At 39.7% G+C, this 60,948-nt stretch overlaps 1 protein-coding gene and 1 pseudogene across 2 annotated transcripts; one reads left to right on the forward strand and one right to left on the reverse strand.

Annotated features, from left to right (window-relative positions):
- The first annotated feature begins 1,010 nt into the window (after positions 1-1,010).
- Positions 1,011-1,687, forward strand: LOC100395486 (eukaryotic translation initiation factor 1 pseudogene; annotated as a pseudogene).
- A 14,059-nt stretch (positions 1,688-15,746) lies between these two features.
- On the reverse strand, positions 15,747-49,444 carry GBP5 (guanylate binding protein 5). Of its 2 annotated transcripts, XM_017974906.4 has the most exons (12): positions 49,239-49,444; positions 28,007-28,144; positions 26,786-26,994; positions 26,174-26,301; positions 24,864-24,973; positions 24,405-24,601; positions 23,794-24,036; positions 22,424-22,704; positions 21,270-21,482; positions 20,000-20,102; positions 19,533-19,714; positions 15,747-18,138 (listed from the first exon to the last, which is right to left on the reverse strand). In XM_017974906.4, exons 2-12 carry the CDS (start codon positions 28,027-28,029, stop codon positions 18,025-18,027), a joined length of 1,803 nt encoding a protein of 600 aa, XP_017830395.1. In that variant the 5' UTR covers positions 28,030-28,144; positions 49,239-49,444; the 3' UTR covers positions 15,747-18,024. The 2 variants fall into 2 exon arrangements, with proteins under 2 accessions (XP_017830395.1, XP_008999894.1); XM_009001646.5 differs by lacking the exon at positions 28,007-28,144.
- Between the last annotated feature and the right edge of the window lie 11,504 nt (positions 49,445-60,948).

Consider the following 60,948-nt stretch of genomic DNA (forward strand, 5'->3'; position numbering starts at 1 on the left):
GTCAAGAGATTAACTCACATAATTACAACTAGTTCATCTTAGCCCAGCAGAGACTTAAACAAAAGACATCAGGAACGGATTCAACAAATGTTGAATTGGCCCTGAAAAGTCTGTTCCTTCTAATTCACCAACTTTATAAATGTGAGATTAAACTTTAGAAACCATTCTAGGCACTATTCCAGGACTTGTCGAGAAGCCATAATGAAAATAAGGTTAAAAGGCATGTCTTGTGCTTTCCAGTTGGTTATTGTGATAATCATACCCTTCTTGGTGAGCAGCTTTATGCTGTTTCTAATAGTATTACATGCTAATGCTAATTCTAATAACATCTATCTGACTGTCTTGTTGATGTACAACCACATACTTCCCCTTGCTATTTTCAGATTTAGCAGATTATGTGAACCACAGAAGGAGATGAAGCTCTCCATTTTAGAAAGGTTTTCCTGCCAGATCTCTCAGAGGGCATTTCCGGAACCTACCTGCTTTGCATTGACCTGAGCTTTGTTTGCCCCTATACCTGCAATGGCTTTCCCTCCAGTGGTGAGGGCTTCCTCTGACTGCAGGATGGGCTCTTCTATTGCTACCTGTGACTGCAGGAAGTGATAGAGTGCCTCATTTGCCTGTGGTGAGGCAGAAATTAAAGAAAAGAAAAAGAATAAAATCATACAAAGAAGAAAAACAAGCTCTCTGTGTTAGTCTAAAGACAGTCAACAGGCTCAGGCTTGGCAAGAAACCTTGATAACGTTATCTCAGAAGCCAGAGATCAAGGGAATGCGCTCTGAAGATTTTCCCAATATTCCCTCACCCTCTGGAGGAAAACATACATTTTCTTCCACATCCCTACCCTCCTGATGTTGAGGGAATGCATTCTCTTCCTGGGTCCCCAAGAGGGCATAGTTTCAAAGGCAAGAACTTCCCAGTGCCATACGTCCACCCACATCTCCATCCAAGAACTTACAGGTCTTTGGTTAACTTTCACACGCATGGGAAAATAATCAAAGATCAATCACGCCCCAGTTACTGAGCCGCCGCCGAGGACTCAGCAGCCTCCCCCTCGAACCCCCCCGCTTCCCGACGTTCCGTCCCCACTGCCCGCCTTCTCCCGCCGCCGCCGCCTTCCGCAGGCCGTTTCCACCGAGGAAAAAAAATAGTATCATATGTCCGCTATCCAGAACCTCCACTCTTTCGACCCCTTTGCTGATGCAAGTAAGGGTGATGACCTGCTTCCTGCTGGCACTGAGGATTATATCCATATAAGAATTCAACAGAGAAAAGGCAGGAAGGGTCTTACTACTGTCCAAGGGATCGCTGATGATTACGATAAAAAGAAACTAGTGAAGGCGTTTAAGAAGAAGTTTGCCTGCAATTGTACTGTAATTGAACATCCAGAATATGCAGAAGTAATTCAGCTTCAGGGTGACCAGCGCAAGAACATATGCCAGTTCCTAGTAGAGATTGGACTGGCTAAGGATGATCAGCTGAAGGTTCATGGGTTTTAAGTGCTTGTGGCTCATTGAAGCTTGTGAGGATTTCCTTGCAATGAGTAGAATTTCCCTTCTGTCCCTTGTCACAAGTTTAAAAACCTCACAGCTTGTATAATGTAACCATTGGGGGTCCGGTTTTAACTTGGACTAGTGTAACTCCTTCATGCAATAAACTGAAAAGAGCAAAAAAAAAAAAAAAAAAAGATCAATCACTTCAGTGGAAGTTTAAAGGAACTCCATTCATAGGACAGAAAATTTGAATGAGGGGGGAATTACTCCCAGGTTAAAAGTTCCCTTCTCGCTCATCCAGGCAGACTCCATATCTGGATCCCCTCTCACAACACGAGAGCTGCTCTTTCTCTATTTTCTGTTTCCCTTTCTCTCTCTCTCTCTCTCTGCCTAAATAAACCACTTTCTGCAAAACTCTTTGGGGTCCAATATTTACTTACGAGTGCACCGCAGCTGGCAGGGTTCTCCCTCCCATTCTTGGGTGAGTGAGGGACCAAGAGCCTGGAAGAGCACATCCCAGTGGGGCAGCTGAGCCTCCCCCATGCCCCAGAACCTGGTCTCAATATGAGTAAGCCTAAGAATTTACCATGTATTGCTTGCCTGTTTTCTATCTAAATGACGCAGTGAAGGCCATGAGAAATGTCCAAACAGGATGGAGCTGCAAACATCAAAGAAGAGGTCAGTACAGAGCCTGCAGGATCAGTCTGGACTAGCCTGGGCTCAAGATAAGGTCACCTGGCCTGCATACCAAGAGTCATGTGTAAGTTTGCCACTGTATTGATTAACTGCTTTTGTTATTGCTTCTGTAAACTGGCTACTTTTCGCACCTTAAGATACATAAAAGTCACTTGGTTTCTTTGTCCTGCACTCAGTCCTTTGGCTGCGAATCTACTGAGCCAGCATACAACTTAAATAAATCCTCTAGTAACCTCATTGGTCTCTGGTTCCCCGATTTTCTGCTACAGTGGAAATAAGAAGGAGCAGAAAAATGTCTTGCCCCAAAGATCTGGTCTCTTGCTGGGTAAATTATTTTTCTGTAAAACCACAAATCTGACCTTCTACATTTTGCATTCTCCTTAAGATCCTCCATGCTTCCTTTTCTTCCATGACTGTGATATCAATTACAAGTTCCACCCACCATAGGAGCGAACAAGGTTAATGTGTTTCTGCAAAACATTAATGTATTTGTATATTCTTTACTTCTGCCAGGATGCTTGGCTATACTTTTTGAGCCCAGATAACATCCACTGCTTTATCTTGACACTCTATTTCCTCTTATAGAAAGCTTTCCTGAGCTGCCTTCTGAGGGTTTTTTGTTTGTTTGTTTGTTTTCTGAGATTGAGTTTCGCTTTTGTTACCCAGGCTGGAGTACAATGGTGCGATCTCATCTAACCGCAACCTCTGCCTCCTGGGTTCAAGCAATTCTCCTGCCTCTGCCTCCCAAGTGGCTGGGACTACAGGCTGCAACACCATGCTCAGCTAATTTTTGTATCTTTAGTAGAGAAGGGGTTTCACCATGTTGACCAGGATGGTCTCGATCTATTGACCTCATGATCCACCTGCCCCGTCTGAGTTTTGAGTGGCTGTCAAGTACACTAAACTACTCAACCAGTCCTCTTAATTACAGCCTTTATGACTTTTGTGATTTACTAATTCCTCTGGGTGTCACATTTCTCAACTGTAAAATGTGGATAATAGTAACATGTAATTCCTAATACTCTGAGAGTTAATCTGTAACTTCATGTGAAGCACCTAACTTTGGGTTACTTACTGTATACGTGGTATAGAAAGAGAGTGCTAAATCTGTGGTTGCATTATTAGTCTTATTATTATCATCATTGTCATTATTTTTACTATATGCTTATGCCAGATAATCCTTATCACACTATAGTTAATTGGCTAATTATTTATCTGTATCTCAGGAAAGATCATTAGCATCTTAATAACAAAAGAATGACCTTAGTCTTTGAATCCCCTGTATTTAGCTCAAAAGCAATCACATTGTTTAATCAATGAACAAAAAGTCTGATGGCCTTAGAGTGGACAGGAACATGGAAAATACAGGAGGTGGGAAACTTGTTTTAGTCTCATTTATGACCAATTCTTTGTATAATCTTGTGAAGACTCTTAATTTCTTTGATGTCAGCCTCATTAACTGTAATATGATGGGAGGCTGAACCCTGTAAACTGCATGGTTCTTTCAGCTGTACTGTGATGAACAGTGATCTACCCATTAATAATGAGCAACAGAAAGTTCAATGTGGCTGAGAGTAGTTTCTTCGGTGGATTTCTATTGCTATAGATAAAAATGTAGACATGAGAAAGCAATCCACTCAGTAAGTTTTCTCTGTAAAGGGTTTGGAACCCTTCATTAATCCTTCCAATGGCTCATTCCGGGCTAGAGTCACTGGAGGTTTCCTACATGGATGCCATCAAAAGTGGAACAGTCCCTCGCTTAGAAGATACATAGCAAACAATTTTTTGCTTGCACTTGTAAATTATAATGCAAGGGATTAAATTCTGTCAACAAGCTGATTGGGATTTGAGGATTCCCCAGAGCCTGCAGATGGGGACTCAGTTTGACTAACATTTTGTTTTCAGCTTCAGGATGCCCTGAACAGACGCCTTGTGCTGGACTTCTGTCCTAAAGAGCTGTGAGCTGATACATATTTGCTGTTTTAAGCTGCTACATTTATAATAAATTGTTTTGTAACAATAGAAAAGAAATTAAATGGCTACTTTTTAGATAAAGGGTGATCTGTCACACTGTAGGACCTTGTCACTCACAAGAATCCAGGCACCTCCTACCACAAATAAGGAATGAACCATGGAATCAAAAAAGCAGACTTTAGGCATCATTTTAGAAATGGAGGAATAAAGAAGGAGAAATACTGAAATTACCGTGAGCTCTTTGTGGAATTCCAGCTTGTCATCCTTAAAGGAGAACTCTACGAAGACTCAAAGGCTACATGCACCTCCAGCAGCTCCTAGAGCGTGTCTGTGGGGAACCTCACTCACTGGGCCACATGCTGGCTGTAGTGGTTGGTAGCCTTCTGAGCAGCCACTGAGTTCTAATGCTGGGCCAGAGTTGTAACTGGGTTCTCCAAGGGAGGGACTGTTCCACTGTTGATGGCATCCATGTAGGAAATCACTAGTGACTCTAGGCCTGAATGAGCCAACTAATTTAAGGGTATATATCAAGTTACCACTCACTTTTAAGAATTTTTACTGGATTTTGTAATAAGCATTTTGAAAATCCCCAAAACTATGTAGCATACAATTTCCTTTTTTTAAAAATCCACCTCCTTCTAGTATCATTGTTTATTCTATTTTTTCTTTAATGTTTTTAATTCATACATGACAATTTAAATTATTGGTGGAGGGAGGACAAGATGGCTGACTATACACATTCAGGAAGAACTTCTCCCACTGAGAGAGACCACAGTATTGAGTAAACAGGCATACTCCAAACAGATTATATGAGAAAATGTACTGAGAGTGGATAGAGAGGTGATCTAGATGCCAGACTAAAGTGGGAGGAGGCTGGGGACCTTGCACAGTATTGCCAAGCATCAGGACACATTCCAAGCCCTGTATGGTTCCCAAGAAAAAGGTGAGTGAAATAAAACCAGAGCAACCCACTCCTGCCTTTGACATCTAAAATTGTAGCTGCATGAGACTCTATGACACTCATGTACATTTGAGTGGGCAGGGGGAACTGCTCTGAGAGTAGGCAAAGAAAGAACATAAATCTGTGCAGAACCCAGGTGGTCTGGCATGGGCATTGTTGTGAACATGCCCATAGGTGCCCATTCACCAAGGTTCTCTATACGTCTGTAAGTGGCACTGACCCATGTAATCTGCTGGACCTGGAGAGAGCAGGGATGTCTTTGCCATGGCACCAGAGTAAGTCTAATCTACGTGCCTCTCTGACTGCCAGTGCCTCTAATAGTCCCTGTCTGATCCTGCCAGCTCACAGAGTAGACTCCACCACCCCACCAGAATGCTTTTGCCAGTGGCCATCACAATAGTGCTTTCGCTGGATGCTCCCACTGCCCTACCAGAGTGATTCTGCTGACAGCTTTTTGTTCATCATCCCACTGTTGCTCCACAGGAGTGCTTCTGACCATGGCTTGCCTACCATCTTGATGGAAAGCTTATGCCTGCAGCTCCCTTGTCACCCCTACAGTGTGCTTTTGCCCATGCTCCCAGTGAAGTGCTGTTTCCAGAGGTCTGGGAGTATTTGGCCACGCCAGCCTAGTCAGTGCTCAAACTCAAGGATTGAGATGACAAAGTAAAAGTCCCAGTCCCAGACATACAGTGTTAGAACCCAGCTCAGGAATGTGTAGCTGAGCCATAGCCCACTGAAAGCATCCAGAAATGAAGCCATTGAACTATATCCAATTTGCACCACAATTAAAACCTTAAGGGCAGTAAAGAACATTAAAAAAAGCCCAGTCTGAAGGAGAGCAACGTTAAGCAATAAAGAAACACCAGCCTTCACAAATGTGAAAAAATTCAGAGCAAGAACTCCAGTAAACTAAAAAAGTCAGTGTCTTCTTAAGTCCAAATGATCACATTAACTCCCCAGCAATTTTTCTTAACTACATTGAAATGACTAAAATATCAGACATAGAAGACAGAATCCAGATGTCAAGGAGACTCATCAAGATACAAGAGAAAGTTAAAACTTAATCCAGGTTAAACAGTGAAACAATACAAGAGTTGAATGAAACCATAACTATTTTAATAAAGAACCAAACTGAACTTTTGGAAATAAAAAATTCACTACAGGAATTTCAAAATACAACTGGAAGCATTAAGAACAGAATAGACCAAACTGAGGAAGGAATCTGAGCTAGAAGGCTGCTCTTTTGAAGCAACACAGACAGACAAAAATAAGGAAAATATTTAAAAACATAACTTCTGAGAAATATAGGATTATGTAAAGAGACCAAACCTATGACTCATTGGCACTCCCCAAAAGAGAAAGAAAGAGAGCAAACAACTTGGAAAACATATTTGAGGATACAGTTCAAGAAAATACTCTGAATCTTAGTAGAGAGTTTGCCATACAAATTGCAAAAATTCAGAGAGCACCTATAAGATACTATACAAGATAAACATCCTCAAGACATAGAATCATAAGGTTGTCCAAGGTCAATGTAAAATAAAAAATCTTAAAGGCAGCTAGAGATAAAGACCAGGTCACTTACAAAGGAAACTGGGGCTAACAGTGGACCTTTCAGCCAAAACTTTACATGCCAGATGATATTAGGGGCCCATTATCAACATTCTTAAAGAAACAACATTCTAAACAAGAATGTCATATTTTACCAAAGTAAGTTTTATAAGCAAAGGAGAAATAAAATCCTTTTCAAACAAGCAAAGATTGTCTTATCTTACATTAAGATAACCAATTATCTTACATTAAGATAATTTGTTACAACCAGTCCTGCTTTACAAGAAGTCCTAAAGGGAGTGCTAACCATTGCACCTAAAAAAACACACTTATGTACATAGACCACTGATACTATAAAGCAACTATACAATCAAGTTTGCATAGCAACCAGCTCACAGCATGGTGACAGGATCAAATCTTTACATACAATAATGATCTTGACTGTAAATAGGCTGCCTCACTTAAAAGGCACAGAGTAAAATGTTGGATAAAGAAGCAAGACCCAACTGTATCCTGTATTTGAGGGACCCATCTCACAAGTAATGACATCCATAGGCTCAAAGTAAAGGGATGGAGAAAAATATATTAGGCAAACAGAAAACAAAAAGATCTAATGCACTCTTATATCAGACAAATAAGACTGTAAACCAACAATGAACAAAAAGGACAAAGAAGGATATTAAATAATTATAAAGACTTCAATCTAACAAGAAGATGTACATGTCTTAAATATAAATACATCCACCATTAGGGCACCCAGATTTATAAAACAAGTTTTTAGAGATCTATGAAGAGATGTAGACAAGCACACAATAATAGTGGGAAGCATCAACACTCCACTGACAGTGTTAGATAGATAGATCATCAAGGCAGAAAACTAACAAAGATATCATGTACCTAAATTCAACACTTGACCAATTGGACCTAATAGACATCTACAGAACACTTCACTCAACAACAGAAAACATATTTCTCTTATCTGCACACAGCACATACTCTAAGAATGACCACATGCTCAACCCCAAGGCATATTTCAACAAATTCAAGAAAATCAAAATCATACCAACTATATTATCAGACCACAGTGCAATAAAAATAGAAATCAATACAAATAAGATATACCAAAACAATACAAGTACATGTAAGTTAAACCACCTACTCCTGAATGAGTGAGAACATGCAGTGTTTGGTTTTCTATTCTGTGTTAGTTTGCTGAAGATAATGGCTTCCAGCTCGATCAATGTCCCTGCAAAGGACATGATCTCATTCCTTTTTATGGCTGTATAGTATTCCATTTCTTTATCCAGTCTATCATTGATTGGCATTTGGGTTGATTACATGCCTTTGCTATTGTGAATTGTGCTGCCATAAATATGTGTGCATGTATTTTTATAATAGAATAATTTATATTCCTTTGGGTATATATTAAGTTATGGGATTGCTGGGTCAGATGGTATTTCTGGTTCTCTATCCTTGAGGAATTGGCACATTGTCTTCCACAATGGTTGAACTAATTTACATTACTACCAGCAGTGTAAAAGCATTTCTATTTCTCCACAGCCTTGCCAGCATCTATTGTTTCTTGACTTTTTGATAATTGCCATTCTGACTATCCTGAGATGATACTACATTGTGGTTTTGATTTGCATTTATCTGATTTTCAGTGATATTGAGCTTTTTTATATACATTTGTTGGGCACATAAGAGTCTTCTTTTGAGAAGTCTCTGTTCATGTCCTTTGCCCACTTTTTGATGAAGTTGTTTCTTTCTTGTAATTTTTTTAAGTTCCTTGTAGATTCTGGATATTAAACCTTTGTAAGATGGGTAGATTGCAAAGATTTTCTCCCATTCTGTAGGTCTTCTATTCACTCTGATGATAGTTTTTGTTTTTTTTTTTTTTTTTGCTGCGCAGGAACTTTTTAGTTTAATTAGATCCCATTTGTCAATTTTGGCTTTTGTCACAATTGCTTTTGGTGATTTCATCATAAAATCTTTGCCCATGCCTATGTCCTGAATGGTATTGCCTAGATTTTCTGCTAGGGTTTTTATGGTTTTGGGTTTTACATTGAAGTCTTTAATCCATGTTGAGCTAATTTTTGTATAGAGTATAAAGAAGGGGTCCAGTTTCAGTTTTCTACATATGGTCAGTGAGTTTTCCTAGCACCATTAATTAAATAGGGATTCTTTTCTCCATTGCCTGTTTTTGTCAGGTTTGTTGAAGATCAGATGGTTGTTGATGTGTGATCTGATTTCTTAGGTCTCTAATCTATTCCACTGATCTATGTGTCTGTTTTGTTACCAGTACCATGCTGTTTTGGTTACTGTAGCCTTGTAGTATAGTTTGAAGTTGGCTAGTGTGATGTCTCTAGCTTTGTTCTTTTTGCTTAGGATTGTCTTGCCTAAATGGGCTATTTTTTAGTTCCCAATGAATTTTATAGCAGTTTTTTCGTATTTTTGTGAAGAATGTTAATGGTTCTTTAATGGGAACAACATTGAATCTATAAATTATTTTGGACAGTATGGCCATTTTCATGATATTGGTTCTTCCTATCCATGAGCACAGAATATTTTTCCATTTGTTTGTGTCCTTTCTGATTTTTTTGAGCAGTAATTTGTGAATGGGAGTTCATTCAATATTTGGTTCACTGCTTATCTATTGTTGGTGTATAGGAATGCTTGTGAATTCTGCACATTGATTTTGTATCTTGAGACTTTGCTGAAGTTGCTTATTAGCTTAAGAAACTTTTGGGCTGAGATGATAGGGTTTTCTAGATATAGGATCATGTTGTCTGCAAATTGAGACAATTTGACTTCCTTTCTTCCTATTCAAATATGCTTTCCTTCTTTCTTTTGCTTGATTTCCCTGGCTAGAACTTCCAATACTATGTTGAATAGGAGTGGTGAGAGAGGACACCTTTGTCTTGTGCTGGTTTGTAAAAAGAATGCCTCCAGCTTTTCCCATTCAGTATGATACTGGCTGTGGGTTTGCCATAAATGGCTTTTGTTATTTTGAGGTATGTTCCATCATGCCTAGTTTATTGAGAGCTTTTAACATAAAGGGATGTTGAATTTAATTGAAGGCCTTTTCTGTCTATTGAGATAATCAAGTGGGTTTTTTCATTAGTTCTTTTTATGTGATTAATTACATAATTAATTTTATTGATTTGCCTATGTTGAACCAGCTTTGTATCCCAGGGATGAAGCCAACTTCACCATAGTAGATAAGCTTTTTGAGTCATTGCTGGATTTGGTTTGCCTGTATTTTATTGAGAATTTTTGCATCAATGTTCATCAGGAATATTGGCCTACAGTTTTCTTATTTGTTGTTGGGACTCTGCTAGGTTTTGGTATCAAGATGATGCTGTTCTTGTAAAATGAGTTAGGGAGAAGTCCCTCTTTTTCAATTGTTTGAAATAGTTTCCTAATGAATGGTAGCATCTCCCCTTTGTGCGTTTGGTAGAGTTTTACAGTAAATTCATCTGGTCCTGGACATTTTTGGTTAGTAGGGTGTTAATTACTGTCTCAATTTCAGAACTTGTTATGATTTGACATCTTCCTGGTTTAGTCTTGGGAGTTTGTATGCATCCAGGAATGTTTCCATTTCTTCTAGATTTTCTAGTTGTTTTTTTGTGTGTAGAGATGTTTATATTATTCTTGGATGGTTGTTTACATTTCTATGGGGTCAGAAACTAATAAGCCAATTAAGTAAATTTGCAGGATATAAAATCAACATACAAATATCAGTAACATTTCTGTATGCCTACAGTGAATAATGTGAAAAATAAATAAAAGTAATCCCATTTAAAATAGCCACAAATAAAATGAACTATCTAAGAATTAACTTAAAAAGAGAAATATCTCTATAATGAAAATTGTAAGGCACTGATGAAGGAAATTGGACAGAAAAATATTGAAAGATATTCCATGTTCATGGATTGGAAGAATCAATGTTGTTAAAATGTCCATACTGCCCAAAGCAATCTACAGATTCAATGCTTTCTCTATCAAAATAATAATGACATTCTACACAGAAATAGAAAAATAGCTATCCTAAAATTTATATGAAACCATAAAACATCCAGAATAGCCAAAGCTAACCTGAGCAAAAAAACGAAACTGGAGGAATCACATTACCAACTTCAAATTACAGAACAATAGTAACCAAAGCAGCATGATAGTGGCATGAAAACAGACACATAGACCAATGGAACAGAATAGACAACCCAGAAAGAAATTCACACACCTACAGTAAAGTTATTCTCAACAAAGCTGTTAAGCACATACACTAAAGAAAAGATACCTTAAATAAATGATGTTGGGAAAACTGGATATTCACATGCAAAAGAAAAAAACTAGGCCCCTATCTCTTGACATATATAAAAATCAAATTGAAGTGGATTAAAGACTTACATCTAAGACCTCAAACCATAAAACTACTACAAGAAACACTGGTGAAACTTTCCAGGACACTGGTCTGGGCAAAAATTTTTGGGGTAATATCCCAATACCCCTCAAGCACAGGCAACTAAAGCAAAAATGGACAAATGGGATCATGTTAAGTTGAAAAGTTCTGCACAGCAAATGAATCCATCAACAAAGTGAAGGCACAGTACAGAGAATGCAAGACTACCCATCTGACAAAGGATTAATAACTAGAAAATATAAGGAGCTTAAACAACTCCATAGGGAAAAAATCAAAAAATGGGCAAAAGATTTGAATAGACATTTCCCAAAAGAAGACTTATAAATGGAAAACAGTCATGTGAAAAGGTGCTCAACATCATGAATAATCAGAGAAATGCAAATCAAAACTACAATGAGATATCATCTTACCCCAGTTAAAATGGCTTATGTCCAAAAAACAGTCAGTAACAAATGCTGGCAAGGTTGTAGAGGAAAGGAAGTCCTGGAACACTGTTGGTGGAAATGTAAATTAGTACAGTTTGGGGGTTCCTCAAAAAACTAAAAATTAAGCTACCATATCATCCAGCAATCCCACTGCTAGGTATACATTCAAAAGAAGGAACAACTATACACTGAAGAGATATCTGCACAGCCATGTTTGTTGCAGCATTGCTCGCAATAGCCAAGATTTGGAAGCAAGCTAAGTATCCATCAACAGACGAATGCATACAGAAAATGTGATACTTTCACACAATGGAGTGCTCTTCAGCCATAAAAATAATGAGATCCTGTAATTTTCAAGAACTTGGATGGAATTGGAGATCATTATGTTAAGTGAAATAAGCTTGGCTCATTAAAACAAACATCACATGTTCTCACTTATTTGCAGGATCTAAAAAAACAATTGAATTCATAACCACAGAGCGTAGAGGATGTTTACCAGAGCCTGAGAAGTGTAGTGGGGTAGGGGTGAGGTGAAGATGTTTAAAGAGTACAAAAAATATAGTTAGAAAGAATGAATGGAACCTAATATTTGATAGCACAAAGGGGTGAACATAGTCAATAATAATTTAATTGTACTACTTAAAATTATTAAAAGTGTACAACTGGATTGTTTGTAATACAAATGATAAATGCTTGAGTAGATACCCCACTCTCCATATGATTATTATACATAGCATGTCTGTATCAAGGCATCTCATGTACCCTGTAACATATACTCCTACTATGTATCCACAAAAATTAAAATTAATAAAATATTTAACAAATAAGAAAAGCTGGATATACATTTTCTATGACTTTAGTGTTACAGAGGGAATTTTATATATACATGTGCAAGTGTGTATGTTCAAGAATATTCCAGCTGGGCGCAGTGGCTCATACCTATAATCACAGCACTTTGGGGAGCCTAGGCAGGTGGATCACCTGAGGCCAGGAGCTCAAGACCAGCCTGGACAACACGATGAGAACCTGCTTCTACTAAAAATGCAAAAATTAGCCAGGCACGGTGGTGTGCACCTGTCGTCCCAGCTACTTGAGAGGATGAGGCACGAGAGTTGCTTGAACTCTGGAGGTGGAGGTTGCAGTGAGCTGAGATCATGCCACTTCACTCCAGCCTGGGCGACAGAGTGAGACTTCATCTCAAAAAATAAAAAAAGAAAGAAAGTCGTTAATAACATTTCATAGGGTAAACCTGAAAATCCGGATATGTATTAACAGTAGAATGAATTGTTATCTTTAAACAGTAGCCTATATATAGCTTACAACCACCTACAATGAACTAGATGAATCTTATAAAGATGTTATTAACAAATGAAGCAAGACATAAAAGAATACAATGTAATTCCATTTAAATAAAGTTTGAAAACTTTATTTAAAACAAAATTACCTTAGGAGCTAACACATTTATAATAAAACTAGAAAATAGTTGTATAAGTTGTGATATTAGTTGGCTCTAGCAGGGTTGTCAGAAGTTGTCATATACACCTTTAGGCTTTTAGTTATGCTGAATGTGTGTACCTGGGTTGTTGCTTGTGCATTCATTTTGTAATTTATTTATATTAAATATTGCACATTTTATGTTTTTTGTACTCTTCAGTATGTGTCACATTTAATACTTTTGAAAAACAGAGAGAATGGGATGTAACTTACTAAAATATTGCTTTGAAAGGGAACAAAAGATTGTGCTGAAACTGACTTGAGGGGGGTTCGGAGATAGTTCAAGGGAGTTTTGAGTCACATTTAGAAAGGCCCTCTCCTCTATAGGTTTACAAAGAACATGACCTCGATTTCTTCAAATGAGTTTTGATATTTTTACATTTTATCTTTCTTTAATTTGGGTGTGATTCTTTTTTCTTATCTTACTGTATTGTGTGTGAGGTCTGGTGACAACTTGATCTTTTCCTTAGTCCCAACCTACTAAGAAGTCTATCTTTACCCTGTTTTATTCCTATAAAGTCTATTTTTTGGACTTTCTATTCTGTTAGCAATTTTTTTTTTTGAGACAGAATTTTGCTCTTGTTGCCCAGGCTGCAGTGCAATGGTGCAATCTTGTCTCACCACAACCTCTGCCTCCCAGGTTCAAGCGATTCTCCTGTTCCAGCTTCCCAAGTAGCTGGGATTTACAGGAATGTGCTACCATGCCCAGCTACTTTTGTATTTTTAGTAGAGATGGGGTTTCTTCGTGTTGGTCAGGCTGATCTCGAACTCCCAATCTCAGGTGATCTGCCTGCCGTGGCCTCCCAATGTGTTGGTGATCTTTATACACTAGAGTCATTACCGCATTTTCTCTACTTCATTTTGGAAATTTCTTTACCTACTTATTTTGTGCTGAATTCTTATACATTGTTTTGAAGCTATGCTTTTGATTTTAATTCTTTTAAAATAATTAAAATTGATTGTGGAGAGGCCTCATAATCATGGCAGAGGTGAAGGAGGAAAAAAGGCACATCTTACATGGTGGCAGGCAAGAGAGCATGTGCTGGGGAATTGCCCTTTATAAAACCATTAGATCTCATAAGATTTATTCACTATCATGAAAACAACACAGGAAAACCCACCCCCTATGACTCAATTACCTCTCACCAGGTTCCTCCCACATGTGGGGATTATGGGAGCTACAACTCAAGATGAGATTTGTGTGGGGACACAGTCAAATCATATCATTAAACAAGATAAGAAAGTACCACAAGATGATTATTGATGTGGGGTCTAAATTCAAAACACCTTCTGTGGTATTGTCCTTAATGTTTTTCATTTCCATGCCTTAATGATAATAATTTTAATAATGATAACACTAACATACATTAATAATATTACTTAAAACAATAATTGTCATAAAACAATACTTTATGTTTAATGTTTGTAAGGTTTTTATGAGCAACAGATGAATCACTACAGTGACCATAATAAAGTGACACATAATAAATTCTAAGTATCTCTTAGCTGGTACAAATAACTATTCATAATGTTAATTAATAAAGACATTACCTTAGTTTCCTATTGGTGCTGTAACAAATTATTACTAATTTAGTGGCTTAAAATAACAGAAGCTTATTACCTTACAATTGTGGAATTCAGAAGTCTGTGAGGCTTAAATCAAGATGTTAACAATGTTGCATTCCATCTTGGTCTAGGGGAGAATCTATTGCCTTGTTTTTCATTGCATTTAAAACTAAATCAGTTGATTTCACAACAGTAAGACAGAAAAGAAAGTCAGAAAATATACACTGCTTATTGGTAGCTTCAAGAAACCATCAGTGTTTACCTTACAGTGTCTTTTCTTGTTCTTTTGTACCCAATGACATCTCTATCCTATCAGATGAAATATCTGAGGTTGAGTGGGAGCCAGGGAAGCTGGTGGGGAAGGAAATGGGGACCACAGGTGAAAGCAGCATGCCTCTCTGGTTTTCGGTGGGGGAGATATAATAGAGAGTATTAGACTAGAAATCAACCACTTTGTAACATGGCCTAGGTTAACAGTAACAAGGTGTGAAACCTTAGATAAATGACTTAATTTTGCTGAATCTCAGGTTTTTAAAAACTTGTTTAAGGTGTTTAATAAAGATACAAATATTTAATTTGGAGTTAGAGCTATTCTTTTTACCCATAATATTTCCTTGGATGATAAAATGCACTTTTTTTTATGAATTGCACAGCTTGAAAAGGTAATTATACGGTATTGCTAGGCAAACACTCAGTTGAATATGCTGGTACCTTCTGAACTTCAGTACAAATCTAAAAATACTGCTAAGTAATACCACATCCTATCTGGTATTAAAAATTTCTCACTTTAAAACTTTTCAAAGAACAGTAAAAGGAGCAGATACTAAAATTTTTCTGCTTTTTTCTGTGTATAAGTAAATCATATTTTGAGACTAAAAAAATTCAAGCTCCTATCATATCACCTACGTGGAAAATTCTTTAGTTAAGTAAGTACTTTTAAGGGAGAAAAACAGAGCTTTGTGTAATGTTTCATAATGTTTTTATAATGTCAACAAAAAACGTTTTACTGGAGTTATACAAAACAAAGTATTAAAAGTACATAAAAAGATGTAATATAATGTGTTTTAATTCTAGTCTTAAAGCAATTCCTAATCTCCTTAGGGAAATTTAGTCTTTCTCTATATACTTTTAACTATTGAGAAAAATAAAAACAAAGAAACTAATTTATGGTTTTCCCAAAATATTTTTATGGTTAAAATCTGTACAAATAGATATACTTATATAAGATATATACTTTAACAAAAATCAATCGTCTTTCATATATAATTGCAAAGAATTAAGATCATTTAACTTTAGGACTGTAAGTAAGCATTAAATTAAATGCACTCAGTCAGATTTTTGGCATATTATATAACATTCCTTATACCACATATTTATAAGATCTAAAGGATTATAAGCATATTATACATAATTAAGTCCAATATAAATTGTTTCAGGTTATAAAATGTCCTATTTATGTCCTTGGTGAGGGTGAACAAAAAAGAAAAGGCTTCTTCTTTAGCCCTTAAGCTTATGACACAATTTCCACGCTGGTAATTCCTTTCATCCTCTGAAGGAATCTCTATTTGATGATAACATTATTGGCTTTCAGCTTGGAATTTCTCTACAGAGATTGTCTATTGACAGTGCCAAAGAATTACCTCACTGTCCATAGAATAGCAGCCTCCACCCAGTTGAAAGCTGCACATTGTTTCCACTTTACCATTGATACTTCCCTCTGATGGCACCCAGCGCATGACCATTAGCAGGAGTGATGCCCCAGTTGTCCCCAGACTTTGGTCAAGTTAATAAGATTTCCACTCCTATGAGGATCTAATGCCACTGCTGATCTGACAGGAGGCAGAGCTCAGGTAGTATGTAGGGCTGTGGAGGCCCCACAGGGTCATGGAGTGTCCTTTATGCTGTGTTGAGGTGCAGGATCCGAGAGGTAAAGAGACAGGACACTGAAGAACAGGTGAAGAGCATTTGGACTCTGGGGCCACACCACCTGTGAGCAGAGATCAGCGGCGGCCCCCAAATGCCCCAGAGCATCTGTATTTATTAGGTACAAGCAGGGGGCAGGGTCATGAGTGAGGTCATCATCTACAGGCTTAATAATAGGGCATACATAATCACGTGAGTTACAAGCGAGGGGACCACTCCATTATGTCACCTGGGCAGAGAGGTGTGCCGTGTGCAGAAGTAGAGGGTCATGTACAGAAAAGGGGTCCACCCTCGTTAGGTCACCGAGGCAAGAACGGGGCTGTGTGCAACAGGTGTTGTGTGCAACACTTCTTATCTGGGTGCTGGAGAATTCAAAGGATTTCTAATGAGAGCTGACAGACTTGTGTTCTTAAGATATTTATGGGAGGATTCTTTGAGCTAGCAGAGAAGCGAGAAAATACTGACAGGATGTACAGCAGCTGTGAGTGGTCACACCAGAGGGGGTTCCTCTCCCTCGGTTACTTCCAGGATCTCAGGCCTGAGGCCCACTTTCCACAGGAACTGGATACAAGGTACTACAACTCCTTAATCAGGATGAGAAGCACTTGCTCCAAGCCTGCCATACAGCGTATGCCTTTTCAGGCAGGGATGCCACTGCCTGGATCTTTGGTTCTCGTCTTGGTCTGGCTGTTTTCCCATGTACTGCTTCTGTTCTGCGACTGCTCTAGGCATTACTCCTACTACAAACTACTTACTATATGGTTATATAGAAGGATTATATAAATCAGCACTAAATGTGTCAGTACAGTTCCAACTACAATACCTATATGATTATATAGAAAAATTACATAGGACTAAGTATGCTAGCTCTATGTAAGCAGTAAGTTACACTTCAAGCACTAATTCTATAAACTAATATATGATTATACATGAAGGATTATATAAAGGAAACAGCTGAGCAATAACACTATAAACTAAGATATTCTTCAGGGACTAGTTGCGCCTGGGGTCTGGACAGTTCTTCTTCGGTGCCCATGGGGGGTGTTACCCACAGTGGCAATGCTCTCTTACCTGCTGCTCACCTCCTGCTGTGCGGCAGGATTCCTAAAAGGCCACAGACCGGAACCAGTCTATGACCCGAGGGTTGGAAACTTCTGCTCTAGGTAACAAAATACCCTGAGACAAATATGAGAAATTAGACAGATGGCATTGAGATGCAAGAGAAAGCATCTCCTGATGAAACCATCCCAATATCAAGCATAAATGAAGGCAGTGATTCATTGCCTCTTATATAGCTTATTATCTCTTAAAGGAAGCAATAATCATTTAAACTACAGGATTATTGAGATGTACATTTTACCAGATACCAGCATCATAATCTTAAAGCTGTATATGAAAGTTTGAAAAAATAATTATAAAGTTTATTTAAATGTCGATTGTCCCAAGTTCTGTAGTTTCTTGTTCCGTTGTGTCATCATGGACAAAGAGTCAAAAAAGGAAGCTCCCACATTTAGCACTTTAGAGTAAGACACATGGATCGTCACAAATAACATTCCTCTGGACATACTGGAGCTCATGGTGAAGTCTTCTGTTTTCAGCTTCGAATGTTGCTCTGAGCCGTGCAGCTTGTTCCTAAAGTGTGATAAATAGAAAGTAAGATCAAACATCTTCTGATTGCCTAAATCACTCACTTGTCCTTACTTCTTTTCATCTACTGTAGCAATAAACAGTTCCTGAATATCTCTCTTCCGTCCAAGTTCATCTAACCTATTTCTGTAATTATTCACCCCCCTCATCTTTCTCTAGAAATTCCAAAACTGTCATTTCTTACCCCTGAAATATTGGTATCCCTAGGATTGCATACCAAAGCTTCTTCTCCCTTAAACCACACAATTTCCTTGGGCAATCTTAGTCATAACTTGACTTGAATTCTCATTCACACGTAGGAGAATGTTAGCTATATTTCTAAGAGAAGAGGTTGAAACAAAAATATTGTATCTAAATGACATGGAATCAGGTGGGCTTTCTAATTCTTAGATGAGACAGTTTGTTCAGATCACCACAGTTTTGGAAGCAGAAGTAGGAGAAAAGAGTGAAGACACAAATAACCACGTGTTGCTCATACTGCTCTTTCGGAAGGAGCTACAATCAGAAATATTTTAGAGTAACTTCTGAAGAACTAGTACCCACAGACTGGCAAGCCAAGAAGAAGTAGGATGTCATTTGTCTCATTGGGGTGCTGACACAGGAATTTCACAGTAGGTGTGCAGAAGTAAAAACATTGCAGATTCTACTCATATGGAAGGCAGTTTTGTTAATGTATGAGGCTTGTGTGATGTTGGCAGTTATTATCTCTTTAAAATACCATTTATCTTATCAGAAAATGAGGACGCAATAGTTCTGCTTTACAGTGAATGAATTAGATGACATCATACATGTAAAGTGCTATGACAACAACTGATAAATAAGAACTATTGGAGAATGTTTGGTAACTACTGACAGTGACTGGTAAATAAAACTAAAGAACTAGATGAAACAAACTGGCAGATTAAAGGCCTTCAGAAAGGAGATGATCCAGGCAAGAACAGGGTCATAGACACCATAACATGAAATCAAATTAAAAAAGTATGTATGACCAAAGCAAAAGATTGTTCAGGGCAATTAACACGTTAACGGGAGAGACCAATCACTGCAGCCTAGAAATGCCTTGGTTTTTATTGAACAACATACAGTGCTTACTCTGTACCAGGAACCATTTAAACACAAATATTAATTCATTTCATTATCAAAATGACCCTACATAGATATCATCACTGTCTCCATTTTACAGGGAAATGAGACACAGAGGGCATAGATAACTTTCCTAAACCATATAGTTGCTAAGAGGTGGAGCTTGGATTCATACACAGGCATTCTGGCTCCAGACTCCTTGCTGAGAGCCACAGTAGCATGCTGCCTCTCCCTTTCCCACTGCTTCATACTCTCATGATTACAGGGAGGGGAGAGATGAAACAATTGATGAATACCTGCATCCGTTGTTCCTCCCTCCTCTGTAGCTCTGCCAGCCAATTTTGTCTGTCTCTCTCCATTTGTCTCACTTGTTCCTGATGGACTCTAACCTGCTCCTGCATCATTTGCTGGATCCGTCTTTGAATCTCCTCCAACCTTCTTGCGTTAGCCTTTGCAGCCTCTGCTTTCACTTGTTCCTCTGAGGAGAAAAAGATAAACTTCTCTAGGATTAATGTGCCCCTTCCTTCTGCCTCCCACTTTTATTTGTGATTGTTCCAGCTTCCTGGAGAAAATTCCCAGTTGTTGTTTTTCCTTTCCAGGTAACCACAATGCAGGATCACACCACAGTCAGATATGGCCTGAGGAGCTAAGAAATATCTTTGCCATTCTTGTGCTAGTTTAAGATCCTATGAGGGACAGGCTAAATTAATTTCAAATTTATAGAGGTTTTTTTTATCTCGCATCATTTCCACTTTCTTCTCACCTTTCATCGTTTTTTCCTTCTCCGTGAGAGCCTGGTCGGCTTGTAATATTGCATCACTCACAGACTTCTTGGACTTTAAATATTTCTGTAGAATTTCTTCAGCCTAGCAACGCCAAACACATGCAGTTAGAAGCAGGAAATGGTGACTAGGAACGTCGTAAACATCTTTACGTCTTGTTCTTTCCAGGGGCTTGTGGAACACCCTCTCCTGTCACAAGTTTGGGCATGACCCCATGGTCAGTCAGAGCATGTAAGTGCACTAGACGCAAAGGACTTGTTCACAGGTAGAAAAACACCGCAAACAGTATGAAAATTGATGATGCTTGTGCTTGAAAGACTGATTTATGCTGGGAAAAAGACACTCTCTTTCCCCTGAGACTGAGGGCAGTAAGGACTAGTTAAGCTTGGACCTGTTGGTGTCATCTTTATTGTCATGTGGGGTGAGCCTGCCTGGAAATAAAGCCAATTAAGTCAGGAAAAGGAAACAAAAATGACAGAAAGAAGGAAGGAGGAAATGAATATTATTATTTAAACTCCTGAATGTATTTATACTTGAAACTAAACTAAAATATTTAAATATTTTGTTTTTAGTTTGTGTAAGCCAATGGTGTTTCTTTTTTTTTTTTTTTTTTTTTGAGACAAAGTTTCGCTCTTGTTACCCAGGCTGGAGTGCAATGGCGCGATCTCGGCTCACTGCAACCTCCGCCTCCTGGGTTCAGGCAATTCTCCTGCCTCAGCCTCCTGAGTAGCTGGGATTACAGGCACGCGCCACCATGCCCAGCTAATTTTTTGTATTTTTTAGTAGAGACGGGGTTTCACCATGTCTACCAGGATAGTCTCGATCTGTTGACCTCGTGATCCACCCGCCTCGGCCTCCCAAAGTGCTGGGATTACAGGCTTGAGCCACCGTGCCCAGCCCCGCCAATGGTGTTTCTTAAGTTAGTTTCAAGTATTGGGATTCTGCCCAATATGAACATAAAGGCCTCTTTGTTCCAATGAATGTTGATACTCACAAAACAAGTCTGGTGATTATGGTGATGGTTCAGTTTAATCCCACTGCTACCATTAGAGTGTAAATTCTGTGCTAAAAGCACCAACACTGGGCACATTGTTTTTCCCTGAATGCTTATTCAATAAAACGGTTACTGCTAGGGAGAGACATAAACCTCATCTGTGTGCCTGTATACATGGCATGTTTCCTGTTCTCACTGTTTTTTTCTAAGAAGTCCCTCAGGAATTCTCCACAATTAATAGGTAGAACCAGGGATACCTGTATTCCTTTCCTAGGCTCCTGATAGTACTTTGCCTTCAGCTCTTCCATTTTCTGAATGAAGAGATTATGGCCTCCTGGTTTAGAATAAATTCCCTGCTTCACTGCTTCTTCTAGAGGACCAAAAATATCCTTAAGTAAAGCAGAGCAGCGATCCGAGGATGCTTCCAAGTTCTGTTTACAAATGTCATTCCGCTTTGCATCTAGTAGAGTCTTCAAAGAGATTAAAAACCCATGGAAAAGATGTTAGCAATACTTCAGTATTTCTGGAAATAATTCTCAAAAAGAATCTATATTTTTTTTCTAGAAACCTAGAGGAAGACACATTTAAGCAAGACTATATCCTTCCCACCAAACCTGGAAAAAGTCCAAGGATGATACTCCATAGAAAAATAACATTTATTTTGGTTTTGAATCTCTTGTTATTTCTGCTTTAGGTGTAATCTTCATGCCACAGACCTCTAGCTTCATGTTTTAATTTTAAATTCAGCCTACAACATTTCTTTTCCTTTTTTCTTTTTTTTTTTTTTTTATTTGAGATGGAGTTTCTCTCTTGTTACCCAGGCTGGAGTGCAATGGCTCAATCTCGGCTCACCGCAACCTCCGCCTCCTGGGTTCAAGCAATTCTCCTGCCTCAGCCTCCCGAGTAGCTGGGACTACAGGCGTGTGCCACCATGCCCAGGTAATTTTTGTATTTTTAGTAGAGACGGGGTTTCACCTTGTTGACCAGGACAGTCTCGATCTCTTGACCTCGTGATCCACCCGCTTCGGCCTCCCAAAATGCTGGGATTATAGGCGTGAGCCACCGCACCCAGCCAACATTTCTTTTATTATTTCAGTGTTTTACGTGGGATTTCCAATGGAAATTTAATACTTTATAAATGCAATTGTTTAAAGGCAGAAAATTAATTAAAATTTAGTCCATGGCTATAACATGGTAAATGTGTGCATATGTGAAAACTTCAGAACCTACAAAGCCCAGAGTAGTTATATATTTGTTTTTGGAATAAAAGTGGTATCATGGCTATATATTGATTATTGGTTTCCAATCTAGTATAAATTTCTTTTCTTAACTAAGTTCTGTTTTATCATTCATAGCAGTACTTTGTCTTCTATTGACCATAATCCCTATGAACTAAAAACAAAAATATTACCTCCAATTCTTTCTGGAAACTTTGGTCTACATCCTTGAAAGAGTTTTTAATGAAGACTTCAATGGCCTCCCTCTCACTGGCCCTGTGCAGGTCCAGCAGCTCCTGGAGAGTTTCCGTGGGCAGCTGCACCTTCTGGCCCATCTGCTGGTCATAGTGAGCAATGGCCTTTTGCACTGTGGCTGAGTTCTCCATCTGGGCCAAGGCCAGGACTGTGTTCTCTATGCAAGGCAGATCCCCACTGCTGATGCCATTGACATAGGTCAGCACCAAGTTCTTCAGACCTCCATGGAAGAAAGAAATGTTTATATGATTTGCAAAGCAAGAAAATATGATCAATATAGCAATTTCTGAGAATATACATTTAATAGTTACATTGTCTGAAACTTTTTAGCATTATAGACAGTAGTCAAGTTGCCCAAATAAGTTTATTTGGAAAATTGTGTATCAAGAAGCCACGTTTTTCATTCTTTGGGAAAGAAACTGTGTTCAAACAAGAAAAGAGGAAATTTTAAGATGTTTGTGATTGTCCACATTTCATCCTTCTCTGATGGAGAAATGAGAAGATGATCATATAAAAGTCAAGCATATTCATTTGAATGTACTTAATATAATGCTATAGACTTCTGTCCCTTTCTTTCTGTCCCAATCTTGCCCTTTTCTTTCCTCAGCTTTCTGTTCTCTTCAGAATTCTTTTTTTCTATTTTACTTTAGTATAATTAAGCTAGGAGGAGAGCTACCTTCTCTGAAAAAGTAGGAAGTAAGCAATTTAAACCAGGTTTCTCTTAATGTTTATTTGAACTTTCCTGTTTTATATCTTTGTCATTTCACGCTTTCTTTTCCACTCAGCTTACTCCTATAATGTAGCAATTACTTGCAGAGTTCTGAGACATAGAGTTCTTAAGGAAAACTAGACTCAGAAGTCTGCTTACATTTCTTTTAGGGTTCTAGACAATTTGGGCCTTTGTTTAAAGTTTGTATCAATGAAGTTTCACTTATACAGTGTATACATGGTATTGTACACAAAAAAACATGTATGTCTTGCTCATCTTGTGCCTATCAAAGACTGTGACACATAATAAAAATGCAATATAGTTGTCAAACAAATGCTGCCAGCCTGTGTGGATTAATCCAGTTCAGTAGATCTTTAATTTTATCTTATCTTCAGGTTTTGTTTCTATTTTATGTAACTTTAAAGGTATTACTACAAAAAACACACATTAGTAATGTGTTATACTCACAGAAACTTAATAAATATGATACATATGATTTTCACAGTAGCAATTCCTATTGACACTACAAGGATAATCTTATTAAAAGTGTCCATTATCGTTTACATTAAATTGAAGGAAAATCCTAAAAATTCTACTCACGAGATCCATTGACTTTGATGCCACCTGGAAGAGTCTTGGTCATAGAATGGCTGAAGATGTAGGAACAGAATTCTGCCACTTGTTGCACAAATTCAGGCTCTAGCTCATCATCAGGCAGTGTTTCAAGTTGGGCAAGCTTCTTTTGGTGAGCAGGTAAGTCAAAGATAAAGCATTTCTTTTTTGGAAAGAACTTCTGTATACACAGACGGGGCAAATTGAAATTTTGAACTCTTTGATCACTACCTGGAGAATAAAAAATAGGATTTATTTAGCATAGAATTTACATTCATTTTCACTTATTTACCTCAAATAAATGTCCTTTCGCCTGATGTCACCCAGATTAATATATCTTCATAAATCTTAAGAAAAAGAAAAAAGGTAACTAATCAAGGAAAGTCACAAAGAAAAGAAATTTGTTCTAAGAATTAGGCAGTAATGCAGCTTAATATTGAACCTACTTGTTCATTGTAAATTAATAATGTTCATTATTCACTTTGTAGGAGAGCTAGGTGAACATATATAGAAATCCATAAATTTAACCACCTAAACAAAAGAGATAATTTCTTAGAATACTTTTTTATAAATCTTTCCAAAATTGAAGTTCCTGTTACCTTGCTTTGGCCTCAGTGAATTCTCCAGATATGCATCTGCTGTGATGAGTTGCCCATCTATTTCCAGGCCTAAGCAGAAATCTCTCAGAGTCCACACCAAGTCTGGAAAGAAGCTCTCAGAGTCAGCAGCATCTTCAACCCCATCAAGGTCAGGTGAGGTTCTTGCCTTGAGCAGATCTGTCAGTTCCGTCACATTGCTGAGATGCAATTAAAGAAAACTGGCAGAAATCGGACTGTATCCAAACCCATACTTAATTCCATGTCTCCCCATTCCTTTATTTTCCCTATGAGTCTTAACCAAATTATCATTTTGTCAGTAAATATATGGACTCCTTTCTTTGTACTTTCAATGTTTATCATGTTTCAATTTTTGTGATTCACAAGTTCTCACAGACACGCATCTGGTAAAGAGAAGAGTTTTGTCGGACTTTGATGCCACCCTGTACCACAGAAGGATACTGCAGTAGGTCTATAGCTCCTTGATCGATTTTGTTCATGGTATTGTACACAAAAGTGCTGCTCAGTAAGAGTGCCAGTGCAAAGATATGGATATCATTCTTGTTGTCAGCCTAGAAGTTAGACCAAATCTAAGTCATGTCTCATGGGACTCCCAGAAGTGCAATATTTAAAAATAAGCTCTTGGTGTATAAAGCCTTTTTTTTTTTTTTTAGAACAAGACAAATAAAGACTGTTAGAAATACTAACTTTGGATAGTTCTCTTATTAACACTGACAATTTTATACTGATCAATATCTTATTTACTTACCAGTTCCTCTTATAGCTACTGTTAAATATTTGCAAAAGGGATAAAGTTGGTGGGGTGATCAGAGTACTTAAAACCGAGGTTTTCCAACACATAAAACAAAATTGGCCTATATACACAGTACATATACCTATTTTATTGAATAGTATCAATAATGTAGTTCACATTAATGATCTTATCAGATTCTAACAAAATGCTGTGAGGTGGGTTTATAGTTACTGTCTCCATTTTGTAGGTAAGGAAACTGAGGCTTAAATTGTGGCTTATCATGTTTGAGTCTTGACAAATCAAAAACAAAGAGAAAAAAACACAAGAAAACAATGGAAGTTCAAGAGAAAGATTCAGGTGTGCGCTGGAGCCACCTCATAGCAACTCATGACAGCCAGATGTGTACACGTCTTCCCAATTCTGAGTTTAGTGAATTCACTTTGGTAGCTTGAAATCAATTATGATGGGAGTATTCAGAAAATAGTCAGGTGCTACAGATCATGGTTGTTTTTGTTTTTTTTTGTCAGTGAGCTGGTTGTTAAGTACTTACCAGCATATAACTAGGAAAGGCCCATGTACCTACTGTTTTTAAGTAATGAGTTGAATAAGAAAGACCAAAGAGAAAATAGGACATTTGGAGAGAGTTACTTCTCTCATTAACGTCAGAAAGCTACAAGTGCTAGAGCTTTGACTGGAACACAAGTTCATTTAAGAATAGCACCAACTATTAACTAGTATAATCACAGGATCAGGTTTGTAACAGTGATTTTATCTGCACCATCTTTCTGAATTTGAGTTAACTGCCTAGCTTAACATCAACACAGTTCTGATTCTGGCTTATAAATGTATTTTCTTACTTCAGGCTTCCAAACTCTGACTATTAAAAATACAAAGTAAAACAGTGGGGGATATACATTGGTCAAGTGGAGCAACACATTTACAAAAATAAACCCAAAATCTCCCTGTGGAAAGACTGTTCAGAGATTAGGAGGTTTAAAAAGGAATTCTTTTTCCTTACCTTTTCTACGTCTCCCAGGCCTTCAGTGTCAAGCAGAACTAATGTGTGATTTGGCCTGTTGGGATGAGGCACACACCATATCCAGATTCCCTTGGTATGAGACTGCACCGTAGATGCAACAGAGAAGCCTGCCAGGGAGAGAAACCGGAAACTGGGGATTTGCTTGATGATTCAGCTAGAGTTTAAGGAAAGCAAGATGAGATAGCAGAAAGTACACCCAGTATTGAGTTGAATGATGATATAGAAATGGAACAATAATATCAAATACCATAGGTTGGAACTTTGATATTTAAATTAAAAATATGACACTATAGAATGCTGCTAGTTTATAATTTTGTATATGGAAATTATTCATTGATGTCTTACTCCTTACAAGGAGAACATATTATATATTTTACAGGAAGAAATTAAGGCCACGAAAAAAAAAGGTGATTTGTCAGGAACAGAGAACTGCCCTTCATCTTTCAGAAGATAAAAAGACCAGCTGTGGCCTAAATATTGGTTTTAAATACTCATCCTCATGTCTTACTTTCTCTCCTCACTTTCCTGTACTGGATGGTGACTGTGTGAATGGACAGAAGGGTTTGGCAGAGCTTTTCTGGTGCCACTCACCCTTGTTCTTCCCAGACAGCCTGTTCAACAGGTAGGATTTGCCAGTGCGATAGAGGCCTACAATCGCCACGACCACTACAGGCTGCATAATGGCAGACAGGATCTCCAAAGCTTCCTGATTAACCTTCAGATGCTCATTAATGTTCTCGATGAGGCACACAGGGTCTGACATGTGGATCTCTGAAGCCATGTCTAGGATGTTACTTTTCCTGCAACAGAACGGATGGGATGGGCTGGAATTTCTAGTGTTTGCTTAATAAGCAAAGAAAGTCATTTTACTTACTGAACCCAGGGACATACTACTCCCCAGCATTGCCTACGTTTCTGAAATAAATTGTTTAAAAATAAAAAGAGATAGCAAAGAGAGCCACAGTAAACTAAGTCCTAGGCCTTTTATAGGTCTATAGTAGACCTATGGCTACCCTACTTGTTCTTAAGTATTTGATAGGCATACAAAAATCCATTTCCTGTATCTAACCAACTAGTTTGAACTAACTCATATTCCACTGGTTTTTGGTTTACTTACGTTTTTTAGTTTTTACCACCCTGGGTCCCTATATTAATTCTTTATGACATTATTTATATATTACATTGTTCCTTTGACTTTATATCAACTTTGTTTTTTTCTTAGTTAGGTCTATGTCCAGTCAAACTGCATTACATTAAATAATACCAAGTCATTATGCAGCATTATCTAAGAAATCACAGTTGTTTGCTTCTTAGAGATATGCTTAAATTTTTACATAGTTATTAATGTGCTTTATTAAACCAAAACTTTAATGAATAATTATTTTATGATTGATTGAACGAATAAAACTTCTTTAACAATACCTAATCTGTTTTTTTCTAACTTCTGAGCATCAATCCCTATAACCTGAAGAATATGAAAATTTCTGAATTTTTTTTAAAAATTAAGCTATATGAGAAAAAACAAATGCCATAAAAATGTGTTTTTCTACTTTGCCTTTGCCGAGACCAGCTCTGTCACAGAGACCCCAAACCAGGCAGCACTGAAAGAATTAAGAAACCGACACAGAGGTAGAGAGCAAAAAGCTATGGGACAGATGGGGCCTCAGCATTCCCAGCTGAGAGCCTCGGAACAGAGCCTGACCCACACATTTATTGACAGCAAACAAGTGATAATCATCATTTAACCAAAAACATTCTTCAAAGGGAACAAAGCATTTTTGAGTGGCAAGAAACAGGCTCTGGCTCACTTACCTACTGCAGCTGGAATTTATCATTAAGGCACCTGTCGTTCATGCTATTGTTGGTGGTTCAGAAGCCTCCCAGCCGTCTTCCGCCAAAGGGTGGGCGAGTCAGGTCTTTCTTCCCCCGGCTCCGGTAAACCAACAACCTCTAGCAATATGCGGCACTGCCATCACGAGTATGTCACAGTGCTATACATATCCTGTTTACCGCCAGTTTCTTTAAGGCCTGTTACGTCAGGCTTAAAGCCTGCTCTCAAATGCTCCCAACAGCCTTATTATAGTTTCCTTCCATTGTAAAGGTGTTTATTTACTAAAGAAGCTAAAAACTTCACCATCTGTTTGACCCGTTCTTTCACTAAAATCTTAGAATGAAAAGGTCTGGATTCTCAATTTCTTTACTGGCAGATTGTAAACTGTCATTGTTCAATTATAAAGACCCATTCTCCCTGCTTCCTCATAGCTAATGCCGGGCAAATCATTATATTGACACACACATTAAAACAGAAACTGCTTGGCAGCAGATAATAGGAGATCCATTTGCAAATGGTGTAGCACTAGGACATGGGAGTCAGAAAATGCCTAGTGCTAGCTTGATCCAGAAAGAGGCAATTCTGCAATAATTTTAGACTCAAATGCCAACTCTTTTCTCATCCTAATCCACTTTCAGTGCACTATCCGTACCTTATATTTGTAGAATTCTGGTTGCCTGATTTGCATGCAGCAGAGGCCAGAATAATTTTTACACTAGAAAGATATGGGCACCTTGCAGTGATAATCTACAGCAATTAGCTAGAAAAACAGAAGATACATAAGCCAGATCTGTAAGCAGACATTGAGAGCTTACAAGATCTTATGCTTTGGGATGATGTCACTAGTGGGAAAGGGAATAAATTTGAGTGTTCAGACCTCCTTAGGAATGACGATGGCACTGGATATCTATATTAATAATAATAATAGTATTTTACATGCTGTACCCTAATGTTTTCTGGATAGCATCTTTAATGCTTTTAGTAAAGCCAAATTTCTAAAACATTATTGCAGATTTAATGTGTTCAAGCCACAAACATAACTGTTGCTCTGTCATTCATAACTTAGCCTGCGATGAGTGCTCTGGGATGCATTCTCCCTGTTTGAGTCCTATAACCTTTTGCAAATAAACACAATGCAAGAATGGTTCAGATTACATGCACAAAATGCACATTTTGCCTTTTCAGTAAATAGGGTGTGATTTCCAATGCCAGCCCTACAACTGGCTACCTGTATCTCTCTGGCATTTTACTCAACTCTTTCAGCTTGTTTTCTAAAACAGTAAAAGTAAAGAAACAACTATTTATTAACATCAGTAATAACTGCTGGCTTATAAGAGAGAGAGAGAGAGCAGCAGGAGATTTTTAAAAGTGCAAAGAAGGAAACTGCCAAAAAATAATAAGAGAAAATGCTGAGAAGTGGTAGTGGATTTCTGAAAGAAAATATATGTTTTCAACCATACAATTATAGTTTGGGTTTTGTGCCTGCATATGTATATGTAGTTGTTGTTGCTGACTTTTGCTTATTTTGCATCATTTTTGGTTTGAATTTGGATGAAAAAGAGAAGGCTCTAAGGATACAAATGGAAATCAAACAAGTACAAAGTGCTTGAAGTATGTGTCATGGTAAAAAATTCAAAGGAGAGAATTTCAAGGAGTGAACAAAGTTGCCAGACAGTATTGAGGGGTCCGTCCAGTGGGCAACTGTTAAATTAGGTGATTTATAGTTGTATAGGCAAGAGAGTAGTAGAAACAGAACCCAACACAAAAGGGGTTAGTTAAGTGAGTAGATGCCAAGAAGCCAACATGAATTAAGTCGGGGCTATTTTTTTCCTCTTTTTCTTTTTTAACTAAAGTATTATTTTATTTTACTTATATTTATTATTATGCTCTAGGTTCTGGGATACATGTGCAGAACATGTAGGTTTGTTATATAGGTATACACGTCCCATGGTGGTTTGCTGCATCCGTCAACCTGTCATCTACATTAAGTATTTCTCCTAATGCTATCCCTCCCCAAACCCCCACTCCCTGACAGGCCCTGGTGTATGATGTTCACCTTCCTGTGTCCATGTTTTCTCATTTTTTGACTCCCACTTATGAGTGAGAACATGTGGTGTTTGGTTTTCTGTTTCTGTGTTAGTTTGCTGAGAATGATGATTTCCAGCTTTATCCATGTCCCTGCAAAGGACATGCACTCATTTTTTTTATGGCTACATAGTATTCCATGTGGTATATGTGCCACATTTTCTTTATCCAATCTATAATTGACGGGCATTTGGGTTGGTTCCAAATCTTTGCTATTGTGAACAGTGCTGCAATAAACATATGTGTGCATGTGTCTTCAAGATAGAATGATTTATAATCCTTTGGGTATATATCCAGTAATGGGATTGCTGGGTCAAGTAATATTTCTATTTCTAGATCCTTGAGGAATAGCCACACTGTCTTCTACAGTGGTTGAACTAATTTACACTCCCATCAACAGTGTAAAAGCTTTCCTATTTCTCCACATCCTTTCTAGCATCTGTTTTGCTAGACTTTCTAGCAAAACAGTGTAAAAGCTTTCCTATTTCTCCACATCCTTTCTAGCATCTGTTTTGCTAGACTTTCTCCTGACTTTTTAATGATTGCCATTCTAACTGGTGTGAGATGGCATCTCATTGTGGTTTCGATTTGCATTTCTTTAATGACTGTGATGATGAGCATTTTTTCATGTTTGTTGGCTGCGTAAATGTCTTCGTTTGAGAAGTGTCTTTTCATATCCTTTGCTTACTTTTTGATGGACTTGTTTGTTTTTTTCTTGTAAATTAGTTTAAGTTCCTTGTAGATTCTGGATATTAGCTCTTTGTCAGATGGATAAATATTGGGTACCAGCCCCATATCTGGATATGGGTGCACTTAGTCCCTGCAGTGATAAGGGATTGAGAAAAGGAAATAAGAGACACAAGAGCATAATTTACAGCATGGGTCCAGGGGACCAACACAATTGTGGGAAATGCATTGGCCCCAAGCTCTGAGCTCCAAACACTTTTATTATGTGAATAATCTCATTGATCTTATGGGTGTGGAAGGGGAGGGTGAAGGGGTAGGTAAGATGCGAGGGTGGGAAGGATAGCACTTGAGATCCTTCTAAGACATGCTAAACTAGTACTCTGAGTTTATCACCTTATCATGGTGCATCAGAAGTATATTTGATGAGGACCCACAGGTTTGACTACACCCAATGCATCAAAGGGCTTTTATTTCCCGAGCATTAAGGACATAGAGCAATTAAAATCACTCCACATTCTGAGAACCCAGGCAGAGCCTGAGGTGTTTGTGATCTCTTCCCTGCAAGGCTTTTCTCCTCCTTGCCAGCTCCTATCTGCAAAGATCCTCCCAGATCTTGTGAGTTGAGGTTGCCTCCCTTCTCAGAGATCTTTGCATAAGCCCTCTTTATAAGACCCTCATTCAGTTTCCATGTTGAAAAGGCATTCATAGGACCAGAGCAGTATTGTCTGCTCTGCAACCACCCCAAGATGTTCCTTGGTGTTACTGTGCTCTTGGATGGTCTTTACCTTAGGCTTCCTGTTGCCACTTGATTTCTAATTAACTGCACCAATAACATAGTTTAGTTTGGTGTATAAACTTCAGTGTACTCTGAGCCAAGCAAGCTTATAATTATTTAGCTAGAATTAACATAGGTCTCCCCCTGGCCATTTTGACCCACAGAAAAATAGCAAAAATTTTCTCGCGTTCTATAGGATGCCTGTTCACTCTGATAACAGTTCCTTTAGTTGTGCAGAAGCTCTTTAATCAGATCCCATTTGTCAATTTTGGCTTTTGTTGCCATTGCTTTTGGTGTTTTAGTCATGAAGTCATTGCCATGCCTATTTTTTTTTGTTTTGTTTTGTTTTAGGTCTTATGTTTAAGTCTTGAATTCATCTTGAGTTAATTTTGTATAAGGTGTATGGAAGGAGTTCAGTTTTAGTTTTCTGCATATGAGTAGCCAGTTTTGTCAAAGATCAGATGGTTGTAGATGTGTGGCATTATTTCTGAGGCCTCTGCTCTGTTCCATTGGTTTATATATCTGTTTTGGTATAGTACCATGCTGTTTTGGTTACTGTAGCCTTGCAGTATAGTTTGAAGTCAGGTAGTGTGTTGTCTCCAGCTTTTTTTTTTTTCTTAGGACTGTCTTGGCTATATGAGCTCCTTTTTGGTTCCATATGAAATTTAAAGTAGTTTTTTCTAATTATGTTTGGAAAATCAATGGTAGTTTGATGAGGATAGCACTGAATCTATAAATTACTTTGGGCAGTATTGCCATATTCACAATACTGATTCTTCCTATCCAAGAGCATGGAATGTTTTTCCATTTGTTTGTGTCTTCTCTGATTTCCTTGAGCAGTAGTTTGTAGTTCTCCTTGAAGAGGTCCTTCACATCCCTTGTAAGTTGTATTCTTATATATCTTATTCTCTTGGTAGCAATTGTGAATGGGAGTTCACTCATGATTTGACTCTATTTGTTGGTATACAGGAATGCTTGTAATTTCTGAACATCAATTTTGTATCCTGAGACTATGCTGTAGTTGCTTATCAGCTTAAAGAGATTTTGGGCTGAGACTATGTGGTTTTTTAAATATACAATCATGTCATCTATAAACAGACAATTTGACTTCCTCTCTTCATATTTGAATATGCTTTATTTCTTTCTCTTGCCGGATTGTCTCTCAGACAACAGTGCAATCAGATTGGATCCTAGGATTAAGAAACTCACTCAGAACCGTACAACTACATGGAAAATGAACAACCTGCTCCTGAATGACTACCGGGTAAATAACAAAAGTAAGGTAGAAATAAAGAAGTTCAGGGCCGGGAGCGGTGGCTCACGCCTGTAATCCCAACACTTTGGGAGGCCGAGGTGGGTGGATCACGAGGTCAAGAGATCAAGACCATCCTGGTCAACATGGTGAAACCCCGTCTCTACTACAAATACAAAAAATTAGCTGGGCATGGTGGCGCGTGCCTGTAATCCCACCTACTCGGGAGGCTGAGGCAGGAGAATTGCCTGAACCCAGGAGGCGGAGGTTGCGGTGAGCCGAGATCGCACCATTGCACTCCAGCCTGGGTTACAAGAACGAAACTCTGTCTCAAAAAAAAAAAAAGAAAAGAAAGAAATAAAATCTTTGAAAGCAAAAAGAACAAAGATACAATGTACCAGAATCTCTGGGACACAGCAAAAGCAGTGTTTAGAAGCGAATTTATAACACTAAATGCTCACAGAAAAAGCAGAAAAGATCTAAAATCAACACCCTAACATCACAATTAAAAGAACTATGGAAGTAAGAGCAAACAAATTCGAAAGCTATCATAAGACAAGAAATAACTAAGATCAGAGCAGAACTGAAGGAGATAAAGAGATGAAAAACCCTTCAAAAAATGAATGACTCCAGGAGGTGTTTTTTTTAAAAGATTAACAAAATAGATAGACTGCTAGTCAGACTAATAGAGAAAAGAGAAAAGAATCAAACAGACCCAGTAAAAGATGATAAAGGGGATATCACCACTGATCCTATAGAAATACAAACTACCATTAGAGAATACTATAAACACCTCTACACAAATAAACTAGAAAATCTGGAAGAAATAAATAAATTTCTGGACACATACACTCTCCCAAGACTAAACCAGGAAGAAGTTGAATCCCTGAATAAACTACTAACAAGTTCTGAAAAAAAGAGATCAGCCAGAGGAAAGGAACTAACAGAACATTCTTCCTCCCTGCCTTACAGAGGGGCATGGTCATCTACGCTAAAGCAAAGGTCCCTTATCACAGAAAGAAGTTTCCTTGACCTTTAGGTGCTTTTATAGTCATCTCAAAAACAAAATTCTGAACTCAGAACTTGGCAAATTCAACGCAGAGGAGTTCCTAGGATTCCGATTATCCTGCCAACTTCTCTAGGAAGAAAGAAGCAACTTTCATTGGTCTTTTGTGTTTGCTTAATTATAAAGATACCATTTTGCAAGCTAAAGGCTGGGCTTCATTTGAAACAGTCTCACTCTGTCACCCAGGCTGGAGCGCAGCGACATGATCTTGGCTCACTACAACCTTCACCTTTCGAGTAGCTGGGATTACAGACATGCACCACTACCCCCAGCTAATTCTTGCATTTTTAGTAGAGATGGGTTTCACCATGTGGGCCAGGCTGGTCTCGAACTCCCAGTCTTATCTTATCTGCTCACCTTAGCCTCCCAATGTGCTGAGTGAGCCACTGCACCCAGCCTGTAGCAGCTCAAAATTTTCTTTAAGAAAATTTCTGTCTTTAAAAATAATTCTTACCTAAGTACAAATGATTATGGCAAATAACATACAAATGGCATTCATGATGTCTCAAAGAAGCCTAAATAGAACTCAAGATTAGACTAAATGATTTTCACTAGGCATATTCAAGGTTGCATGATTGAAAAACATTTTTTTGAAAACTATTTCTATTTCACATTCTTTCCTGTAGGATTTTACTACAAATAACTTTGGGAATGAATAAAATGGAGTGGTAATAGACTTCTTGTCATTGTGATGTTTGCTTTCCATTCAAATATACAAAGCGAGATGTCATATCCCGAATATAGTTTCTCTTCCCCAATTACTGATAGCATGTCTGTTGGCCAGTCAAGAATAAGAATAGAGTTTCTTTAAATTATTCGGATTTTTTCCACTAAGACACATTAAAATACTTAATTGTGGAAAACCAAACATCACAGTTTTCTCCATGAACTCCTAAACCTTCTTTAAAGTCAGAATAGGCATCTTAGTTACTGACAGTTTTCAGGTTTTGTTCTCCCTTGGTGATGATATGTCATTCCATGAGTGAAAAAACTTTTTTTCCTAGGGGTAAGAAAGGTATTCTGTCAATACATTATCATCAATCCTTAAACAGTAACAGTCTTAGCACTTATCTTAAAGCTACCCATCTCTTATAACCAGAAAGATTATCTTAGACTGTCCTTCACATACTTTACTTACTGCCTTGGAGGAATAAGAGTTGCTCACTGTATTTACTTGCTGTCATGCATATTCTTCATTGCACCATTGGTGTATAATGTTAAAAAGAATTTCATTAATATTATTTGAAGTATTTCAGAAGGCAGCTTGCTTTTTAATTTATGCATCTATGGGTTTTTTGCAGAAGAAGCGTAATTCTTTGATATAAAAAGGAACTGTTAAAAGAGTTGGAAACTCTGCTCCTGTGTGTATATATTTTTTAGCAGTAAAGCAGCTGGGGCTGGGAATACACTGAAAAAAAGAAAAAAGAAATTGAGGCAGTAATTAATAGCTTACCAACCGAAAACATCCCAGGACCAGATGGACTCACTGCCGAATTCTACCAGAAATACAAAGAGGAACTGGTACCATTCCTTCTGAAATTGTTCCAAACAATAGAAAAAAAGGGGATCCTCCCTAACTCATTTTATCTGGCCAGCATCATCCTGATACCAAAACTTGGCAGAGACACAACAACAACCATGTTTCAGGCCAGTATCTCTGATGAGCATCAGTGAGAAATCTTTAATAAAATACTGGCAAACTGAATCCAGCAGCACATCAGAAAGCTTATCCACCAAGATTAAGTCGGCTTCATCCCTGGGATGCGTCCATGGGATGTGTCAGTATATACAAATCAGTAAACATAATCCATCATGTAAACAGAACCAATGACAAAACCCACATGATTATCTCAATAGATGCAGAAAAGGCCTTCGACAAAGTTCAACACCCCTTCATGCTAATAACTCTCAATAAACTAGGTATTGATGGAATGTATCTCAAAATAATAAGAGCTAATTATGACAAACTCACAGCCAATATCATACAGAATAGTCAGGGCTATTTCTTTCTTTCTTTCTTTTTTTTTCTTCTCCTGCCTCAACCTCCCAAGTAGCTGGGATTACAGGTGCCCAACACCATGCTTGGCTAATTTTGTATTTTCAGTAGAGACAGGGTTTCACCACATTAGCCAGGATGGTGTTGATCTCTTGACCTTGTGATCCACCCACCTTGGCCTCCCAAAGTGCTGGGATTACAGGTGTGAGCCACCTTGCCCGGCCCTGTTCGTCTATTCTTGTGCCACTATCATACTTCATTACAGGGCACAAGAATATCTGACACATAGTCTTTCTTTATTACTAAGTGCAGTGGTATGATCACAGCTCACTGCATCCTTAGCCTCCTGGGCTCAAGCAATCCTCTCACCTCAGCCTCCCGAGTTGCTAGGTGTGTGCCAACATGCCAGGCTAATTTTTCATTTTCAGAGATGGGGTCTCCTTATGTTGCCAGTTTTTTTTAAATATATATTTTATTGCATTTTAGGTTCTGAAATACAGGTAAAGAACATGCAGGATTTTGCATAGGTACACACATGGCAATGTGGTTTGCTGCCTCCATCCCCATCACCTATATCTGGCATTTCTCCCCATGATATCCCTCCCCAACTCCCTACCCCTCACTGTTCCTTTCCTAGTCCCCCCACAGACCTCAGTGTGTGATGCTCCCCTCACTGTGTCCATGCGTTCTCATTGTTCAACACCCACCTATGAGTGAGAACATGTGGTGCTTGATTCTCTGTTCCTGTGTCAGTTTGCTGAGAATTATGGTTTCCAGGTTCATCCGTGTCCCTACAAAGGACACAAACTCATCATCTTTTATGGCTGCATAGTATTCCATGGTGTATATGTGCCACATTTTCCCCATCCAGTCTATCATCGATGGGCATTTTGGTTGGTTCCAAGTCTTGCTATTGTAAACAGTGCTGCAATGAACATTTGTGTGCATGTGTCCTTATAATAGAACAATTTATAATCCTTTGGATATGAAGTATTTAAATGCAAGATTACAAGATTAACACTAAGACAAAAGTATGCTGAATTGCAGGGTCTTTATTGCCAGCAACCATGGAGTACTCACGTCTTTCCAACCCGTGGCCCAGAAAAGAGGGTGACAAGACTCTTTTATACCCTTAAACCACCTCTGGGGGTGGGGGTAAAGGGATTCAGACATTCTGAGGGCCAGGGGATTCCATAAATCACCTCCCAGGCAGAGAGGAAGGAGCGGGTCTCCGGACATTCCAAGGGCCAGGGGACTTGTCACTTCGATTCTTACTTAAGTGGTTTACAGAAGTCAAGATAAGTGTTAGTTTACACATTGTCTGGGCAGTAGTGGAATCCACAGATCTCAGTTACTTATTACAACTCTTGGGGGCCAGGGTGGAATTAGCTTGGGCTGCTTATTCTGGTCATTACTGGTAAGCAAAGGCCAGCAATTCTGGCAGTTACTGATAAGAAAAGGTAAGCAGTTTTACATAGTGAGCACTTTGCAGAGCAAACTAGCAGTGTTATTTACAGAAGCCAAGGCCAGTAGTTATTGTGAGGAGAATGGGGCAGCCATTACAACTTATTTCTAAAAAACAGCTTTGTCTTGTATAAAATGGCGTTGCTCAGGTTCCAGCTATAGCACATTCCCCCCTGTTCTTTTAACATGTATTAAATCTTTAATAGGTTTCCTCTTCTTGACACAGGGGCTTAGAGTTGGATCTTAGAACTATGAACTTTAGTAAATCTATTCTTTCCTGGATAAATTTGAGGAGGATGTTTAAAAGGCATGGTCCAAATGTTAGCCCTAGGACCATTAGTCCTAATGGTCCTGCTAATCCAGTGAGTAGGGATGTTAGCCAGGGGGACTAAGAAAACAGTTTTTGGTACTAATTTCTTGAGGCCTCTCTGAGGTGTTTTCTTGTTTCTAAGTTCTGTCTAACTATCATAAGGCTGTCCTGAATGAGCCCGGATTTGTTTGCATAGAAGCAACATTGTTTGCTGAGTGCTACGGCACAGCCCTCCTTTCTTTAAGAACAACAGGTCTAATCCTCTCTTATTTTGTATACACTGGATGGTAAAGATGTTTCCTTTGTCCCACCCACTCACATATACTCAGAGACCCCAGATATGCCTTGTTGCCCATCTCTTATTTGGATACAGGACTGTTAGTTTTGAGTGGATTACAAGAACCGGTGTAGCAGGGGTTTGGGGAAGAATCTCGGGTGAAAGAAATGAAAGAGTCTCTGTTTGCAGTATATCCTGATATAGTGGAGATAGTCTCATGGCCCTGATAGGGGCAGAAGAACTCCTCTAAGTTTCTATAATTTCATCTCCTTTGTGGGATAGACCCTGGGCATAGATATAGCTCTATAGTCTGAAGCTGTTTTTCGGTCTCTACATTCCCACACTCCATCTCCTTTGCTTTCACTGCATTTCCCCGCCCCCATTTTCTTGTCTTCATTTGTCCTATCATATTTATATCTAGGCTCTTGCTTAAGAGAGTGCAGAGGTCTAGGGAGAAGGTTATGGGATCTCTGGGAATGTACTCTAAGGTTAAGTTGACAAGGGTGGATCCCTTTCTAGTTACAGAACTAACATATTTTCCAGTGGATCTTTCAGTAAGGACCCACTGGTAATAGGTGGGAGTCAAGGGGGGTCCCTTCTGAGGGGCTACACCAGGAATCAGGGGGACAAGGAAGGTTATTGCGAGGAGCGCGAAAGTCTTAGCTTTAGGTGGTCTGCTGAAGTTGAGGTCATTCTCTATTGTGTGTCCAGGGGGGCAGTCTTGACCTGTGAATGGTGAATCCAGGCAGTCAGTCCATTCACCATGATGGCCGTGGGGGTGACCAGGATCACAGTGTAGGGTCCCTTCCAGCGAGGAGTTAGGCCAGAGGCAGTGAATTTCTTCACTAGGACTTTGTCCCTGGGCTGGAAGGGGTGTATCGGCTGGTCAATGAGGTCCACTGGGGTAGGTCGAATTCTCTTGATGAGTGTGTGCACCTGTAAGGAGTGCCTGTAAGGACTTAAGGAATGTGTGGTTATGGACTTTAACAAGTATGGTGTCTACAAGTTTGGGGAGTAAGGGAGGGGGCCTTCTAAATATAATTTCAAAAGGAGTGAAGCCTTTCTTATAGGGAGTACATCGGGTACGGAGGAGAACAAAAGGAAGCAGGTTGACCTAGTTTTCACTGGTCTCTAGAATGAAGTTTGTTAAAGTCTCCTTTATGGTCCGGTTCATCTTTTTAACCTGCCCTGAACTCTGGGGGCGATAGGCACAGTGTAGTTTCCAGGATATGCCCAGGGTCTTGGCCAGGCCCTGAAAAACCTGCGCTGTAAATGCAGGGCCATTATCTGATCCCAGTGTCAGGGCAAGCTGAACCGAGGTACTAGGTCTTGTAACAATTTTTTTTATTACTACCAGTGCGGTTTCTGACCTAGTAGGAAAAGCCTCGACCCATCCAGATAAAGTGTCTACAAACATAAGGAGGTACTTATAGTTGCATGCTGGGGGCTTTATTTCAGTAAAATCTACTTCCCAGTGCTTCCCTGGGCTAGTACCCTTAAGTCTTATTTCTGCCTGACTAGTCTTACTGCCTCCTGGAATTACCCTGGCACTTTTATCACGAGTAGTAGTTTTCCTAACAATCTCATGCAAATGTGGAATGTAGTATCTGGCCCTCAGTAGCTCAGTTAGTTTCATTTGCCCTAAGTGAGTACCCTGGTGTGTGTCCTTAACTAGAGCCCATCCTAAAGCCTCGGGGAGCACAATCTTTGTGTCTGGTAGAATCTACCATCCTGTGGCGTCTTGTCGTGCCCCCTGTTCCTTAGTAAAGCTTTCTTCATCAGGTGAGTACGTAGGGATAGGGGGCTGGGTTGGGGCTGGCAGAGTCACAAGAAGAATCAGAGGTTTTACTGGTCTCAAGGCCACCTGTCTGGCTTGTAGGTCAGCTGCTCTATTTGCCTTTGCTTCTGGTGAATTTCCTTTCTGGTATCGTTTGCAGTGTATTAATGTCACTGCCTTGGGTTTCTATATAGCTTCTAACAGAGCTAGGATTTCTTCTTTGTTTTTGATGATTTTTCCCTCTGAGGTAAGATATAAATAAATGGCTCCATGTATATCCATGGGCCGTAGCAAAGGCATATCGGCTATCTGTATAGATGTTGACAGTTTTCTCTTCTGCCTAGTTCAAGGCTTTTTATCAGAGCTGTGAGTTCTGCCTTTTGGGCTGAGGTCTTGTGTGGAAGAATCTGAGCCCAAATAACCTGCTCTAGGGTGACCACAGCTGCCCCGGTGTACCTGACTCCGTCGACTATGAAACTGCTGTAACCTCTTCTGGGTTCTGCAGGGGGACGTCGGTGAGATCTGGTCACGCAGCGTGGAGGACATCTATTGTCTGTTGGCAGTCATGTATGGGCTCCTCTAGCTCACTGTCAGGCAGCAATGTGGCAGGGTTTAAAACTGTGGTTTTAGAAAACTTTATGTGAGGCTGGTCTAAAAGTAAGGCCTGGTATTGGACTATGTGGGCATTAGACATCTATTTTCCTGGAGCTCCACGGAGTAGTGACTCCACCGCGTGGGGTGCCACTAGGTTTAACTCTTGCCCTAAAATCAGCTTGTCTGCTTCTTTGACTAATAGGGCTGTGGCTGCCACTGCTCTTAGGCAAGCTGGCCATCCGGAGGCTATAGGATCAAGTCTTTTAGAGAGGTAGGCGACTGGCCGGGGACCAGGGACCCTGAGTCTGGTTGAGTACCCCTTTAGCGACCCCCTGTCTTTCATGTATGAATAGCTGGAAGGACTTAGAGATGCCAGACAAGGCCGAGGCCGGGGCCTTAGTTAAGGCTTCTTTTAGTCTGTTAAAAGCACTGTTTACAATAGCAAAGACCTGGAATCAACCCAAATGCCCATTGATAATAGACTGGATTGGAAAAATGTGGCACATATACACCATGGAATATTATGCAGCAATCAGAAATGATGAGTTCGTGTCATTTGTAGGGACATGGATGAATCTGGAAAACATCATCCTCAGCAAACTGACACAAGAACAGAAAATGAAACACCGCATATTCTCACTCATAGGTGGGTGATGAAAAATGAGAACACATGGACACAGAAAGGGGAGTACTAAACACTGGGGTCTATTGGGGGGAAAAGGGGAGGGCCAGTGGGAGGGGGAGGTGGGGAGGGATAGCCTGGGGAGAAATGCCAAATGTGGGTGAAGGGGAGAAGAAAAGCAAAGCACACTGCCATGTGTGTACCTACGCAACTGTCTTGCATGCTCTGCTCATGTACCCCAAAACCTATAATCCAATAAAAAATTTAAAAAAAAAAAAAGCCTGCTATTCTGTTACCGTCCATGTCAAAGGTTGGTCTCCTGTACAAGTGTACAAGGGTTTCACTATTTCAGTAAATCCCAAAATCTATAGCCTGCAGTACCTTACTGCTCCGAGAAATCTCTGAACTTGGCATTTGGTGGTAGGGGTGGGTATCTGCAGTACAGCTGGGACTTGGCTAGGTGCCAGTGCCCGGCTGCTCTTCTCTATCATATAGCCCAGGTAAGTAACTTTCAGTTGGCAGAGTTCAGCCTTTTAGATGAGACCTAGTAATCTAAAGTCTGTAGGGTCTTTAGTAACGACTGGGTGGTCTCTTTATAGGCCTCCTGGGTTTTTGTAGCTAAGAGTAAGTCTTCCCTGTAATGGAAGAGGGTACACCTTGGGTGTTCGGCTTGGAAGGCTGCAAGATCTTGGCTCAGTGCCTCATCAAACAAAGTGGGGAATTTTTAAAACCTTGCAGCAGAATGCATATTGGTTGTGCCCTAACTTGGGCTTTTGTCTCCCTGGACCCCTCTGCTGGATTTCTGGTCCCCGTGCGATAACTCAGGTTTCCTGGAGAGCTGCTATCACTGCTTTAGTAACTCTCTTATCTTGCTTGGCCTCTAAGGTGTCTCTATTGTTAAAAAACTTTTTGGGAAGGGGAGAAGAAAAGCAAAGCACACTGCCATGTGTGTACCTACGCAACTGTCTTGCATGCTCTGCTCATGTACCCCAAAACCTATAATCCAATAAAAAATTAAAAAAAAAAAAAACTTTTTGGGCAATCTCCAACAACTGAGCTAAATTTATTCCCTGGAACCCCTCTAATTTTTGCAATTTTCTTTTGATGGCTGGGGCAGACTGGAAAACGAAAGCTAGATTGATGGCCTGCTGATTCTCTGGGGCCTCAGGGTCAACTGAAGTATAGGTGCGATAAACATCTTGTAAACAGTCAGGGAAGGCAGCCAGTGACTCCTGCGGACTCTGAGTTACAGCCCCTACCATGGAGCAGTTAGTGGGCTTGTGGGCCACTCCTTAACCCTTCTAAAAGATACCGGTGAAAAGTGTTCAGAGCCTGGTGACCCCCCGGGGTCCCATTGGGGTCAGGTGGGGGAAAAAAACCTTTTTAATTTGGTCTTTCCCCCCCCTTTTTTTTCCTACTGTTCTTCACCCTGGATTTATGATGGCTTTCAGGGTTTCCCTTCTAATTTTGCCTCTTTCCACTGTGGTGAACAGACTCAGTAATAATTGTTGGCAGTCATCCCAAGTGGGGCGATGAGTCTGCAGTACAGATTCTAAGAGACCTGCCAAAGCCTGGGGCTTCTCAGAGAATGGGGGATGTTGAGCTTTCAGACAGAACTTACTCCCTTGTAAAATTCTAAGTACAGTACAGATTCTAAGAGACCTGCCAAAGCCTGGGGCTTCTCAGAGAATGGGGGATGTTGAGCTTTCAGACAGAACTTACTCCCTTGTAAAACCTCACCACTGCCTTAAGTTGCCTAGCCTCTCAGCACAACCCCCTCCCAGGGAACTTTTTATCTCAACAGGTTTCTAACCCGCCCCCTCTCACTATTTTAGCAGTTCCTCACATGAACCCCACCCAGGAGCAATTCTCTAGCCCCTTCCCTTCTCACAGCCCCTCACACTGGAGGCATCCGCCAGCTTGGAGGCCATAAAAATCCCCTTTGCCACGCCACGGGTGCTGTGTGCCAATTCTGGGTGGGTGCAGCCCAGCAGATTTTTCTTTGCTCTTAATAAACCTTGTGTCAGCACTTGGTGTTTTGGCCTTCTCTTTAATTTTTATTGCTTTCTAGTTATATAAGTCACTTGACAAGAAGGGGATGTGAACAAAGAATGGGCGACTCCGATTGTTTTATCCTGTTGGGGCGCCTCTTGGAGAGGAAGGACTGCCAGTGGGTGTAGGGCCCCACTGCGGGTGTGCAGTGGGGACAAGGTTTAGTTACTAGTACTGTCGAGTGGGTGCTGAGGCCTTGGTTCAGAGGGCCTTGAGTAGGGTGGAGGTTTTTCCTGATCCTCCACTGGGGTGGGGAGAATGGCTGGCCCAGAAGGGGCTTTCTTTGGGCCGCTAACATGACCTGAAGTCTAGCCTGTTTTATACAGTGTTTCAGCCACAGCGGTGTTGGGGGGATGTTGGACTAAATCTAACTATCGGTTAATGTATAGAAACTGGTCAGGGTGTCCAGGAGTTTCTGTGACTGTTTTCTATGCAGCCTGGGTAATTTTTTTTTTTGAGTCGTAGGTCCCAGTGTCAGGCCACCTAATTCTAAAGGATGACTAGTTTAGATAAAGAACAGAGTTCTCCAGGGGTTAATTTTACGCCATATTAAACTGAAAACCTTACTTTGAAGTTGGCTGTCGTGCATTGGAGATGGGTACAAGGCCGGGAGGTAGACGACCCTATTTGATTTTTCTTTCAGTTTTTGAATTTTTTTCTAAGAGATTTTATTAATTTAAGACTGGCTTCACTGAGGATTTGAACTAAAAACTTTGCAGTTGCAGGCCTTACATTTTAACTGTGCTAACAAGTAACTTGCATTACAAAAGGTTAGAAAGCTGTTCTTAAAGCTAGATTTTAGATGCAAATACTGCACCCTGAGGCAGTGTGGCCTGCCTGAAAGCCGGGTGGGGCTGGCAGCTGGCAGAGAAAGAAAAAAAAACACTTTTTGTGTCAGTTTAAAAACTGAACTTTAAGCTGCAGGGCTGGCTGCGAATTCCCTGCCCCTGCAGCTTTTGGTCACCTTGACACAGGGACCCTAAAAAGCCTTAAATTCCTGTCTCCTTATCTCTCTCTCCTTGCTCCCTTTTTTTTTTTCTTTGTCTCTGTCTCCTCTCTCTTCTTTCTCCTCTCTCCTCTCTTCTGACTACTTTTTTCTCTCTTCTCTCCTCTCTCCTCTGTCTACTCTCTCTAGCTTTCTTGTCCTCTCTCTTCTCTCTTCTGTCTACTTTCTTTCTCTCTGTTCTCTGTCTCCTTTCTCTTTCTCTTCTGTCTCTGTTTCTTTTGACAGAAGAGACAATTATTACTTTTTTTACTTTAAACAGGCAAAGAGGGGTGGCAGTTTCTTATTTAAAGTTTGATTCTCTAAAACACAGAAAAAAAACTACACTTAAGTCATTGGGAGCAGAATTTTCTCTTAGATATGGAAAAAAGAAGAATGAGGCCTCAATGATAGTATAAGAAGAAGAAAAGGAAAGAGAACAGAATTATTTCTAGAGGTGTAAACTCAATTAGAGTTTCTTGAAGTCAGTGGTTACTTAGCCAATGGAGAATATTATCTACTTCAAGAATTACAGGTCTAAACCACTGTTTTCAGCTAACAGGAGTCTAAAAAAACTGGTAAATTCACAATAAGGGCAGAACCACATATAGGATTGACAGACAAAGGATGTGGACCCCCCAGATCAGAGACCAGACTGATGCCTGCCCGGCCACACCCCCGGAGGGGTCTTTCAAGGGCATCTTGGCTAAGATGTACCCATATAACCCCCGGGCCTGGTCACTTCAGGAAGGAAGTTGGGCTCGACCCGACAGCTCTGGAGTGAATCACCGTTATGCCTTATGATGCTCCCGTGGAACCGCGGGTGAAGGCCCACACAAGCCCCGTAGCTTTTCAGCCGTGGGACTACATATATACACACTCATTCTCTCACTCACACCGAGTTTATGGAAAACAGTCGAATGCTGACACCCACTATGCCAGCAACCAGAAGGCTGCGAATGCTGATACCCACTATACTAGCTACCAGAAGGCTGATACCCACTGCACCAGCCACCAGAAGGCTAACACCCACTGCACCAGCCACCAGAAGGCTAACACCCACTGTGCTAGCCACCAGAAGCCTCAAGCAATGTCTCAGTGAGCTTGCCAGGTCAGAGTTGCAATGACTGTGTCCAGTCCCCTGACTCAGGCCCCCCTTGAACTAGTTCCCAGATTCCAGACCAGATTACAGACCAAACTTACCTCTGGAGGTTTTTTTAGGACCCTGAATAATTTTGGGTGAATGTCAGCTGGGTGGTCACTTATCCTCCATGGTGACTCTCTGGGGCCCTGGGGCAACTCAGGGGGCACCTCCCCTAGAAGCCCCCAAGGTGGGAGCGACCACCCTGGTGAGATTCTGAGATGGCTTTTGTCTGGTGTTAAAAAGAGAATAGATCTCGCTGGGGCCTCCAAATGAAGAATTTAAATGCAAGATTATAAAATTAACACTAAGACCAAAGTATGCCGAATTGCAGGGTCTTTATTGCCAGTGACCACAGAGGACGCATGTCTCTCCAACCTGTGGCCCCAAAAAGAGGGTGACAAGACTATTTTATACCCATAAACCACCTCTGGGGGTGGGGGTGAAGGGAGTCAGACATTCTGAGGGCCAGGGGATTCCATAAATCACCTCCCAGGCAGAGAGGAGGGAGCGGGTCTCTAGACATTCCAAGGGCCAGGGGACTTGTTGTTACTTTGATTCTTACTTAAGTGGTTTACAGAAGTCAAGATAAGTGTTAGTTTACACATTGTCTGGGCAGTAGTGGAATCCACAGATCTCAGTTACTTATTACAACTCTTGGGGGCCAGGGTGGAATTAGCTTGGGCTGCTTATTCTGGTCATTACTGGTAAGCAAAGGCCAGCAATTCTGGCAGTTACTGATAAGAAAAGGTAAGCAGTTTTACATAGTGAGCACTTTGCAGAGCAAACTAGCAGTGTTATTTACAGAAGCCAAGGCCAGTAGTTATTGTGAGGAGAATGGGGCAGCCATTACAACTTATTTCTGAAAAAACAGCTTTGTCTTGTATAAAATGGCATTGCTCAGGTTCCAGCTATAGCACAGATATATACCCAGTAATAGGATTGCTAGGTCAAATGGAATTTCTATTTCTAGGTCCTTGAGGAATTGCCACACTGTCTTCCACAATGGTTGAACTAATTTACACTCCCACCAACAGTGACTTGGCTAAGCAGGCTCTCTTTTGGTTCCATATGAAGTTTAAAGTGTTTTTTTCCAGTTCTGTGAAGAAGGTCATTGGTAGCTTGTTGGAAATAGCATTGAATCTATGAACTACTTTGGGCAGTATGGCCATTTTCACAATCTTGATTCTTCTTAACCATGAGCATGGAATGTTTCTCCATCTGTTTGTGTCTGTTGAGCAGTGGTTTGTAGTTATCCTTGAAGAGGTCCTTTTCATCCTTTGTTAGTTGTATTCTTAGGTATTTTATTCTCTTTGTAGCAATTGTGAATGGCAGGTTGTTCTTGATTTGGCTCTCCTTAAGTCTTTTATTGGTATATAGGAATGCTTGTGATTTTTGTATATTGATTTTATGGTAAAGAGCATCGACACAATGAAGAAACTGCATCAACTAATGGGCAAAACAACCAGCTAGCAACAAAATGGCAGGATCAAATTCACACATAACAATATTAGCCTTAAATGTAAATGGGCTAAATGCCCCAGTCAAAAGACACAGACTGGCAAATTGGGTAAAATGTCAAAACCCATTGGTGCACTGTATCCAGGAAACCCATTTCATGTGCAAGGATACACAAAGGCTCAAAATAAAGAGATGGAGGAAGATTTACCAAGCAAATGGAGAGCAAAAAACAGCAGGAGTTGCAATCCTAGTCTCTGATAAAATAAACTGTAAACCAACAAAGATCAAAAGAGACAAAGAAGGACATTACATAATGGTAAAAGGATCGATGCAACAAGAAGAGCTAATGATCCTAAATATATACACACCCAATACAGGAGCACCCAGATACATAAGGCAAGTTCTTAATGACTTACAAAGAGACTTAGACTCCCACACAATAATAGTGGGAGACTTTAATACTTTACTGTCAATATTAGACAGATCAACCAGACAGAAAATTAACAAGGGTATCCAGGACTTGGACTCAGACCTGGAACAAGCAAACCTCATAGACATTTACAAAACTCTCCATCCCAAATCCACAGAATATACATTCTTCTCAGCACCACATCAAACCTACTCTAAAATTGACCACATAATTGGAAGTAAATCACTCCTCAGCAAATGCAATAGAATGGAAATCATAACAAACAGTCTCTCAGACCACAGTGCAATCAAATTAGAACTCAGGATTAAGAAACTAACTCAGAACCACACAGCTTCATGGAAACTGAACAACTGGCTCTTGAATATTGACTGGGCAAACAATGAAATGAAGGCAGAAATAAAGATGTTCTTCGAAACCAATGAGAACAAAGACACAACATACCAGAACCTCTGGGACACATTTAAACAGTGTCTAGAGGAAGATATATAGCAATAAATGCCCACATGAGAAGCAAGGAAAGATATAAAATCAACACCCTATCATCAAAATTGAAAGAGCTGGAGGAGCAAGATCAAAAAAACTCAAAAGCCAGCAGAAGACAAGAAATAACTATCAGAGGAGAACTGAAGGAGATAGAGACAGAAAAAAACCTTCAAAAAATCAATAAATCCAGGAGCTGGTTTTTTGAAAAGATAACAAAATAGACAGACCACTAGCCAGATTAATAAAAAAGAAAAGAGAGAATAATCAAATAGAGGCAATAAAAAATAATAAAGGGAATATCACCACAGATTCCACAGAAATACAAACCACTATCAGAGATTACTACAAACAACTCTATGCACACAAACCACTAAACCTGGAAGAAATGGATAAATTCTTGGAAACTTGCACCCTCCCAAGCCTAAATCATGAAGAAGTCGAAACCCTGAATAGACCAATAACAAGGGCTGAAGTTGAGACTGCAATTAATAGCCTACCAACCAAAAAAAAGCCCAGGTCCATATGAGTTCACAGCCAAATTCTATCAGATGTACAAAAGGGAGCTATTACCACTCCTTCTAAAACTATTTCAAACAATCCAAAAAGAGGGAATCTTCCCCAAATCATTTTATGAGACCAACATCAGCCTGATAGCAAATCCCGGCAGAGACTCAATAAGAAAATATCCATGATGAACATAGATGAAACAATCTTCAATAAAATACTGGCAAACTGATTGCAACAGCACATCAAAAAGCTTATCCATCACGATCAAGTAGGCTTCATCCTGGGGAATCAAGGCTGGTTCAACATACACAAGTCTATAAATGTAATTCACTGCATACACAGAACCAAAGACAAAAAACACATGATTATCTCATTAGATGTAGAGAAGGCCTTTGACAAAATTCTACAGCCCTTTATGCTAAAAACTCTCAATAAACTAGGTATGGATGGAATGTATCTCAAAATAATAAAAGCTATTACGACAAACCCACAGCCAATATCATACTGAAGAGGGAAAAACTGGAAGCATTCCCTTTGAAATCCGGCACTAGACACCGATGCCCTCTCTCACCACTCCTATTCAATACAGTATTGGAAGTTCTAGCCGGAGCAATCAGGGAAGAAAGAGAAATAAAGTGTATTCAATTAGGAAAGGAGGAAGTCAAATTGTCTCTACAGACGACATGATTGTATATTTAGAGGACCCTATCGTCTCAACCCAAAATCTCCTTAAACTGATAAGCAACTTCAGTCAGGGCTATTTCTAAAGGGAGAACAAAGTAAAAGACTATGACTAAAAATATATTGCTGTTTTCATGAAACTTCTCTCTGGGATCAACACTTTGTTTTGTCCTTAACAATGTTAGTAAGCTATTTACGTTTGCATCGTATTCATTGTTCTTTCTCATGAATATAATAACAATCATAGTTCTTGACACTTTCATGCTGCAGTTCAAACCAGCTGACTCAGATTTTATGAAGGACAAAGGTAACTTAAGTGGAAATTATAATCCTCAATAAGTCATAAAATTGCAAAGGAAGAAAAATATTTTGAAGGCATTTCAAACTCTTAATCATCACACACATTGGTGTCTAATTCAGAAGAAGGCAAGTACAGCTGGTAATTAATTTTGCTTAGTTTTTACTGAGGTCTGATATACCACATCAGCTTAAGCTGCATCCTAACCTTTGTAGAATGTTTTTAAAACCAACCGAACCTTGCAAATTTCTTCCCCGCTTGCCCCAATCTTACCTTGCCTATAAAATCGGAAGAAGAGGTCTTTCAGAGCTAGTAAGAAGCTGCTTCTATGAGAACTTGCTAAGAGTTCGAACTCTCATCCCTTGCTTTAGCAGTGGTGTCTCATGTACTTTTTCCTCACTCAGTCCTGGGGACTTTTTTCTCCCCACCCCTTTTTTCCTGCTCTAGAAAGTAGACTATCTGAATACAAAATATGAACTAACAGAAAGGGGGATTTTTAAAAATTCTCTATAGGAAACAGAAACCAAAAATGAAATTAAGTGACTAAGCTAGATAACAATGGAAATTTCCCAACTGTTGCCTAGTGTGGACAGGCTGGATGTATTTGACCTGACTTTCTAGAAACCGCATGTTATTACTAAACAGAACTTTGATATCTTTCACAATTGTTCAAAGCATGTGGTATTTCAAAGCTAGCTTGAAATATGTTGACATTAATCACCAGTTTGGCAGTAGGTCAGGGATAAAGCTCTTACGATTTTTGAAGTCTAATGTTGTGAAATGTTAGCTCCACTCACCCAGGACTAAGTTTATTACTTTCACAGTAGGTTCAATAGCTGAGAGCTTTAACTCACAGGCAAGGACAAAGTTTTTGGCACTTAGTACACAGTGAATGATAACAAGGATATTATTTATTAGACAGTTGTAATGTCCCCTGCACAGGTTTCACTACTTTCTATGGATTCCCCTATTTTAATTCTTCCAACAAACGTTTCCTCCCAATTTTACAAGAGCTGGGACACAGAAACATTTAGTAACTTGCCCCAAATCACAGAGCTGCCAATAAATGGATCTTAAGGTTGGAACCTGAGCACTTTATTATAAACCTTTGTGTTTGCTGAGTGAATAATCATAATCATTATTGTTGTTCCTTTTTAATAAATAGATTCTAAGATCTGGACACTAAACATCTCATATTATCCTGATTTCAATCCTACAAGAGTTTTCTCTATCTTTATTTTACAATGAACAGAGTGGCTGTTAGGCTGTATTTTTGGAGGTTTAGTGCCTAGACAAGGATTTGTGAGCAAGGGACATTTATTTGGAAGGTGCTTGTAAGAAGCCAGGTAGGAGAATAGGAAAGTGAAACTGGAATGGAACAAAGCCAGTGACTGGGAACATATCTAGCAGGTTTTGCTGTGGGAACAGGAGCTCAGATCTCCTCAGATGACTCTAGGAAGCAGTGTAAAACCTGCCTCCAATTTCCCTCTTGGATGGGTTAGAAGCCTGGGGTACATTTCTTCCAACTTCCTTTCACTTCTGGATAGGGACTGGTCCTGAAAGCATAACTCCCTTGCACTCCTGATCGGCCCATGTGTGGGCTGAGAGAAAATCCTTAGATGAAGAATCTCTGATGTTTGCAGTGAGATGCCATTGGTATGTGCAAGGGTGAGTGACGAGGGGAGATGGCCTTCACAGATGTTATGGGAGTCCCATCCATATTGCCTCTATCTTATGCGAAGTTCAACCTTTCCTGAATGGTTTTTTCAGTTTTGTGGCTGGTCATTGGGTTTTTTTGTTTTTGTTTTTGTTTTAATATATACACAATTGGAAATTTTAAGCTGTGGTCCTCTCTGCTACAACTGATTTTATGATCATAATTGATATTCAAGATCTTCCCTTCTATTACCCTTTCTAGGTTTTGCTTATACTTGGCCAGCATTTCTGCTTGTCTAGGTTGCCTTCTCAGTGGAGAGACACAATTCTTCATTCTTGAGAAACAAGAAAACCTATTTCTATGCTTCAATAAGGCCTTGGTTACTGCCAATACATCTTAACAAGCCATGGGAGCACCAAGAGTATCCCAGAGAATCCTTTGAGTGCCAGCCATACTCTTCCCTGCTTCCATTACATACTATTTCCTCGCAGAAACCATAATCATTTAAGCTTGCCAGTAGATCAATCCTTTTCATTGACTGCTGGTTTGTCTACAAACATGAAATTCATAAAATGACCACGTGGCAGCTGTAGTTTCAGATTTAGTAGAACTTTATTATGATCACTGGTAGAAAAACTGCTTAACATCACCCTGAAAACTGACTGTCTAGTTCAGTGGACTAGACAATGGATCACAAATTCACAAGTGATGCAATGGAGAATACTCCTACTTTAACTCAGCTTTGGTTCCCAGGCTTATATATTCTAGCTAGCATAGAATGTCCTTTAGTTACCCATTTACATGCTGCCTACTGAGTGGCAATCCCCAACCCAGTGTACCTTAGCTTCATCTCTACTGGCCCTTCCAATTTCTGTTGGGCTGGCAACTTTTCGATAATGTATAAGGACTAGTGGATTCCATGGTTACATTTGCACTGTTGTGCCTCTTTATTGTAAAGTCAAAGCTTTCAAAACTTTCTCTAAGCTGATGTTTAGTAGGATTTTATGAGATTTCCACAGACACCACAAGTCCTTGAATAGATGCTGGGCAAACCACTCTAAACAGGGGAATATCCATACCCAGAATTTATATCAACTTCTGTTAAAACAAGTAAACAAACAAAAAATGGCCTCCTCCAGTGTGCAAAAAGACTGATGTGATTACCTTGACATCTAGTGGTCTGGTTGGTCTTCTTGAAGCGTGGTAATGTACTGAAGGCTCAATGTCAATTTTTGTTGTCTTTGGGCCAATATAATATGTAACATGTACTGAGACTGCCTTGGTGAAAGGGAGCCCAGGTTGATGAGTCCATGCAAAGGTTTCATCCCTGCCACCATATCTATTCTGTGCAAACACCGGGTAACTGAGGATAAAGGCTGGCTCAAATCTACTGGATGAGTAATTTTAGCTACCTGGTTGTTCAGTGTCTCTCTAAAACCTATATTCTCTGGTTGACATTAACTTAAGACATAACGATCCACGTACTTTAAACACCCATGCCTAGAGATTTACCTATAAACCTCTTAATATCTGATCCTGCAGTTGTGCCCCTTCTAAGCCAAGGCAAACTACATTAACCATTCTCTGCTGCTCAAGATTCTGTATATAGCCTTACTTCAGGCCACCTTTTCCTTTGCACAAATTTTCTTACCTGTTAACGATTTAAAATCTGTCCACAGAGAACATTCACAACGATATCTTTGGGGGCCATCCCTAGCTGCAGTGGCAATAGATTTCAATTTGGTTTCTATAAATAATAGACATTGGAAACTATAGAAGATAGGTGGGTAGAAGTGGGGCAAGGGTGGAAAAATTACCTATTGGGTACAATGTTCACTATATAGGTGATGGATACACTAAGAGCCAAGATTCCATCACTACACAATATAGACATGTAAGAAACCTGCATTTGTACTCCCTAACTCTATACAAATAGCATTTTATAAATAAAAACAAACCAAAAAATCCAACTAAAATTCTAACTACTGTAAAAATTAATTAGTATTAAAACTAAAAATAAAGATATTTTCAAACAAAAAAATAGGAAAACCCAAACACTGGAATTAGAACACTCACATAATTTTATGCCCAGTGTTAGGTTCTCAGGTGTATTGAAAACCTCTTGTAAAAATTTGAAAATTCCATTGGCCTCATATCTTCTTATATCCTCTGTTGATATCACCATTTCAGCAGCTTTGCACAGGCATCACTGGCTTTATATTTTTGATGCTTCTGCAATTAGCATGCCAGCAAGAACTTGTTCAACTCCTTTTCATATACAAAACAGAATTGTGAGAAAGGTATGATGCATATCGGGAGCCAGTGAGGAAATGCCTTTCCTTTTTGTTTTCTGTGTGTTCCGTTCTGATGTGCCTCTCATAACATGTTTTAGAAACCTGTGGTGAAATGGAAAAGCAGTCACCCACAGTGGTGACCAAATCAATAACATTATTTTGTTGGTCTATCCTCCTTCCTTGTTTTACTTCCATGATCCTCTATCCTGTTCCTTTATATTTTCTCTTAGGATCATTTTCTAATGAAAACTCTTTTTAGTCAGGCCTTTCTCTCAGGCTCTGAATTTGGGAGAACACAGAAAAGAAAGGTGGTAATGGAGATCCTTGCAAGCAACTCCACACCCCTTTTTTTCCTGCTCTAGAAAGTAGACTATCTGAATACAAAATATGAACTAACAGAAAGGGGGATTTTTAAGAATTCTCTGTATGAAACAGAAACCGAAAATGAAATTAAGTGACTAAGCTAGATAACCATGGGAATTTCCCAACTGTTGCCTAGTGTGGATAGGCTGGATGTATTTGACCTGACTTCCTAGAAACTGCATATTGGTATTTTAGAGTGGATCACTAATTGGCCAAAGATTAGTGATTGGCCAAAGACTTTATGGCCAATAAAGTCTTTACTGGCAGCAATAAGTGGAAAGGTGGTAACTTCCTACATGTAGGTGAACTGGAATGAGATGAAGTGGAAAATGAAGCATGGGTTATGCTGTGGGACTTAAACAGTATGGGTCTTTGGTAATTATAAGGATGTTAGAGTCAGCTGATATTTGTTAATTGCCTGAAAAGCCAAGGAAAAAGATAATAATAAGCTAAGAATGTTCCTTGGGGTACCTAATCTGCCATGTAAGAAGTCCAACTACCCTAAGACTATCATGCTGAAGAGACAAGACCAAATGTATGCACTTTAGTCGACATTCACAAATGGGCTCATTTGTCAACAAGGCCACAGACATGTAAGTGAGGCAATCCTGGCCCCTCCAGATCAGTGCATCTGTTAACTAAATACCACAGCGTCTGCAGCTGGAACCATTTGGAGCTAAAGCATTACCCAGTCAAGCCTAACCCGAGTTTCTGACTGACACAGTAATGAAATCACTGTATGCATAACACTATATTATATAACTACAATAAAATAATTTTTATTTCAAGTCCCTAAATTTTGATGTATTTATAAGTAGCAATATGTAACCAGAGCACAGGCAAGCATAATTTACCTTGACCACAATAAGAAACTAGAGCTGATTTTAACCTTTTAGAGCACAGGGCATCGCTTGTTTTTTCAAGTGATGAAACCGCAGTAGCAGCAACCACCAAGCAACCTAACCTCTTCTGCACCTCACCTCCTGCTGCACGTTGCTGCCTTCTTGCTATTCCTTCACAGGCCAAGATGCTCCCAGTCCAAGATGTTGCACATGCTATTTGTAGTACTTACAAAGCTCTTCCTTCTCATATACACTGCTACTCACTCTTCTTTCAAACTTTTCCCCAAACATCAATGGTGTGTAGTATTGTGTATGAACACTCAAATTCATAAACTTCTGTCTTCCTCTGACCCAAATTTTTATTTCTTCCTTCTTCTTTCCATAGCGCTTATCATCATCTGATATATTTTACTGATTTATCTATTTATTTATTTCCTCTGTAGCTCCTTTAGAAAGTTTCATGTGATGGGTCTTTGTACCTGCTTTGTTCATCACTATTATCTCTAGCACTTCAAATGCTACACAGCATAAAGCAGATACTTAATAAATACTGTTTAAATGAATTAACAAACAGGTGAGTGAACAAAGAACCTCTGGTCTATTCAGTATTTGTAAAATACAACACAAAGTCAAGATGGAGACTTAATTCAGTTACTAACTCTAACAGATCATCTCCCTACTGACCACAGTTCACTGGTACAATGGTGTGCACCTAAACTAAGCTGCTCAAAACTGATTAATGTTAAGAAAATTAGATCAAGAAATTCTCCTCAAAAGCACAGCAAATGAATATAGACACACCACGAAAGTAAACACACAGAGAATAAATCCAGGAGGTGCATTATCTGCCTTATAGGAGTTCCAGATGGAGGAATAGAAGCAAAAGGATTCTAAAAAATAATTAAAGAATACTATAAGAACATTATCTTAAAAGATGAATATTTATGTCTATCCTGGTGGAGTTTTCAAAGTCCAAAAATAATTAATAGTTTTTCAGTGGACTACTATTTACTTATAGTATAAGGAATATCAAACTTCTCATCCCTAACACTATAGAAAACAATGTTATAGAAATGATCTGGTGATGTAGAAAGTTATTGTATTTTATTATTATTATTTTGAGATGGAGTCTTGCTCTGTCACCCAGGCTGGAGTGCAGTGGTGCTAACTCGGCTCACCGCAGCCTCTGCCTCCCAGGTTCAAGCAATTCTCCTGCCTCAGCCTCCCTAGTAGCTGGGATTACAGGTGCACACCACAATGCCTGGATAATTTTTGTATTTTTAGTAGAGACAGGGTTTTTCCATGTTGACCAGGCTGGTCTCAAACTCCCGAGATCAGGTGATCTGCCCACTTGGCCTCCCAAAGTGCTGTGATTACAAGCATGAGCCACCACACCTGGCCAAATTTTACATAAAGAAAAATTGCCATTTGTAGATACATACAAAATAAAGATTTTTCCTAATAATGAAGAACTCACAAAGCTTATTATATATGACATTCTTGACAGAGAAATACAAAAACGTATGATCACTATTGATGGCAGCAAAAGTATGATAAAACCTAAGTAACCCCTGATAATATAATGTGTTTGGAAATATGTTACAAATGCTAAAAATACGTTTTTCTTAGAAAATGTCTATTCAGTGTTTAAGTTTCCTTGTCTGCAAAACGGGATATTGAAGTAGGTGGTCTCACTGAGAAGCCCTGCTCTGCTGATTCACTGTGTTCCCTTCCACAACTGAACTTTCTCTAGCTGGATCAGTTGGCCCCAGTCTCTTTCTCAGGCCACCATTTGTTCTCAAAGTACACTGTGACTTGTAGACAACACCTCAGCCTCTGAAGGCCAACACACTACAGTTCTGCAAGATCAACAAGTTGACTCCTACCTCATTCCTCAACTCCTATAACCCAACGAGTAGCCACATCTTATGACTTGGCTTCCGTGTTCCCCATTTCTGAGTCCATATACTGGTAATGGCATCTCGGCTTCTCACCACATCTTTGTACTTGGCCCTAGCTTGGCTAGTTTCATGCTAGCCCACCTCTGAAGGACTGGAGCCCTGGTCATGAATTCGTCTCTGAACACAACACTATGATTGCTGTACCAAGTTTGGAACTTCATAGCAACTTGTTGAATGGCTTTGCTCAAAATGCTGATGGCAATATGGACAATGAAATCCAGGCTGAGGTGGTCTCAGATGGAGATGAGGATCTTGTTGGGAACTGCAGCAAAGGTGATTCTTGTTATCTTTTAGCAAAGAGATGGGTGGCATTTTGCTCCTGCCCTAGAGATTTGTGGAACTTTGGACTTGAGAGAGAAGATTTAGGGTACCTGGTGGAAGAAATTTCTAAGCAGCAAAGTATTCAAGAGGTGACTTTGGTGCTACTAAAGACATTCAGTTTTACAGGGGATGAAGAGCATAAACGTTCAGAAAAAATTTGCAGCCTGACAATATGATAGAAAAGAAAATCCCATATTCTGAGGAGAAATTCAAGCCAACTGCATAAATTTGCATAAATAATGTGGAGCTGAATGTTAATCCCTAAGACAGTGGGGAAAATGTCTCCAGGGTATGCCAGAGGTCTTCACAGAAGCCCCTTCCATCACAGACCCCGAGGCCTAGGAGGAAAAAGTGAGTTCCAGGGCCAGGCCTGGGGTCCCCATGCTGTGTGTAGCTCAGGGACTTGGTGCCCTGCATCCCAGTTGCTCCAGCCATAGCTGAAAGGGGCCAATGTGGAGCTCAGGCTGTGGCTTCAGAGGATGCAAGCCTCAAGCCTTGGCAGCTTCTGTGTACTGTTGAGCCTGTAAGTGCACAGAGGTCAAGAATTGGGTTTTGGGAATCTCTGCCTAGATTTCAGAGGATGTAAGGAAATGCCTGGATGTCCAGGCAGAAGTTTGCTGCAAGGGTTGGGCTCTCATGGAGAACGCCTGCTAGGGCAATGTGGAAGGGAAATGTGGGGTCAGAGCCCCCACACAGAGTCCCTACTAGGGCACTACCTAGTGGAGCTGTAAGAAGAGGACCACCATCCCCCAGAATGGTAGATACACTGACGCTTGCATCATACGCCTGGAAAAGCTTCAGATACTTAATGCCAGCCCATAAAGGCAGCTGGCAGGGAGGCTGTACCCTGCAAAGCCACAGGGGTAGAGTTGCCCAAGACCATGGGAACCCACTTCTTGCATCAGCCTGACCTGGATATGAGACCTGAAGTCAAAGGTTATCATTTTGGAACTTTAAGATTTGACTGCCCTGCTGGATTTTGGACTTGTATGGGATCTGTAGCCCCTTTGCTTTGGCCAATTTCTCCCATTTGGTATGGTTGTATTTACGCAACGTCTGCACCTCCAAGTTATCCAGGAAGTAACTAATTTGCTTTGGATTTTACAGGGTCATAGGTGGAAGGGACTTGCTTTGTCTTAGATGAGACTTTGGACTATGGATTTTGAGTTAATGATGAAATGAGTTAAGACTTTGTAGGGATTATTGGGGAGGCATAATTGGTGTTGAATGTGAGGACATGAGATTTGGGAGGGGCCAGAGGTGGAATTATATGGTTTGGCTGTGCCCCCCACCCAGATCTCATCTTGAATTCCCACATGTTGTGGGAGGGACCCTGGTGGGAGAGAACTGAATAATAGGGGCAGGTCTTTCCCATGTTGTTCTCGTGATAGTTGAATGGGTCTCATAAGATCTGAGGGGTTTAAAAACAGGAGTTTCTTTGCACAAGCTCTCTCTTTGCCTGCTGCCATCCACAAAAGATGTGGCTTGCTCCTCCTTGCCTTCTGCCATGATTGTGAGGCTTTCACAGCCTTAGTGACTAAGATGTAGTCACTGTCTTAGTCTGTTTGTGTTGCTATAGCAAAATACCTGTTTTATTAACAAACAATAAGGAGATGTTTATTTGGCTAAGGATTCTGGTGTCTGGAAAGGCCAAGATTGGAAAGATGTATCTGGTAAGAGCCTCGTGTTACTTCCATTCATGGAAGAAAGAAGAAGCAGGGGTGATTATGTGCAAAGAGATCACAGAGGGAGGGAGAAAGCAAGAGAGAAGCATCAAGGAAGCTAGACTCTTTTTAACAACCTGCATCCTTAGGAACTAATCCACTCCTTCAAGAATGAAAATCTACTGGTCCCAATGGGAGGTCACTAATCTATTTATGAAGGATCTGCCCCGATGACCTAAATACCTCCCCCTAGCCTCACTTCCAAACACTACCAAAATGGGGATCAAATTTTAACATGAGTTTTGATGGAGAGAAACCATATCCAAACCATAGCAGTCGCCTACTGAAACAAAACATATTTTCTACCTCAAGCATACCATCTCAAATTACATACCCTCCCAAAGGAAATAAAGCAAACTGAGGACTGTTTCTCTTTATCTTCCTGTAATATTTGGATGCTCTCAAGGGTGGGCTGAGAACATGCTGGGCCATTGCTGATCCTTGCTATATGACTTCTGCAGTAATGATGAAGATGACCTCATCTCATGATGGTTGGGGTAATTATTTAATCTGAGAAAGCAGGATATGGCACTTTTTTTAGCCCCACTCCCAAATAGAAGACAATCAAAAAAGCACATATGGGTGTAATAGATTTTACTGAAGATACGGATATGGGAAGCCATGTTTTTCCTATGATTTCTTTGTCCATCACAATTTGAGGGAACCATCAAGCTCTCACTACACCGAAGAATATTCTCTTTCCACCTTCCTTCCTTCACTCTCTCCTCTTCCTCATTCTATCTTCTTTCCTCCTACTCACTACTTTGCTTTTAGGAGTAAATAAACATTCTCTGACAAAGCAATCTGGCATAATTTGTTATTATGTTTATTCTAGTGCTTCCATCCTTATATTCTCTCTGTCTGCTCCAACAGATATGTCATGAGCATTTCCCACTCTAAGAATGTTGGGGTCAAATGTTCAAATGATAAAACTCAGCTTTGCCTTTTATAGTATGTTATCTCAGTAGCTATTTTGCTACAGGAGAGGAGGAGACTGCATGCCAGAACAATGACAGTTGCAAATAGTGCAGACACCGGGCTTTGGAAACTCTGGAAAACTGTACCACATGAGGACAGAAGCATAGGGTTTAAATTGAATAGACATTTTGAAGACTCTAGGAAAGATCCCATCTAAGCAGCAACTGTACATGCCATAAAATTTTTCTGGACCTTGAAACACAGGTGGCCCCAATGGAAGAATGTGATATATAAAAATCACCTGAAACAGCTCTTTGAGCAGAAGCACCTGACAGAACAGTGATGTAGTTATCCTCGCATGATTTTTCATGCAGTGTGCTGCAAGTTTAGATTTTTTTTTTTTAAATCATGTTTTTGTTTCTCTAGAACAGAAAAGCAACTGATTTCCTAGAACTGAGGCTAGTATGTAAGTAGTTCTTTGTTGCTTTCAGTTTCCATCTGAATTATATTCCAGGAAATGTTGTTTAAAATAGACTTGAATTGGCCCAACAGGCTGCATTTCCGGCTGCAGAACCTTTATACTAGGTCATTTTAAAACGTAAAGTCTGAAAGCACGTCCAGTTGGGAGGAAACAAGGGAGAAACTTCATTATTTTAGACTTCCTTGTTTGTTGTTGTTGTTGTCAGGCACTCAGCTGTTAAAAAAATATTTATACAAACAGGTTTATCATTGGAAGAAGCTGAAGATAGGCCTTTTCCCAGGACTAATGTAATAACTTTGCCAACATTTTTGGCGGTCTTCAATGCATTCTCTATGCACTAGACTCAGTGATTTAAAACACACACAGATGAATTGAATTATGTCACTTTTTTTGCACAAAAGTCTAAAAATATTCCTATGGAGCTTAGGCTGAAGTCCTGTCTCCACATTACGGCCTGCAAGATTCTATACAATCTGGTTCCTGCCTGTCCATCTCTAAACCCAGTCTAACTTAGCTTCACCTTATGAACCTTCTTTCTGGATCAAACACGCCAGGATATTCCCCAATTAGGAATTTTGCACAAATCCCTCTGCCTGGCACTCGTTTTCCTTTTCTGACTAAACCAGACTCACTAAAAACTCAGCTCTGGTTTCCTCAGGGAGATATTTCTGACCTGCTTAGAATCTAAATTAGGTCACTTTTCTGCATTTACTTGTAACACTCTGTACAATTCCTTTACCATGCTTATCAGAAATTAAAATATTTTATTTGTTGACCCTACAACTTGTTAATGTCTGTCTTCTGGACTAAAAACATGTAAGAACCATGGCTGTTTTCCTGATAACATTAATGTTCCCTAGTGTCCAGCACATGGTAAGTGGTCAATGTACATTTATTGAATGATTGATTGCGATCCACGTTTAAAAGTGCTTACTTTGGCCGGGCGCGGTGGCTTATGCCTGTAATCCCAGCACTTTGGGAGGCCGAGGCGGGTGGATCATGAGGTCAAGAGATCAAGACCATCCTGGTCAACATAGTGAAACCCCATCTCTACTAAAAATACAAAAAATTAGCTGGGCACGGTGGCGCGTGCCAGTAATCCCAGCTACTCAGGAGGCTGAGGGAGGAGAATTGCCTGAACCCAGGAGGCGGAAGTTGTGGTGAGCCAAGATCGCGGCATTGCACTTCAGCCTGGGTAACAAGAGCGAAACTCCGTCTCAAAAAAAAAAAAAAAATGTGCTTATTTTGTTATCATTCAGCACATGTGACTTTGGCTCTTTGCATCCTGGCCTTTTTATCTTTAGATAAACTATGGAAATCCCAACCCAAAAATGCTCAAAACATGATTTAGTGAATATGAGCCCATGTTACTCTTGTATTTGTCACTGTTGTCGTCATCATCAGCATCGCCATTCAATCATG

Source organism: Callithrix jacchus, chromosome 7 (genome assembly GCF_049354715.1).
Source record: "Callithrix jacchus isolate 240 chromosome 7, calJac240_pri, whole genome shotgun sequence".
In the NCBI taxonomy this organism is placed as follows: domain Eukaryota; kingdom Metazoa; phylum Chordata; class Mammalia; order Primates; family Cebidae; genus Callithrix; species Callithrix jacchus.

What these genes read in the sequence shown, in the direction of transcription:
- GBP5 (XM_017974906.4), bottom strand. Translation starts at nt 28,029, where the DNA reads ATGATAAATTCCAGCTGCAGTAG. An exon ending in ATAAATTCCAGCTGCAGTAG is followed by an intron (nt 26,995 to 28,006) that starts GTAAGTGAGCCA and finishes GTTCTGTTGCAG; the next exon opens with GAAAAGTAACATCCTAGACA. An exon ending in AGCCTAGGAAAGGAATACAG is followed by an intron (nt 20,103 to 21,269) that starts GTATCCCTGGTT and finishes TGGCGTTGCTAG; the next exon opens with GCTGAAGAAATTCTACAGAA.